This window comes from Odontesthes bonariensis, chromosome 13, assembly GCF_027942865.1.
Source record: "Odontesthes bonariensis isolate fOdoBon6 chromosome 13, fOdoBon6.hap1, whole genome shotgun sequence".
Classification (NCBI taxonomy): domain Eukaryota; kingdom Metazoa; phylum Chordata; class Actinopteri; order Atheriniformes; family Atherinopsidae; genus Odontesthes; species Odontesthes bonariensis.
Window position 1 is genome coordinate 18,198,379 of NC_134518.1, and position 60,948 is coordinate 18,259,326.

Genomic DNA, 60,948 nt, shown 5'->3' on the forward strand with positions numbered 1-60,948 from the left:
TGGTCTTAGTATATTCTTTTCTGTCTACAACCGTTCTTAGGCTCCATAGTTGGTATTCTTTTTTACTACACATTTTTCACAACTGCAATATGATCTATTCTAACTTGGAAGTCATGGTTTGAAATTGAGATTTTCCACTAAAACAGTTGGAACATGTAAAATGGAAATAGCTGATTTTCCCTAATGTCTTCCCAATAAGCGTGCACTGTTTGTCTCCAAAAAAGGTGCAATATTGTCACATTATAATAACAATAATCCCAGGGAGCCTTCATTTAAAAGCCTGGGACCTGCCAGCAGAATGGGTCAAAACATCCCTACACAAAGAAGTGGCAGCCTGGATGCATCTTCTGACAAACTAACGGTAGCTGGTACTGGGGAAGTGACGTGTGTGTGTGTGTGTGTGTGTGTGTGTGTGTGTGTGTGTGTGTGTGTGTGTGTGTGTGTGTGTGTGTGTGTGTGAGTGTGTGTGTGTAGATATTTGAACAAATTGAATTCTCCGTGAAGGGTTTTAGTGCCTTGTTAATGTAATAAAATACTATTTTTCTAACAAATGGTAACCTATAGGTAGGGAGATGAAAAAGTGACCATTCGAATAAGGTGGCAACATTTGTTGAACCCAGCACTCCTTTGAGTTCCTGCTGCAGATAGGCATTAGCATATTTCTGCTGCTCGCTAGGACACTGGTTGAGAAAAAGAAGACCTGTATAATTACTGAAGATATAATGATGACTGCTACCCTGAACACATTCCCATCTATTGAAATATATATGAACACAATGAAATATGAACATCATGGAGCTGAACAACTCTTGACAGCACTGAAGAATGGATTAACACTGAGGGGCATTACAATTTAACCCTGGAGTGCTATACACACCCATGCTACATGATAACAGTTTTGTTTTATCGGGATAATCCAAAAAACTCATCTCTAATATCACAACTTTACAGCTGCCTACAAGACAACAACAAGCATCCAGTGATTTGAAGGGAAAAACTAAATATACAGCCTTTTGATTCATGGTGATCAGGTCCTAAAAATCCCATTGCAGCTGACATTCTTACCTCTGAAAGAAAACCAATTTTTGTTTTTAAAGAGACGTGCGTTGTGTTCCTCATTAAATCTCCCAGCCTTTGACTTCTTTATCCCTTATCTTTAAAGCGTTGCTCTCTCAGAGCAAAGCACTTCTGGCCTCTACATTGCACGGTTTCAGATATCAAATGTCTGCCTCAGAAGTTCTCTAAGAGCTTAAAGCACACGCAGAAAATAAACAGAAGCTTATTTTCGACCACATTATCAACTGTCGTGCTGCAGAGCAACTGAACCGGGCCCATTTGGGGGAAACGAGCTTTGGAGCAGACCCCATTGCTGCTTGTAACCCCAGTGACTTGCAAAGGCTAGGGCTCATTTATGTCCATACCTGCTAATAAGTGCAAAGAAAATCTAAAAATGACTTGATTCCTCGATCTAAAACCTCATTTGTCTTTATCACAATTGGAAATCCCTTTCCCCTCTGACTGTTACTTAAAGCACATCCCAGTTGTGTAATGTTTTGTAAATAACTTAATTCAGCAAAGAATATATTGTTTCATCAGTAAAGACCAACAATACTTTTAGGAAATGACACTTACATCTTCACATTAGTTTTTATTGCACCTCCTTTTATTCCTGTCATTGGGGGCTCAGTACTCCTCCTTCTCATTTTCATATAAATGAAGGTGTCCCTTTACATTTAAACGATCCAGGACTTTAATCTGTGATCCACTTGCTATTTGACATCAGATAAATTGTTTACTGACACAAGTGCTTATCTATCATCTGTGTTTTATTTTCCAGTGATGAAGAGCATCATTTGGAAAGTGACCATTGCCAGAAACAAAACGACATCAGCTTCCGTATGGGATGTTGTTAATGACTCTTGCCCACTGAAACGCACCATCAAAGCCAGATGAGTCTATAAACAGACTCCAACACACAAGCTGCTGAGGGACAATTGGCTCTGCCAGTGCTCATTGGAAGTCTGGTCAAGTGAGAATATGCACACAAACGCGCATACACACACTCTATTAGTGCCTGACAGTGTCATTCCTCATTGGAAACCGCACTAGGTGGGTCCCTCATGCATTACCCACTGCTTATAGCCAGGTCACAGTGCAACAGCAACGCGGCAATTAAAATGGATTCATTCTGCTCATTGTGCACATACTGAACCCAAACAGGTGGAGAAGGGAGGGGATGGGGGATTAGGAGAGCATAAGAGGAAAGGAGGAGAGCGGAGAGAGTTTCTATAGCGTGAGATGTGTGTGTGACAACAGACGCAGTTATTCAGGAAGACACAGACCCACAATGTGCACATGTACCACTGAAGCTGGTCTGAGTCAGAGTCTGTTGTGGAGTTTCTCATATATTCACCATGACTGTGTCGATTGCAGCGCTAACCGCACACTGCAGGTGACTCCCACTGGGATCATCATGGCAGCCTCTGACCCCAATCCCTTCATCCACCACCACTACCAGCATTTTCTCCATGGATGTATTGTGATCACCAAAAGGAGGACCCTTTGATTCCACTCCCAGTTTCTACATTATTATAATACATTACATAAATATATATATATATATATATATATATATATACACATTATCTAATGTCACTGCTGGCTCCTCTCACTATTAACAGTCAGTCTCACTGCCCGTGCATATGTATGAAACAACAGTCACTTTCAAATTAGTTTTCCTAGCATTGATTACATTTCTGAAAACTCTAAATGACAGATTTAAAAGTATCTTTCCAAGACAATAATGCCCTCGTGCATGACCTTTATGAAACTTTATACCTTTGCCTCGTTTCATATGCGTAGGTTTCAGAACATGCTTGCAGGTCCAATGCTTGCAGCTGCTCACATTTAAATCACTGTAACACACAGTGGAAAGTTTTGATATTGAAATTTATTTAGGTATACATGTTCGAACCACAAACCAATTCAGAAGAAGACAAAATGTCTTCTAACAGAATTGGTCATTCAATATGATTTGAAAGGTTAAACATGCATGGACAGCCTTGGAAACAAGAAATAAACTTTGCTGAGTTTTTTATTAAAGCTGGTAGATCCTCTTGGTATGGTTTACTCTTGTAAAGGTTCTTACCAACATGCTGAAGCTGCCTTTGCTCCCAGCTCTATTTTTTAATATAACGTTCCTTAACCTTATAGCCTACTTCTTTTTTTTATTCTTTATTTTCCAGTTATTCCAGTTTCAAGAAATACTTAGATCATGAGATCAAGTTTTGAAAACACATCCCATAGGTATTAAAGTATATTTTTCTAAATGTATTTTTGTTTAGTCAAATTACCACAAACCAATAATGAGAGCAAAGGGAATCAGGATCATTTTTTTTCCCCGTGCCCCCGCTGGGTTAATTTGGTTAGTTTGAAATAACATTTTTCGAAAAGGATGATTTTGCATATCCTCTGGACTTTCACACAAGTGACACAGAGGTTAAAACGCTCCTCACACAGTAGCTGTGCTAGTTGGAAATAAGGAAGCTAATGAATGAAACAAGATCCCAGTGGTCCAAAAGACACAAAATAATAAGGATTCACACAGCTTTAAAAAAAGCACTCAAAGGACACAAACAATGCAGTTTCTCCTGCCTTTTCCCAGCATGTGGCAGATGAATAAAAGAGGGGATTACAATGAGGGACATGACATTGTTCTGGTAGAAAAACTGTTTTTGACCTAAATGTAGCCCTTCCCCTATCCCCTTGAATTAGAAACCAGCTTGAGCGAACAGATGCCACTATTAGTGCTAATCTGGCACATAAAGATATCAATATGCTACTGTTACGAGTGCTTTTCCAAGAATTAGGTTCACTAAGCAATTCCTAAGTTGATTGTTGTTCTCAAACTTAAATGTTTTATTTGTAGTTCTGATAGGTTTGTGCCAACATGCTCATGTTAACTGTTAAAGCCTGGGCTCGTTAATTATTAAATATTAGTCATGGGCAGATGATGATGGTCCTTGATCTTAATCATTCATTATATTAAAGAGATAAATTGAACGCTCAAGCAGTGGCAACAGCTGACGGAAACGTATTAAAAATAAATGTATAAAATTTGTATAAGAATTATTTAAAGGGGTATAAAAGTAACTTCCATCAACGGAAGATCATTTAATTTCTGGTTGGAAAACATTCTTCTGCGACATCTGGGATGCTCTGTTTTTGGCTTAATCTTATAAATTCCCTGTCATGGCAGAGCTGCCAAAAAACTGTCAACAACAGGAAGAGAGAGACCCAAAAACAGCATCATGCTTGGACCGAAAAGCTCCCATATCTCTCTCCATCCGACTGTTTGCATGTCAGCATGGAAATGGCAGACACGCGCAGCTGCAACCTGTCTACAGCCTCTTCACTTGCAATGAAGTGGAGGCAGCTTTACAACCCAAATATGGCTGACAAGTGTTATCTTAAGGTAAATAACTCAAACTGAATAATGCACCTCTCCTTCTCTCATAAATGATTCCGTTTCTTTCTTTTTTAATCCTCCCCTTGTCTTTTTATTAAACTAACCCACGCTCTCCTTTGGCTTCTGAAAACCAAAGCAGTGTTTTCTTTGAATTTAGATGAAGTGAGTGAGATGAGCAGACACATCCACTTGACTTTTTAAAGATCAAAAGCATGTGGTCTAACCTCTGATCCATTTGAGTGAAAAGCACCCTCCTCGTGGAGATGCTGATTGATATCGAATGATATAACAGCAATTCACACACTGCAGGAAAAAAAACGTACTTTAGATGGGAACAAGAGAGTTTAGGTAGAAGAGCAGGTTTTAGGTTTTAGTCTTTTTTGTCGTTCAAATGGAGTACAATTCTAATTGTACACTCATGGTAAAAATAAAAAAAAAAAGGCACACTCATTATGCACACCAAACGTTGTATAAAACTGTTCAAATAAAACTTATTAATTTATGGAAAACCAGAGGACAAATCAGGTAACCGTAAAGACCCGGAGGTGCTTTTAGGCCTGTTAATTTGTGATCACACAAGCAGCAGCTGTAAAATGGATTCAGTTTGATGGGATGGTTGTATTACATCCCAGTTAAGCAAAAATGGGTATTGGGTGAGGATCGTTTTTGTCAAACCCCGTATTTCACTGTGTCTTTTATAGCAAAGAAACAATGATGCCAAAGGATGAAATACCATAAAAAAGGGCAAAGCAACAGTAAAATAAAAAGAATGCATTTACAGAACAGCCACTTCGTCAAGAGAATAAATCATTGACACTGTGGGGATAAAATGGCAAATACTGGGAAGGGAATCACACGTACTGGCAAATTTTCAAGCAAGAATATCCAACAAACAAGATATAAAACACACTGTCAGCAGATCTTAGGACTAAAGCAATCCTGTTTGAGAGAAGCAGCGTCATTATAGGTTTACTATATTGTTTTGGTCTGTAACTTCAGTTGTGGGTTGCCAAGAACAAAACTGGAACACCTAAGGCCAAAGAAGACAGCAGGGAGTGAACAATTAACTTAATCAGTCTGGACCGGGGCCATGTACAGCTCTTCTAAAAACCATTTTGAACTGCTGCCCAGATTTGAGCCACGGTTAAATATTACTCCTAAAATCAGACTTAATGAGGCCCATTTTTGTGGCGGACCAGTAAGCAGGGCAGGACTGAGCACAAGGTTCACAGGTGGAGATGTGAAAACAGGTGGGATGTTCATTCAAACGAGGCCGAGAACATGTGAGCTGTTGCGCTCTGATGTTAAACGTGTCATAGATGCTTTGTTGTTAAATTACACACTCTGTAGAAGACCTAATGTTAATAAAGCGGTCCGTGTTGATCTACTGTAGATTACAAGAAATATTTGGACAGACACAATGATTTTATATGGAGACAATGGGCTTAAAATTCAGCTTTGATTGGGGAAAGTTTATCGAAGCTCTTTAACGCGAAGGAGCTACTTTTTCAGAGACTCTAACGGGAATGGATTAATTAGCGATTACTCAACGTCTGCTTTTAATTCTTTTCGTTGAAAATGCAACGACTACCTGAGGTCTGGAACTCATGGGCATTTGCACCGCATGTGTTTTTATGGCTTTGTGAAACTTTTTTGTAGCTTTTTCTTTGGTTCAGAGGTGTTTCTGCCTTTAATTTTGTCTTCAGCAAGTGCAATGCTGGTTTATCAGATGGCTTTCTCACCAAATGAAGACCATCCAACTTATTAACCATCAAAAACTGTGTTGCATCATCCAGTCAACTTTGCTGCTGTTGGATAAATTTGTGGAGGTAATCTATACATTTCAGAAATTATCCCACTACTAATAATAGTGGCCCACTGCCAATGGAAACCATGCATATCCTCACATGGTCTCCACGCATTTTGCAGGTGATGCTGCATGCATGATGTCGTCAGTTTGCATTTCTAGAAACCAAAATGATGTTTGTAGTGTACACTCCTCAGCCAAAGGTGGCAGAATCTTTCGAATCCTTATCAAGTGCAAGCAGAATATCCCCCATCACCCCTCCTCCCCATATAGATGTCTCTATCTATTGCTTGATGAAAGATGACAGTGACAACAGATCTTCGAATTAGTTGTGCACGAGTCAGAAAATAAATACATCTATAACGATTTTTTTCAAAGATTGTGGTTCCAGAAGCGGTCCATCTTTTTGACACAACATCTTTTAGTATTTGCACCTTGTGGTGAACTCTGTTTTTACTCTCTGAAGTCTTTCTTATAGACCTGGATATGTCTACTTCCTAAAGAGAGCTCTTAACTTGGCTGGATGTTTTAACGGATTCTTTCTTAAACAAATAATTCTGTGATCATCCATTGCTGTTGTTTTGTCGACCTTTTACTGTCAAGTTCACCAGCCTGGTGATTTGACTACTTCTAATGTCCCTGCCTTCAGTTCGGCCTGTTTCACTAGCATTTAGATCTAATGACAGCACATCTCGTAGGTTCAGACCACTGAGTGCAAATATAAATGTCCCATTCAGGAGATAATGACATACATTTTACAAGCTTAATTGATGAAGAAAAAACAACTCAATGGCCTGTGTCTGTTCATGAAAAAGCTGTTGAATTAATTGTGCGATAACACACGAACCCCTTGGGAGCTGTAATTAAACTCTTGTTCCAATTCAGATGTGTGTGACACAGAGTTTGTGCTTTTAAGTCATATTCATAATGCATACTTGAATCTGCTTTGTCAAACAGCTAAACAACAAAATGTCAAATACTCTCAGACCTAACAGGATGAGGAATTGTTGCAGTTCCTCTTGTCCACAAGTGCTTTTAAGGATATTTAGCAAAAACAAAAAGAGAAATTCCAGATATCAACCAACTCAACACCCCTAATCTCATCTATCCTCTTCCGAGACTGCTCCACTTTACAGACAGTTTTTGGTTTGTCATTCTGTGATCATTTAGAAGCATGACAGTGCAAAACTGTTGAGTCTATGGAAGAGGAACCTTGCCATGTGTAGTTATGTAAGGCATGTTCTAAAGAAACAAGAATTTAGAAATTCTCATTTTTCATGTGATTCGACACAATAAAAAAAATAGTTAGGAATATTGTGTGAAATTTCTGCCAATAATTCCACCTAAATCCACCATGAAACGTCAAGAAATATTAGTGTTTTTATGCAATGTTGTGTTTACACCTATGCAATCACATGCAAATATAACCAGGCTGCTACACCGATCAAAAATGAAAATCGGATGCCAGTATTCTCTTGCTTTAGTGAGAAATGTTGGATAAGGTCGTGTTTTGTCATTTCCTCCTTTCCTCCTTTTTTTTGGGGGGGGAGAGATGTTACATTGATAAACATTATGTCCTGAATGAATCTTCTTCTGTTCTGTTGTATGAACAAGATAAAAAATCAACCACGCTGCTACGATTGTGCTTATCTAAACTAAAAAATACGTACTGCTGATAATTCTTGGTGGGTTTTCTATCAAAATCCAACATTCTTCACCGTAGCTTTTTGTTATTACTGTACTTTGTAGTGACAGAGACCTCTGATGAATGCAACCCAACAAAACTTCACCAATTGAGAAGAAATACTTGGATAAATATACAGAACAAGTGATTTATTGCTCCTCCTGAAAACAGACCACATTTGTGCTGTTGGGCAAAATAAATGGACAGACGCATGTGTGAGGAGCAGCTGTGATAAAGTGGCCATTTATTTCCTTTACAGATCCTGAGGATAAACAAACACATTGCCCTGCTTTCCTTTCAGTGATCTGATGGATCATTTGGCCTGGGTTGTGTTTGTGTGCGTGCATGTGTTTCCATGTGTTTGCATGCTTGATTGTGTGCATGTGCATGTGATTAGAGCGGTGCACAAAACTAAACAAGCTTAAGTGAAGTCACCCATAACTCCTGGTCACGACACCAGAAAAAGGTAGGAGAAAAGTCCAGTTTGCTCAGCCTCGCCCTTCGTGGGCGCAGAGGATATCTTTACTCATCCTTACTACATCACTTTACATTCAAGACAACTGAGGAGGCTATTTCAGTGGTCCCTTAAAAAGCTTTAAAAAAACTTGTCGCTTGTTGAGGCCTTTATCATCACATGCTGGCATGATCTCCCATGCAAATTATAGCTTTGCCAGGATTCCTGTTCTTGATATAGACAGTTCCCCCTTATTATATTGCAACCTCTTCTTTTGTTTCACAGAATAACACATTCTGAGGAAAACATTTTCTCCGAGTAGAAAGACATATCAAGGGAGGCGGAGCAGGCGGAGGCGAGAAGTACCCCGATGAAAAATCTAGCTGAGAAGGTCATGGCTATGACAGTATGTGTTTTAGAGTAATAAACCATACTTAAGTTTTCCAACAATCGTTTTCTTTTTTTTCTTTTTTTTCATTTCTAGTTAACATTATTTTCAAATCCCCAAATAACACAAATTATAGGCCTGGATTTATCCAGCTTTCAGATTTCTGCTCTGGAAATGAAGATAGATTTTATCAGAGAAGAGCATATTTTTTATTGTTACTTATAAAAGCAGGGAAAACATGGAAATAATAATTGTCTTAGTATAAGCAGCCTGCTGATGAAGTTTCATTGGGATATCTCTTCACCTCTTCCTTGGGTATACATATCATTATATATTCTTGTAATTGAACAGATTTGTTGTTCTGCTGCATTATTTTACAGCAAAACCACATATTACACCATGAAAAATACTTCTACACTGATGTTCAACCAAACAGATCAGAGGCAGAGTCTTAAAATACAATTTCTGTTTGCTTTGGTCAATAGAAAGCAGGCAAAAAAAAAAAACCTGCACACAGTGAGAGTCACTGTGACACTGCAGTGCTAAGTCTGGTTTGCTTGGCATGCCCATGTTCCCATTACCTTAAGTCTAAATCATGCTGGCTGAGGGACTGCTGTTGGTTCAGAAAAATCAATAAAGCAGAGTTATTTTGCTTCAGACATACGTGGCTTGTGTTTCTGATATGTTGGTCTTGCTTACTTGATGGAATCAAGTCCAGACATTTCTGGAGTTGCCTCCACAAACTTTGATCAAACAACAGGAGTTTGTGTCAACACAGGAAATGCTTAATTTAGATAGAGGCTGATTAATGTAGAGATGGTGCAAGAAGCAGGAAATGATGCCAAAAGTAGAGCCACTTTGCAATTTGTTCATAAACAACGGTCTCTTGCCATTTAGAAAAAAAAAAATTCTATGACAAATTCAATGTCAGTCCTTCCTATATAGTAAAACATATTATTTTGCTAGTTAGGCAGTTTGATGACATCTGTGTGTCAAATGAACCTTCTGCCCCCCCCCCCCCCCCACCCCCCGCGTCTTGTGTTTGTCTTCTTGCAAATTCACAGTAGAATGATAGAAAGCTCATCAGCCTGCAAGTTTCCCCGCTGTGAATTCTCAGAAAAGTTATCTGCTCCATTCTCACATGGGCTCAGACATTACTGACGTTTTACCTGTGAGCCGGCAGGGAGAAATTTGATCAGTATCTGATCCGATTGCTTTGGGCATTATGTTCTCACAAAGAGTTCCTGCTGATAATTCCAGGGCTGCATTGTGTGTGGGAAAAACACCTCATGTCTCCCACACCATGTCTGACTTACAAAGCACACGCGTAATGATTGCGGAAGTGTTCGATTGAAAAGTTACAAATCAATTGAATCAGTTTTCTGCGACATAAATGCTTAAATTTAGAGAGGAAAAGTAATCATTCTGAGCAGAGGTCCTAGAAAGGCTTTTTGTTGAAACCAACAATTCTACATAACATAGAGGAGGAGCTCTGTTCCTACGCTGTTTTTATACCTTTGTATATTTTGCTAGTAAACTTCAGCCTTTTGAGACAGTGTCTACAGTTTAATTTTCTGAGTGCCAGATGGAAAGTATGAATTGGGTGAGACAGATGGAAGATAACGGTCCACTCCATACAGCTCCTTCTACTATATGTCTCTATCAACCTCAAGCTGCCGCGACAGTCTGGAGGAGAAGTCTGAGAGACCCACAGTGACGGAGTGCTGAGATGCATTCTATCAGAGAGGGAAAAGTGCCCTTTAAGTCTTTTTTTTTTCTCATTCAATAATTTATTTGGCACGTATCTCTTGATGTCGCCTACTACCGCTCCAATGTCTGTGGGATTTTAAAAACATTTAACAAAAATGACCAATAACCCACCACCTGAACCTTGGAATTAGCTTCTGTTTTGAGCCCTCTGTAATACTGCAGTACTAAACAACCACCTCTATTTTTGTTGATCTCACTTCACATTACTGTGAAAACCTTAGTGTTTTTTTTTTTCATGATATTGAGAGACACACATAAAAAAAATGACCTCTAATTAACCACAAATCCCTGAAGTAAACTCAAACCTTTATTTTGTTTCTCTTTTTTAATGGTTCGCGAAGGATTCATAGTCATTGTTGCTCAGAAATCCTGACACTGAACAAGTTAATGTTATTAGTTGGGTTTTTACATTAACGAGATTTAATTTCACAAATTAAATGATCTACCTTAACTCGAATTCAAGAGAGAGAGAGAGGTTTTCTGAGGCTAAAATGGGATTCATGCTAAAACCACAGTTCATCAGACATTTCCAACACTGGTTAACTAAAGTTAAAATCAACATGAGTATTTGAGGCGTGGGGAACAGATTTAATATTATCTGGAAAAAGTGTGATCTGTCTCAGTGCCAGTGTTAATAATCTACAGCTGGCAACAATTAGTCATCTGACGACTAGCAGGTCGATGGGTTCATCAGATCCTGTACAATGAAAATGTAATGCATTTATTTTTTCTTAGGATTTGTAATTAGGTAAAACAAAACAAAAAGAACAAGAACCAACAAAAGGGAATTAACTGTCCAAAATTGCATTTGTATACTAACAACATCCACATGGGTATAACTTTGTAGGTTTCCAAATCAATAAAAAGTGTACAATGTACAAAATAAAACATGTGTAGATTTAATGTGTGTCACATGTACTCTGCATTTCAGATGATGTTCTCCTGTTTCTGTTGTAATGCATCGTGTTTTTTCGCAGAATTACGGCTGATCCTGGAAACCCTGACGAAACAAATACCAAAATTAATGGTATGTATCAGCACATTATGCAAGACTTATTTGAACCTGAGGAGCTTGAATTATTTCCCAACAGTGAAAACTGAGTACGACCCAGAGGTTAGTATCATTTCCTCCACAAATATACACATGCATTTCTATGATTTACCACTGCGACGAACCTATCAAAACGATTGAGAAATTGTGGTCATTAGCATGAGGCTGCATAGTTTAACATAATGACTAAAAATGGCTCTAAATAGGTAGGGATAATAGGGCTGTTTGGTTTCCTGTTAAAACAAGAATAAATGACATATTTCGTGAATCCAGTAACTGACGGGAAGGATCATTGCATTAACTGGCATTCGGTAACACCTAACATTCAGTAATCTTCACATCAAGCCTGTGCACAGCACAGGCAGCATTAAAAGACTTGATTTAAATCAACCACCCACCATGCCCTGCAGGAAGACAGCCAGTTTGAACCAAAATTCCTTCTATATTTCCCTCTATCGCTCTTCTGGGATAGAGAAAGTGGGATGGAGGTGTTCTTTACGTTCCAATGAATACCAAAAGCTAAACTGTGGAGGTTTAGAGATGAATACGAGCAAATGTTTAACTTGTCTAAAAGGTACAAAATAAGGAGGCTTGCTGAGCAGAAGCAGATGGACCTGTGAGCTTCCTCTGATTTGGACACCATTAGACTAGGGCAGAGGTACCTTACTGATATGTGGCAAAGTTTGGGGAGAGGCCTGCAGTCAAACACAAGTGCAGTATGCCACTTGTACTGCCACCATGTCAGCGCTGTCCTGAGGACAAAGGAGTAGGACTGAGACTGAGAAGGTGGACCAACGTGACCAAACCAGAGATGATGGACATCAGGCCCAGCGTTATATATCCCTAGCCTGATTAACATCGACTTTCAAATCTCTTCGAGATTCTGGTCTGACCAAGACAAAAACGAATACGATTCGAAATGGCCTGGTCAACCCGCCTCCCTCGGGTTGCTACTGGTTGAGGCCAGAAAAGGCTGAGCCTAAGCTTAAGCCAATCACACCCCTCTTTCCTCTGACGTATGTAACGCGACGGGAACTGGTTGAGTAACAGGAAGAAGAGCTTTAGCTACCAGCGGGGCTAACTGGTAGATTAAACTCTTACCAAAGCCAGTAGGGAGCAAGGCGAAAACGTCTTTCCTGTCAAGAAATGATTCAAGGGCTGTTCTTTGCTCGATTTTTAACGAGAATCTCCCGTCAAACACTTTCATTACAGCATCTACAGCAGTGTCAAAAGCTTGACGCTGCTCCATGTTGATATTGAATGAAGCGCTTCCGTGTACAATCCATGGGTTGAGTCGCAGTTCAACCACCTCACTACCTTGAACACGCCTCTACCCTGGGCCGTTGGCGCTGCTCAAAGTTGATTGCTTCCCGACAAAGTGGGTGGAGCTTCCTCTGCCAGGGGGAACTCGAATCAACCTGAACAAGCAATTTGCCTGAGGTAGTGCAGCAGAGCCGAAGGTGTTGCGTCACTGCGAGGGCGGAGCCTGGGTAATATATCCCAGCTTACGCCCATAAGAGGGAATGTAGCCTCTTTCACACAGATTTTTTTTCTGTACATAATCCTGTAAACTTGAAAGAAGGTAAAGTCAGCATTCTCCACCTGAGTGGATATGCAGAATTTAGCCAGTTTTTGCTGATGACTCCTTCTTTTTCATCAGCTACAAAGTGTATGTTTCAAAGGGAGACTCTCTTTTGCATCTAGGTTAAAGTGTTAAGTTTACAGATGTTTGTCAGTTTTTGGCATTTGGGTTTATCTATGTACTTTAAAAAAGGCACTTGTACAGATCAACTTGCCATTTGGATATCCAGAAAAAAAACATGAAGTAATTGTGGGGATGCTTTGCAATTTTTCAGTGCTTCTGAGTGTTTGGAGTTTTGAATTACAGCATTGCAGCCTCTGTTCTGTACTTTCTGAAACAGTTTAATAAATAGTTACAATAAAACGTTAAACTCAGTTTAACCTTCTGTCCCTTTGTGCCTCTCCTTTATTTGAGTTGCATTGGGTGAGTTTGTGCAGCTTTTCAGGTTATTATGTGAGAGCAGCACAGAAGAGAAATGTTGAAAAAAAATATTGGGTTGATTTAATTCAGTTTTGCCGAAAAAAATTAAATCTTTTTCAAAAAAAATTTTCTTTATTTTGTTATTCATGATAACTTTCCAAAATGATCAAAATACTTATTGAATGATTTAACTTATGAGAACTTTGCTGACTCCATGAATAATTTCTGAATACCAAATGAGATGAATATTGTTATCTTTCATAATCCTTCAAAGGAAACTCATCCAACTCTCTTCCTGTGTGCAAATTACGCTGCCATAAATTGAGCAGTTCTTGTAATAATGCGGTTATTCAAAACTTAAATGCAGGGTAGGTTTCAATGGTAATTAGGTCCCCAATGTCTGAGTTTAATTTAAATTCTGGACATCCTCGACATTTAATATCATTCGCAGTTGTGAGAGATATAAGAGGTGCCCTGCAGTACTTGAGTCCTCACAGTCCTCTCCTTTGCTACCTTCTTCAGGGCTTTAATGGATTTTGATTCATTCCTCCTCGGCCATGGAGGTTTGATTCTGTGTTAGTATGTGCTGACATGCAGATCCATCATAGTATGAGGTTAAGAAAATGAAAACAAAGGTTCTCACTCAAATGCAGCTTCACGATTCCATTAGGCCTGGCGACACCTTAAATATTGGCGGACTTAGCTCATTCAGCAAAATGTAGATGTTAATCATACTGTTGCGACAAACTTCTCCTTTGGCCTCATGGTTAAGTGCAGAAGCTTCTGCAAGTTTGTTGTCCCAACAGGCCCAAATCCATCAGCCATGAGAGGGCAGTTTGTTTTCACGAATAATAAAAATGATGTGGATCATTTTCTGTTCTGGTACTGCAGATGAAATTTCCAGTCAATTAACTGGTAATGTTATTTATTTTGTAAGGAAGTTGGCACTTTTACGATGAGTTATGGAGGTTGTGGCTAACGAGAGAAAAACTTTTTAAAAGCAAATTATCACAACATGTTTTTCAGAAAAAGTAGGGAATATAAAATCAAGCCAAAAAATATTCATTGATTCATTCAATCTTGAATATGCCTGTGTGTGCTGGAACTGCCAGTTCAACATACAAATGGAGTTTTGCTTTCTTCACTATATGCATTAGACATACAGTCCCCTTTCAGTTATATTCTATGACTGATACTATCAAGACTCTTCAACTTGAAGCTTTTTCTCATTATTGTTGTCGATAAAAACCTTTCCTGCAAACTGATAACCCAAAGTTATTTCAGGCTTTATAATGGTGAACAGGCCAGAACATTTTGCTTCAGAACTCTTCTGTGTCAGTGACGACGTTACTAGATTATCATTATGATTAAGAACGCTGCAGTCTCTTTAAGAAATATTCAACATCCAACACATCAAGAAAAATAGCTGCTGATAAGTTAATGCTGAATCAGTCCCTAGTGAAACGAAAGTGCCATCAAAGCAAAATCTGAGGGCTTGAAGGCGGAAAGCACTCATGGAAATAGTGATGAATATGTTGTTTACTTTAGATCCACAGAAGTTATCCTCAAATGGCAAAAATGAAAATACTGTTACTATAGGGCGACAGGATTTTCTTCCTGTGGTGTAAATGCACAAGTTAACACCACCCAGAGAATGATGCACCATCAGGGGCAAAGCATGTAAAAGGCAAATTAACACACTGGAAAAAATGGGAAGAGTAGTCACAGCAATGAAAAAGTACATATTCTACATCAGTGAAGAAAAAGAGGGTGTATATATAAATAAGTATGTGTGAATCAATGTGAAGAAAATTTGCAACTTTTGATCTCAAGATATAAAGACTGACATGTAATGCTGGCAGCGGAGAACCATGACGGATCCCAGTCCCGCCTTTGAAAGCCTGTACATGAAAAGGCTCAACAGGACCACGACCACACCGTGCTGGACTCCATCACTTACTCAAACTGCACCGAGACAAGTGATTCTAAGCAGTCTCAGTCTGTACTCCCATTTCTTTTCCTTCTAATCTCTGAAGCCTCCAAACTCAGCAGGATGATGCAGCTCAGCCCAGGCTGCCATTAGCGATGGGAGACCAGACGAGCCTTCTTTTGTTGAAACACAATGTACCAGGAGAGCAGGTTTTCAGGTGAGTATTCGAACCAGGTGAAAAAGTCATACAAAGTTGACGTCTCATGTAAGAAATGTTCTCCGTTTCCTTTTCTGGCAGTATTTCACACCAAGGTAGAATCTTAGCAGCAGAGCAAACAGCACAGTTATTTGCTTCGTACTGTTGCTCCTCGAAGTGTCAATTCTTTTTCGCTCACCATAAAAGCGAAAGCATGTGTGGCTTCTCTCTCTGATTACATCAGCAGACTTTAGTGTGTTAACATTCCTTAAACACATGATCAATTGTTAGACTGCAAACGGGAAAACAGCACATATTCACACATTCAGCAACACCTCCCGAGTGTGCTTACTTACCCACTTAATGAGCCCAAACACTACCATACACGCTGGCTGCAAAATATTCTTTAAAGATAACATCAAGTAGCTCATGTGAAAAAGCTTTGAATTCTTAGTAATGCCCATGTGCATTTAGTCACCCACTAACGCTTACATAACCAACAAATCTGAGGTATTTTTACATAATAATCAAACATTTATCCTCCCGGTAATATTATTGTGTCGTTAAACTTTGGGATTAAAGCTGCTGGTTTCCTTTTTCTTTTTCAGCAATCACTACAGGGCAAAGTAAATGGATGAACCTTCTTCAGGGCCAAATGTATAAGTACTACTAATTATTGTTTTATAGGCAACTCACTGTAACATAAGCATGACTGAACATTTGGTTAATGACCGATCACTGCTCTTTGCTAATGATTCTTCTACTATGAAAACACGACGACTCGTCTTTGAAAATCTAAAACCCTTATCGTAACATTTGTGAAGCTTTTTCTGAAGATGGGTCTGTGGTCGTTAAAAACTTTGAATATGAATGATGCATATGAATGAAAAATGTTCAAAACCCTCGATAAAAAACGGATGGTCATGTCAAAAACTCACATGACTACCAGACGTAATCATTATCTGTTTAAGGTCATCTCACTGTAAGTTGGGAGGATTTTTGCTTTTTTTGTGGTGAGATATGATGTCACTTCCTGTTTGACCACAGCTGTGTCAGTTTGATTGGTGGTGATGGACGAAAAAAATCCAGTTAAACGAACCTCAAATAATCCTCAAACAAATGACTTTTTTTAATAAACATAATAATAATCATAGTTTCAGTTGTATAGTACATTATATTATATATTACATTCGTATATTATTGTTCATACATTCATTTTATCTTTCATTTAAAATCAAGCATGGAGTAAAATCCAGCATGCTTGAAAAAGACATGAAACAGCACTTTGAACTCAGCTTGATTGGAGGAATCAAATAGTTTTTTTATTTCTGAAACTCAGATGTTCAAAAGTTACGTGCATATATGCATTTAAAACTTCAACTGATTGGTAGCATTTGATTGCTCGAGGCGATGGCATCAAACTTTTTGAAAAAAATCTGTTCTTTGTCACTCTGCCACATTTCAAAACTTCTTACAATGTGGTTTAAGGCAGGGATGTGCAACAATTACTGCATCTAGCATTCAAACTGGGAATAGCAGCTATCTCAAATGCTGTGTCCTCACTATCGAGCATCATATCACATCTCTATGGGCTGAATTACCTGTCAAAGAGAAAACAAGCCACTTTGGCATCACTCTGAAGACTTGTTCCTGAAAAACGTTTTCTATCTAGGGCCTCGCTGAATTGCTTCTTCTTGTTTTCCACCTTCATGTTTTGCTTTTAACATGTTTGATTCGTGTGCTTTTGTCTGTTTTTGTATGATTTTCAGTGACTGATTCTTTCTTTTTATTTCTCGACCTCTGACCAGTTCTCTCTTCTATGCGCCTTTTAATTTACAAAAATACGGAAACTATAGAAACTATCCCATATGGAAGGACCCACTGCACAGATGGATATTAATGGTCCTTCCTAAGGTAATACAAACATAGGAATTCATCTAGGAAAGCTGTTAGATGCATTTTGAAACATGTTTTATCAAAAAGAGATTTTTTTTCTCATAGATCTTTGTTACTTTATTACTGTTACACTGTGTAACATAAAGAGGCCGCCATCAATCACCTGCAATCATGCGAAGGTCCACCCACTGAGCAGCTTTTGGTTGAAAAGCAATCAAGAGAGATTTAAAGGGATGACTAAATAACTAAGATGTCTAAGTGAGTGTTAAAACTAGACACAATACAGACATCTCATATAGTATCTGTTTTTATTTTAGGAGTTCTCGATCCCTGCCCTTTATTATTGTGTACCGGATTTTAGGTGTAGCTGCAAAAGTCAAGTTGCTTTTTTTCTGAAGTAAGACTACATTCATATTCCCTCCTTGGCCCTACTTCTAATTTTGGTAATAGTTGCCCATTAGAATGAAATAATTAGGTAATATCAGATAATATCAGATAATATCTTTTTGGAGAGGAGCAAACTCCCTTTGATCCCATGAATGAGGGGAACTGGGATTTGACTTAAATCTCCTACTGAGTTCATGGCACTCAGCAGGATTTTAGGAAACTATTTAATTAAAAAAAAAACAAAAAAAAACATTTTCGATGAATGTTAAAGAAAATTATTTTCTCATCTCAGTGTGGATACAGTGGAGTATAAGATAGCTTTTGTTATCCGTTCCACTACAGAGGAGTGCTGTTGCACCTCTCTAACCCTTTTAATTTAAAAACCAGCACCCCTGGTCTGCTCTCATCCAGGCAGTCCAGGACTGGGTTGCTATAAGCCAACTGTTCTTTCCTGTGAACGGACTCTTCCTGCATGTTGCCTGACATTTGTGTTGCGATGGGCTCCTCTTCTTCCTCCTCTTCCTGACCCTCCTCGCACGTTAAGCTGCAGCATGCCGTTGCTTTGGTGATCAAGCTGTCAAGTGGTTTGAGAGAGTGCATCCACTTGGGCAAGAAGTCCCAAGTCTGGAGCTTGGTGGGCAGATGATGGGGGCTGTGAGCCTGCATCACATTTACCATAGCAATGAAGAGGGTAACACCCAAAAAAGGACCCCCAACACCAGCCATTACCCGCCAACCGGCCAGCGAGAGGCCAAGGACCAGTGATGGAAGGAGCAAGAAGCAGATGAGGAGGTACAAGACTGCGAACCAGCGATACTTGGCAGTGCGCTCACCCAGGACACGAGCCATCTTTATTGGTAGACGCATAAATGGAAGAGGATACCATAGCAGAATGCCAAAGATATTAAAGAAAAGATGACACAAAGCAATCTGTGTGGACAAAGAAGGCAAAGAGAAGCAGACATTAAGTGTTGAAACACATAAATAATCCTCTGAAACCAGCATGGTTTTTTTTCTAGTGAAAAAAATGTCTGAATGTTTCACTCTGTACTACAGTGGTCCATGGTGGTGGTGTCTCCTTTATAATTTTACCAAAGTCATCTGCATTTTTAAAACGGCAAATGTTGTTTCAAACAAAACATCTGCCTACCTGTATGGCAGCTGCTAGTTTGTTCCCAGGACTGGCCAGAGCTGCCAGGAGGGCTGTGGCAGTGGTGCCAATGTTGGAGCCAAGGGTAAGAGGATACGCCCGCTCCAGACTGATCACACCGATGCCTGACGGAGGTGTCAAAAACAAAGGAAGCAAGATAAGTGGGATGAATTGTAAGCCTGTGAGTGTGTGTGTAAGCTTTAATTGCATGATATTACTACATGGTATCACAGAGATTTGAAGAGAGGGCAGAGCGGAAATCCAACATAAAACAGAAATCTATTTGTGGATTAAGAACTCTCATTTAGACAGTTTCTTGCCTTTTCATTTCAAGCTTGGTTAATTAGCCTGTTTTGAAAGGAAAAATGATCCCATTCTCATATTTATCACTGTGTAGCAAGCTGATGACTAACTCATCACAGATTTTACACGCTTCATTTAGCTAGCAGTCTGCTACAGCGGCAGTTATGCAACATGTTCTTACAAATTCACAAGACGATCAGTTGATATACACGAGCTAATGTCCTCATTTGGCCCTGTCCATGAGGCAAATGAGCCTTTATTCAATATTTCAGGTATTTTCTTGTCGGTATGAGAACACAAGGTTAGGGAATATTATTGGGGAAAAAAAATGCAATGCAGCATATGTGTTCTATGTCCTGTTAACAATTTATTTCCATTGCAGTAAATGTCTGTTTAGAGGTTGTGCTGTTAGAATTTATATCTTGGTGCAGAAACCAGTGGCCTTGGAAGCAACAGGGTTGTTAGATTACAGTGATAATTCTTCTGGGCCTGATTGACATTAGAGACTCTTCTGTGTTGTCTTCACCTATTCTCCCTGTCCACCCACTCTCTTTTTGCCTTGTTGAAACAACTTTAGGACAAAATGATCACATACTTTAAATGACTCATGCATGCACTGATACATATTGGAGGTTGAATTAAAGCTGGAAAGATGGAGAGTCAGAGTCCAGGTCAGGACCTTGACTGAAATAAGGGTCAACCCACTAAACAGTAAGAGCTAGTTCTCAGCACAGTTAGAGCCATGTTTAAGTCCGTATTAAAAGGGACTTTCTCCTCACAGGTCCGCTTTAATTTACGGAAAAAATCCGAAAGCATTGTGAGCTTAAAATATAAATAATGAATATGAGGGCAGGAGGGTGACAAACCACTCTTAATATACTTTTATGTAGCTTTAATTCAATCTTTTTTCTTTGTTATAAATGACCGACTTCACTCATGGAGTCCTATTTTCTCTGTGTTTCCATTAAGCTTCCTCGAAACAATGCAGTAAGGTAACAAAAACAATCTTTGGAACCATTCTAGCTTTGCCACCACTGGTCAACATCACTGCTGAGTGTAATGCCAGTGCGAGTTTGTATTTTCGCAGATGGAAGAAGACAACCTTGAAACAATCGTGGTGATTTGATTGATCGTGGCCCGCAAACAACGGTCTTACACGGCACTGTGTGGGAGGTTCAAAAATGGCTTGTGTCATGGTTTTGTGACGAAAGATTTTCCTAATCAGCCAATAGGAGCGCAGGTTGGAAGGACGTGCTGGTCGGCATGACTTTGGTGCCATTGTGTAAAATCCCAATTAAAGCTGAGCAGTTTAAAATCATGGCAGCAGAAATCTTGTCGGCTTGACGTGTCCTCCATCTTGTTCCATGACCACGAAAAGAAAGACACAGCACAGAAGGAATTTACACAATCTGTAGACAAATGCCTTAAGACAGGCTTCACACCAGCAGTGTGGTGTGGGAGTTCATGATCTACATTTTGGCTCCCATTTTTAATAGATAGGAGTGTGCACACTGGCTGTATGATATGTCGCTTATACAGCACTGCAGTGTCATCTAAAGATTCAAACACGACTTCAAGTCAGCAAAAAAAACACCTTTTGCTGTATTTTCAGTATGGAGGCAATATGTAACAGACATTATAGATATATTAGCTTACCTAGTATGAGAAAGATTTTGTTTTGATTTTAGTAATTGCATGGGACTGGTACAACTTGTTCAGTTTCAAGTTTTCACCTTTATTTTCCCATTACATCGGTTTCCACAAATCTCTTTTCACAGTGTCTATCAGAGGCATCATTAAAGCAAACAGAATTTGCAGGAGGTAGCTGCAGCACCAGTGCCAGGAAAGATTGCAGTGAGAAAACACACGGGCAGACACAAAGCAGCAGTTCAGCAGGGTACGCTTAATGCTCACAACCAGCAGCCCGTGTATAGCTGGAATGATTGCAGTCAGATTATCTTTGAAGGCAGTATTATCCAATCTTAGAAAACTACTGGTGTCACAGAAGAGCAGCCAAGGTAATCAGTAATCAAACAAACAAAACTGAACGTGAAACCCGAATTGAAGTTCATCAAAGGGATTGTAGATCTCTCCTGGATAAAAACTGAAATCCTTTTTTCGTAAAGGTTTGGGGAAAATGCTTTGGGTAATCATGTGCCTCTCCTCTTACTGAGGAGACAGAATAAAAACTGGTGCACAAGGACGAAAAATCTGTCAGACAGAAGTGACGAATAAAAATGACATGACAGTTTAATTAGGTCAAGCCTTTTTCCTAGAAATGCTCTGGAAGCTTTCACAGCAGCAACCTTTAGCTTGGACTTGTTGTGGGATCTCTCTGACTTTCTTCAGGTCTTCAACAAGTGAAATGCAGCTTAATTTAACTCAAGATGGGCGACTGACTCGATAAGTCAAGGGTATTCTTCCTCCTCACTCTGAAAAGTCCCAACTCCTATAAACCTTTGAATTCATACTGTTGCTTTAGACAACTGTGAGGTCATCAATAATTTCCTGACTGCTAGTCATACTGGCAGTGATACATGCGAAAGCCAAGCAAAACCACCACCGTCTCTGACAAATGAAGAGGTCGTCTCGGTTACGAATCCCACTGCTGCAACTTTAGTTTTCCAAACATTGGCCATAGTGATGATGGCTGATTATTTGCTCCAAGAAGATAAAATAAATACATCGCCATTTAGCTGAATTCTGCTGAAGTACCTTCATATGTGTCTTTGTGGCTGTGATTTTCTGTGCTGTCCATTGTCATATTCTGGCTTTGGATTTAAACACGTAGGCCTATAGATAGATTTAAGAGGGTGCGAGAAATTGTGATCAAGAAGCTGAAGATGTGTTCACAAGAACTGGGTAGCGTCTCCCTACAGGCTACCAAACGATAGCTAGTCAGAAAAAATTGTTTCAGAGTTTGAGAGACTTCAAGAGCCTCAATCTGAAATTAACTATTTAAGGCCGAGGCTAAACTCAGAGGCTGCATAAGAAACAACATGAAATATGAGAAAAAGAACTTTAAGCTTTGATCTTTGAATCATGCAAAGACACTCGTGTACAAATGATAAAGATATAGATCCGAAATGAAGCATTTAATGTCTCCTAAAACATTCTAACATTTAAATACATTTCTTACAAAGAGTAGTGATATTATCATGGAGCAAAAGCACATTTACTCACCAACCAGGGGAGTCATGGCTGAAGTAAAGACAGAACTACTCTGGACCAGAAATGTCACTCCTGCTCCCACAAACATGGCAATGTATCCCGCCAGCCACCCAAAGGGATCTGGAAGGTCTGTAGGGATGCATAGTAGAGACATAAATTACAGCACAGTCTATTCTGTATAATAGATAAGAGTTTTTCTGGGTTTTTTTCTCCTTTTGGTTTGTTGCTTCCTTACAAACCGAAGCCTGGAGTGTTGATTGCTGAATGCAGGTACCCTAATAAAAACGAAAACACCCACCCGTGTTGATGACTTTATGGATGATCTTTGCCACTTTGCCTTGAAGAAGAGAGTTGAGTAGTTTTACCAGGAGGAGCAGACATGTGCAGAGGCCAACCAGGGAGGCAGCCAGGAGAATAAGGCCCACTGTGAGATCTGACAGCTCTGTAGATGCAAACAAATGTCTACCTGCAAAGAGAAAGAAAACAAAGATGCAAAGATGTTTTTTCTACATTCTTATTGAGCGATGAAAAGCTTAAGAGTGATACCCATGGATATTTGGAACGTGGAAGATATTACAGATTTTGTGCTCACATTTGACGCGCGAAGACATGTTATTACTGAGGCCACAGTTTTCAGTGCTCCCATTGCCAGAAAACTGTAAATAAAAAGAAAGAAAGGCAGACAATCAAAGGCTCCTTGTCCAGATGTCAAAGACATGTCTGAATGTACAAGTAACGATGTACAATTACCATAAACGAGTCAATGTGGCACCATTCTTTCACTAGGCTCCTGTTCCTCATGCCCTCATTTCCCATGGCGATTCCCGTGATCACACATTTGTCCAGCTGAGGATAGAAAGACAAATGTTGTCTGAAAATTGAAGGAGATTAAGATTAAATTATCACAGAGTTGCATTTGTTCACCTTTTAGGGTCTGGGTTAATCTTTCCATCGCACAAATCAGTCAGCCATGTCTCTGATATTATTGATCTACAGTCAATATTAGCAAAACAATTCCATGATGTAAAATGATTGGTTCATTTTGTGAGTTCATGCTTGGACCAGATTCTGTGTTGTCAAATAATCTCATCTCTCGACTGTTAGATGACATCAGCTGTCACTTGTTTTCTAATTAGGTTAACATCATTATCTGGAGCTAATTCATCCCAGTACTCTACAGCAGGTTCATGGTAGCATCCAGGCTTGACTTTCAATGCAAGAGGGAAAATTCTGTATGGTATAGTGTTAATCCTAGTTATGTGCTTTCAACTTTTACTGTTTCCATTCACATTTTCTTATTTGACTCTTATAAAACAGAAATGGAAACGTGCCTCACAGATGGATTGGATAGCATATAGCTCCAGTAACTGTAGCCCCTTGTGGATGTCCACTGTAGTATTTGTTGTTTTTATTTGGGTTTGTTTTTGTTGTTGTTTTATGTTTGTTTGCTTTCCTCGAGGTAAAAGCTCTAGTTTCCATTTAGGGCTACTTCATCAATTAAACGACGACCATGGTCTTTTTGTACCTTTCTGGACCAAAAGCTCAGGAATAGAAATGTAAGAACAGGGTTTAAACCATTACAATTCACTTGCTCCAATTCACATTTCAGTTTTTGTGGCTTTCATTTATTTTTCAAATTGCTCCAAATTTGCTTTGCAAATTAATGTAAATTTCTATTAGATATTTTATGCCTGTGGGAGGGTTATCTAAAACAGGATATTTTAAAAAAAAAATGCCATGGGGCTGATTACCTGTATAATGAGCTTGGTGACAGGCTCTGTGATGACCTTTAGTAGCTCAGGAGCTTCCTCCCCAGGATGGAGCCTGAAGCTGGTGACCAGCAGTTGGGACAGCCAGGTCATTAGCCCGCTCACTACCTCCAGGGGTAATAGAACCACAACTGACAACCAGTTGAAGCAGTCGTGGATTGTGGCTCCAGCAAAGGCACTGTGGTGGGTCATAATAATTAACTGTGTTCACCCAAGGTCAGCGTGATCATCTACCCAAAGTAATTGCTTGTTAATCTGATTTTCATGGCTCAGTATTCTGGACATGTGTGACGTAATGAGAAATTAGATTTGGACTTAGTATGTGGATATTACAAAAGAATAATGCTTGATAATTATTTTACCAGACAGACAGAATAACATGCCATCTGTTGAGTGCAGTGTCTTTTCATGACAGAGATTAACTGGTCCAGAATCAGCGTGGACCGATGCCATTATTGTCAATTTTTCAGAAATGACAGTGAAATGGTGTCTGACGGTAAGAGAAAACAAACAGCTGCCAATGCTTTTTTTTTTCACCCTCCACTGATTTCTAGCCTGCACTTTTAATAATTGTATCTTTCTCCTCACCACTTGCCCATTTAAGTTTCTTCTTCCTTGCTCTGCTGTCTCCCCCATCTCCCGCCTCACCACATTTACTCACCGTTGAAACTCATTTCTCTCTGCAGCTTGCATCATGGCCACTATGGTGTTTGTGACAGAAGTCCCAATATTAGACCCCATGATGACTGGAACAGCCGACTTCACTTCCAACACTGTGAGATGGAACCCAACAGAAGGTTGCCTTTTTACATCAGAGGCATTTTTACAGCTTTCATCCATAAAAATAAATGTTTCTCATGGCGTGAATAGCAGCGCCCGGTTCATGCAATTACTATACATGACCTTGAAAGCAACATGGGTTTTAATAGAGATGAAGGGTGATTGTGATTTCCATGTGAGTGGAGGCAGCTATACAGGAGTGAGCTTTTAATGACGACATAGAGGACACACATCATGAGGACAAACATTCATGCATTCCTGTTTATTAGATAATGAGCTCCCTCTTTGCTCTGTTCTAAAGAGGCCTTGGAAGGAAATAGACACCTTCTGCATACCGATGTCAGTCACTTTATGGATGAAATGTCCAAAACCAGCAGGTGAGAGCCTGAACTGATGTGAATTTTCCCATGAAGTGGGATAAACCATTCCACACACTGTTGGGAGATAACAGTGTGTGGAATGGTATGATTTAATTACCACTCCGACCGGTACACCCAACAAGACCGCATAATTTTAAGGGGACTTTTGCAAATGGAAGTGATATTTCAGGCTAGTCACAAAAACTTTGACAAGTGTAGCTATAGTTTATTTTGACTTTGCAAAGGAAAGTAAATGTGCCAAATCTCAAACTACAGATATTATATATAGCCACTATTTAGAGTGCATGTAAGGAGCCTATCTGACACAATACTATTGTATATTATAGCCAGAGGTGGCGCAATATACCAGGGCTGACAATGATCATAATTTTAAAAGCATGATATATCAATGTTATGATGATGATACATTTATGACGATAAAGATTATTGGTGAAAAGATTATTGGTGAAATCAAAGTATAATATTGTGAGAGGAATTCAAACAATGTTGGTTTTTAGTATTTTTGGGGCTTTGCCAGCAATAGGAAATGTATACAATAATGCTAGCTTTACACATTCATCTCTTAACATTTGTGCATCTAGAAAAAAAAAGCACTATGAGCCAGGACATATTGCTCTGCATTTTCAACAGTGAGATACTTTAGCTGCAACATAATTTGTTGTTACAGTCAAAGATGCATTGTGGGATTTTTGTAGTCTCTATCTTTATTGCTATATCTATATGCAAAGGAATAGGCTGGAGAGACACACAGGCATGCAATGCAGTAAACGCACAAATCACAAACTGAATGAAGCTGACCTGGATATCTGCTTTTCCATTTCCAGGTCTTATTTAAAACTTAACACAGCTCATATGCTGGTGCTCACACATTTACACACACATGCACCTACTCACGTCCAGAGGCCACCAGACTGACTATAATGGAGGTTGAGGTTGACGAGCTCTGAACCAGCACAGTTGTCAATATCCCCACCACCAGCCCTGCCACGGGGTTAGACAGCACTGCATTGTCCTGGAAAATGTCCCCGGCAACTTTACCTGGTCAAATATGCCGCCGACATACAGAAGCACAAAAAAAATCAGTCTCAGAGTTGACAAGGGTGCCAGAAGCAATGTTTAACAAGACTCAGCCTGCTTGTTTCCCCCAAATTCAAAAGGTCACGAGATGAGGCTTTGCTTTAAATTATACAGCGAGGCCCAGCAGGACAGTGTGAACTATAACTGTGTGACTCACTTATTTGTCAAACATCAACTAACTGAATCACAATCAAACTGCTGACGGGGCAGCAGGGGTTATACTTACCCCCTGCTAACTGGAAGGCAGAGCTCAGAGTGTCCAAGGAGCAAACAAAGAGGAAGAGAAGGATGAACAGAAGAGGGATCTTGGATATGTTGACAAGGATCTGCTTGATCTTGTGTGGGCTCACTGCTGTGGTCTGAGAGCTGTCTGCTCAAAACAACAAGCAGCGAGAGGGTAGCTTGGCTTGAATAGCAAACAGTTGTAGATGACACAAAAAACTGAATGTTGCAGGCTGTATCGTTCTTTTATTCTGTGATTTCTGACTTCTGGATGATAGAGATATCCACAGTTAGCTCTCACATGTGGAGAACAAATCCATCTGACACACATGACCCATATCTAACCAAGCCCCACTGAGTGACAGTAGGGCCACACGATCTCACTGTCTTTGAGAGCATGTTTTTTCCTGAACAAGCATCAGGCTCTGCTACTGCAACTGTGATTTGTCTTTTCAAAGAGATCAAACTGTCTGCCACCTAAAGAGATGCAATTGTAACTCTCGTCTTAGTGTCTGTCTTGTACCTTTCTCTCTGGGGAGTCTGTCTGCATCTTTTAGTGAAGGTGTGCCAGAGTGCTGATTGGTATGTACGCTGTAGCCCTCAAAGCTGCTCGTAAGGTCATGGGTGGAGCCAATGCCGGACTCCTTGTCCTCCTCCATCAGAAGTTTGGGCTGTGAAGAGAGCTGAGCAGTGTGCATCCTTACCCCTGATGATGAAGAACAAGAGCACGAAGAGCAGCTATAAACATTTAAAAGATACAAAAGATGATGGGAGTTGAAGGTACCACTGTAATTGAGCCCTGCACTCAATCGACTGGACACTGTAGTTAGAGAGTGAGAGGAGATATGGTGTTCTAAGAACTGTGGAGAGATGTGCAAGTAATCAAAATGAAGGGAACAGATGAGAGTGAATGTGTTTGTCAGCCACCTGCAGCAGTAAAAAGAGGCTGGAAGAGATCCACATGTCTGTATACGAGCACATCTCTCGCAGAGCTACTGAGAGCGACAGACAAGCAATTAAGAGAACAAAGGGAACCCACGTTGTTTGTAAGTGGCAGATATCTTTGATTTGAGGTCAAAATGATCACTGTGCAGCATCACTTTTCCTCCCAACAAATGAACAAGTTGTTAGAATCAGCAAGAGAGCACCAGTATCAGTGTAACCTGTCTTGTCCTCCCTTTTTCTTACAGCTGCACATCAGCTCCTATAGAGACTGTCTGAGAGCTGCCATTTCCTCCAAAGGTTTTTAAATTTTCTTATTTAAAGAAACTGTTTTTCCCCTTTTCACGCCAGCCACTTTGCCATATTTTTCGAGGCTTCAATGGGAGAGGAAATACTAACGTGTCCCTTAAAAGCAAAGAGGATGGAAGTAATTACAGCAGTCAAAATTACAGTAATTGCAGTCGCTGCATCATTAGCATTATCCGCTGCGTCCTTACAGGTTCTGATCTGCAGAGAGGCCCCGTTAGCATATGCACATCTGTCTGTATGTGGGAGTGTTTGACACAACTTCCATAAATCACATCTGAATGAACTCTGGTCCTATTTGTGTGAACCATGTTGTGTATGAGCACAGACCGTTACCTAGCTGCCTCACGCTCATATGCCACTCTCGCTGTTCTTCTATTTGCAGGTTTTACTCTTAAGTCGCCGTATACTCACACAAAGACATTCCTGTATTTGTGATGTGCAACCTCTTACCTTATCTCTAGCAGCCTTGGTGTGACCCCTGTGAATTAAAGGCATCAAACTGAGGAGAACATCATCTTTAAATAAGCTATCGGCTCTGGAGGTGTGAAGAGGAATGCATACTCCCTTGGTGATTAACTTGCTCCATCATCAGGGATGGCACTGTTAATCAATAACACAAAGCATTAAGTTGATGCATCAGAGGGGAAAGCCTGCTGTGTATTAGGTAATGAATGATGTTTGCTCAGTTGCTTGTTTTCCACCTGATTTCTGGGCCAGATAAAACAGTGACCTGTGTGATGTGATTAATCGTCCTTGTAGAAGAGAGCAGGAGAAATCTGACACCTAGTGGTAAATGTCAAAGAAGGCTGCAGATTATTTTGGCACTTTCTCTATAGTCCACTCACATTCTCACGCAGCAGTTTTCATCATGCTTTGAAACGTGGCAACAACTTAAAACGGGGTGTTCTATCATCATCTCTTTCACACCATAAGTTAGTTGAAGTATTTCAGACATGTACGATGGGATCTGCTTGACTCGTGCAGAATGTACAGGTGTTTCGACGCTTTGCCAGCACTTAAGATTATGTGTGATATGATTGGAAAGGAGCTATCTGGGAGATTTCCTGCGAGCCTACACGTATACACATTTACCAGCACACTCCACTGCCCACTGGTGATGTACTCCTCATCACAAGAGAGAGCAGCGTTGGCCTGTGAAACAGGCTGGCTGTTAATGATTAGTCCAGCTACATTTCTGTCATATCAGCAGTGCTCTCATCCAGATCTGCGAAACCTGCTGACCTCAGAGGAGCAGAACTTAATAAACCCCTCCACTAAGTTGTTACTTTCCAAACTATTGTGAGAGCTGGGAGCCGGGGAGAGATAACGGCTCTGTTGTTGTGCAGGTAGCTGGGTGGAAGCTGAGGCTGCCTCCTTTAGTGCTGACTACAGGGGAGAAACCCTTTGGATTTGATGCAGCTTTAGGCAGAGAAAAGTAGAAACGCAGGCACAGATGTGCATATGGACACACGCATGCAACCATTTATACACACATATGGTGATAGCTCATTTGTGTTGCAGCTCCAGAGCTCTTTGGTAAAAAGCCCTCCATTTAACAGTCAATCCCTCCACATGTGCAAGTCATAGTGAGGCTTCCACCACCTGTCAGCCTGGGGATAAGCAAAACAGAGATGACAGGGTCATCATCTTGCCTCTCACCACACCTGTCAATGAGTGAGCCGCAGGCCCGTACAATCAGTCCTGTTCTTCCGTACTACTGCTCTGTTGCCCTGTGATAATCGAACTATAAGGAATGCTATATTATGCTCCAACTAAGGGTTTCTTCTGTTTTTCTCAATAAAAGGTGGTCAGGATAATATTTAAGCTGATTATATGGAGACATATGAAGGACAGTATATCTGCCTGATTTTGCAGACATAAGAAAATACTCTTTATAAGGAATTAAACATGATACATCTCTTCATACAAAAGTCACCTGCGCCCTTTTTTTTCAAAATCTTTGGTTTCGGAGCATTGGTTAAACAAGCAGATTGATAGATTTATTGCAACAAAAAACAACAACTCTTAAATCTTATTTGGGAATTAGTGTTGATAACAATAGCAAAACGATTACTTGTATCAATCAGGAATGGTAACTGTCACATTTGTGTTTGACAGCTAAGTGGTTGAAGTTCTGAGTGAACCAGTTGAGCTTCCCTGAAAACGCCATCTTTTTTGCCAAAATGCACCTTATCGAAGCCGCAAGGAAACAACAGATATGTCCTACACAACTGCATTTGCTAGTTTTGTGTCAATGCAGTTAAAAAATACACTATTTCAGTGATTAAGGATGATTTGCAAAATTATCGGAATCCCATAGATTATATGGGATCCTACAACTTTGCTAATATATCTTTTATCTATTTCATACATCTAACAATACATAGAAAAAGATGGAGCTATATATATATATATATATATACATATATACATAGAGAGAGAGAGAGAGAGAGAGATAGAGAGAGAGATTATTACCACCAATACAATAATAATAACAGTTTTATGGTGAAAGTCTAAAATTAAATGTTTTTACAGTTAAAGAATATTGTCTGCAGCCCGTCACTTTGCCCGTCTTAGACTCACAACCCACCTACCACCTGTATAAAGGCTGGCTTCCTGTAGGTGAAAGCCTTTAATGGTTGCTTTGTCAAGAAACTCCTCTGAGACTCAAAGTCTATTTTATGAACAAGCCATCCTAATGTGTTCAAATCCTCCATTCATCCATTTTTGCAAAGTGAATAAAAGTAGAATAAAGATGAGATTTATTCAACATCACTTTATTGTGACTGCACATTCAGATGGTAAATATGCAACACTCACAGCACAATGACACAGCTTCATCACAAGTAGTCTTTTGTTTATATGGGATCGATTGTGTGTGCGAGTTTGCATGTTTTATAATCTAGCTTTCTATTATTCTAAATGTTCTACATGTTTCCATGTGGACATATGTACATTTTCTGTTAATGAAGATGTTGTGCCTCCATAGTAACTTTATTGCTCTGTTGGTTTTATTTGTCACTTCAGTTCTTCGGTGGATGACGAGGGCGTGTCCGAGCCATCGGTACACTCCTGCAGCAGAGAGAAGTAAAATCAAGGCTTGATTCAGCTCTGAGACATGCGAAGAGAGACATGTAGAATTATCCTGAAGAGGAGCTATATTTAACTTTTTAATTACAGAAATAAATGGTACATATAGAATGGAAAGCTCACCTTCACCTTGTCAAGCTCAGGCCTGCCTGGCAGTGACTTTTGTGAGGAAAAGGCCTGTCAGATGAGACGGTACAGTCAGATGAGGTCTGATTTAATAAGAAATACTATCAGACCTCTGCTCACCTTCTTCGACTGTTGCATCTCCTCTGTGGATTTCGACCTGTTCTTCATGTGCTTCTGAGGGGAGGTGTTGGTTGGACACTACAAAGATAAATTGCATTAGACTGGGCTTGGATTATTCAAATGTTATGAGCATCAGCCTTCCACACACCTCATTTGTCTTTTGCTCCATGGCTGACTTGCAGATTTTTTATCAGGAGAAATTCAGCGCTGCTTATGCCTCAGGATTGATCGCCTTGTTTTGGCTGTGCAACTGGAAAGTTGAGAGAAACACATTTCCCCGTCACATGGCTGCATACCACAAAAAGGTTTAAGATGAGACTTTGCCTTCTTAAGATTATAGTACAGTCACTTCTTTTGTTCCCACCTAAAAATGAAATAGTACTGTCCTGTGAGGTCTGACGCTAACCACTAATGAGAGATCAAGCTGGTGAGTGTGCAGCTATGGGCTCTTACCACTAGATGGCGTCTCTGACTTAGGAATCTGCTGCTGCAGTCTTGAGTGAATGAATTCAGTGTTTGGGTGACTTTCCTTCAGGGATCTATCCCGGATATGGTGTTAATTGTAATGCTGGACAATAAATACTCTGATCACCCACCACAGCTCTAATGTATGCTCGGTAGTATAATTTAACAAAAGGTCTGTGGTCTGCAGTTTAATGCCGCAGCTGAACAATAATCAGAGCTCAACTCCACTGTGCATAGAACCATTGTAGGAATTATTGGTTTCATTTTGATTTATGGACACAGAAGAAGATTCACCCGATTGAGTTTGCCGTTTATCAGCTTGAATTTAAAGAAGCCTTATAAAGCTTTTATGGGTTGTGCAATTCTTTCAGTTTGTTATGAGGCTCAGAGCATGTAAAAGCTCTGCAGAGCCTCAAATACCCCAAAAACATACCAATGAACATTATTTTCTCCCACAGAAGAATCTTATTCTGAGGTGTCTGAAATGTTTTATATCCTGTTCAAGCTTATCCTCCTTTACTTGTTGACATCACCTTTAAAAAAAATTACCACGAAGAGAGCTTCTGGCCAGTTTAGCACCCCTGAATCAAGGGAATCTTCAGTTTGACTGTCCAGCACCACCTTAATATGACGAATGGTGGTCTTGAAGCAATTCATTTCTGGTAAGAATTCTTGTGCAACTTTTCTCAGTGCTGCTGAACATCACCATTCTACATGACATTAAAGCCTGACAGGGGAAAGGCGGATGCGGTCAGGACAAGTCAGATGCTGACACTAAAAGTAAAATAGTGCTGTTCAATATCATGCTTTTAATCCTTCAGATTAACTTTCATGTCACCCTCACTCAAGAAAGTAATTTTTCTTAAAAAAAAAAAAATGTCGGGGCGGTCGGTGGCGTAGTGGGTTAAGCAGCCGCCTCATGTACAGAGGCTACAGTCCTCGCTGCAGCGGGCCCCGGTTCGAGTCCCACACCGGACAGCCCTTTGCTGCATGTCTTCCCCATCTCTGTGCCCCCTGCTTCTTGTCTCTCTCACACTGTCTATCCATTAAAGGCATAAAAAGCCCCCCAAAAAAATAAAAAATGTCATGCCAACAGGAGGGGATAGTTTAAAGAGGAATAACACACAGAAAATGCACTCATGCACACTGATGCTTTTACAAATAACGATTCAGAGAGTCTAAAAGCTGTAGTGAATACGAGGCTTCAGTCATAGCCGGAGGCACAGCTGGCATCAGGAGCCCTGGTGGCCAGGGACAAAACACCTCTGGGTCTGGGTCAATGTCAAACACCTTTTAGATCTTTTTGCACTCCAATAGTCTCTGTCCTCCTTGTCAATGCCTGCATCTGTCAGACTCATGTATGAATTTTTTATGGCAGGCATGGATTTATAATGGAGGATGTGGTTCAAGGATGTTTTGTTTTTTTATACAGCAGTGGTGTATAGTAGATGCTCTTAGCTTAAATATAGCACGTCTTAACAAAAGTGAAAAGATATCTAACTAAAAGACAACCTACTTTGTATTGCTGAGAAGCATCACATATGAGTGCAAACTGTCTCCTTCCATCTGCTGAAGAGGTCGACAGGATGCCACTTTTAAAAGGGATTTCATAATTAGTCACAGTAAAAAAAATAGCTACCACAATGCAACCCAAAGCCCCTGACCTGACCTCATGCCTTTGATATTTTTGGATAAAATTGAAAAGACTTGAATAATTAATCATAATAAGTTGACACCTAACCTAACAAGACACATAATTTGTCCATCATATGGTTCGATCAGATATGACTGACACAGATTGTCATCTAAATCTTTGTCAAATGCTACTTAAATCCTGTTTGGTGTACATTCATAAAATGTCAACTTTGTCAAGCACAGAACAGGACGAAGCGACATTAATGTTTCAGGTGAAATAACCAAATCTGAGTTTGTTTCAGAGCGTCAAAAGCAAATGATTAGAGAAATTGTGCACTTCCTCTGAATTATTTCGACCCAGTAAATATTGCTTTTCTTTTCTCCAGTCAAGATGAATCTCTTTAATTCTGGCCTGACAACAACAGAATATAATTAAAGTAATTTAACATGTGAGACAATGAATTTGGCTGCACTGATATTGTCTACCACCCCGCTGCTCTTCAGGGAGCAGTAAGCCCAGGGCTCATAAAGAATGAATGGTAGCTGATCGACGGGAGCTCCCTCGCCCACTGTGAAGACTGACGTCAGCGGTCAAAGCAGCATCACATTTGATGCTGCGGGGAACTCCATTACAAAGTCCTACTTGGAGTAGAATATATGTGATATTCAACTGGGCCTGCATGTGGGCTGAAATACGCCAACACAACCGACCCAGTGGAGTGTTGTATCCTCTTTCATATGAGGGTCAGTTGGCACACCCTGAAGTAACAAACAAGCTCATGAACTCTGTGCACTTACTCTAAAATGTGCATTGCAGCCCTTTGAGAGACAGAGGGGGGTAATCTCAGCTTTGGGCACGGCAGGCATTCAGCGAATCCTGAGTGCTCTCTCGGACCTGCTCACTGAGGGAAATGACCTAAATGAGAATGATTTGCTGGCCTGCACCACTCTCTCTTTGTGTCAAAGAGGAAACCATCTATTGCATATGAAGCTGAGGGGCAGAGGTCAGGCTGGCTGTCGGGAAATTCATCTCCTTTGTGGTAAAGCTAAAACAACGATGTGCCTGAAAAACACCTCTTCACCATAGAGTCCACATGAGCAAGCCTATAGCCAAGGAGATGCATTTAAAAATCATTATTCCTCTCTGGTATGCATACAAAGATACATCTAGAAATACAAATACATGATGACAGAAGTCTTTGGTGTTGAAAGCAACTTAGTGACTCCTTGTGGAGCAGAATATCCCCTCCCCCTCTCTTTTTCCCAACATCACTTTGACAGAGACAGTATGAGAAAGATAAAACTACGAGGGAAAAAAAGTTGTAGCTGTCACAATCCTTAATAAAATACTGATCTTAACATCCCCATTACGTAAGAACCTAATCTGCTCCAGAGATTTGAGTCTACATTACTGGAAAGCAGATTGGCCCATCTTTTAGAGAAGGGTCAACACTAATTAACTCCTCGACTAAGGAGTAGAACATGATGCAAACTCCTTGCGCTTAACATGTGTGGGAATGATTTTCTACGGTCATAACTCTCTACAGTCCGAACCCCCCCATTTCCTCTTGCATCTCATCATTAAAAGACGGCTCATCTGCTCAGTGACTACCTGCTGGAGACGCAACCTGTGGCCTTCACTGCTCAGTCGTTCATTCATTTCGAAAAGACACAGACTAACAATACTGGCCATGAGTAGACCATACTAATCCACTCAAAGTGATGACATCCCTGCCTCAGTCTGACACTGCTGCCAGTGGTGAATATGCTGATTGTAGAAGCTCACTTGCTCATCGTTTTATAGGAGCAATTACACCACATACATGAACGCGAAGATGGCTAGAACTCCAAAGTCAGCACACGGGTGGTTATTCTGGAGACAGATGGACAAAGAATACACGAGGGGGGCTCAGGGTGCTGTAATTTGTGGTGATGAGCTGTTCATCACGTTCAGGTGCAAACCCCCACCACCACACCCCCACCCCATCCCCCGGCTGGATGAATTTGGTCAGCAGTGGCCCAGCACAGCTGCTCCCTACCCGACTCACAGCTGAGCCATGTGTGTCTGAGTCTGTGTTAACATGAATCTACAAGACACTATTACAGACTCTCATTCGCCATGTTGTGCAGAATCCTATACTCATGTGCATGCTCTGGTTTGATAGATTGGTTTTACAGCGCTCATGTATTCCTCTGCCGGACTCTCAATAACACACCAAGGACCATTCAGAGCTATGATCAGCAGGACGGAAAACTAACACTTTAATTTATCAAAACTGGTTTATAAACCGCAGCACCGGCTGCACAAATCTCTGAGGCTACGCTCAAAGTGAAAGCAGAGAATAACACATCAGATAAGGGCTGCATTCCATGATGTACATGTGCATAAGAACAAGACAGCACAAGATATTTCACCAAGCATATAATGCACTGTGTGACAGACACGAGGGAAGGATGAATGAGGGGAGTGACAGACAAACACATCTAACAGACTGAATAAACACGACATTACCCCCTAGAAATGATAGAAATGAAATGCCTGGGGTAAACTCACCTCCTTTTCTCTCCTGTTCTTTCTCTCAGTACAGCAGACGTGCAGTGGAGTAGATGGCACTCCTCATCTCACTGCTGTGATGGTGCCTGCGAGAGAACACCCCTCTTTGCCCATTCATAGCTCTGCCGACGCACCACTCACGCATGGACACACTCACACACGCACTCACTCACACACGCACGCGCACACACACACGAGCACCTGGTGTGCCAGTTTTAGCTCTGTATACAAGTGCACGTAGCCTGACAGCTATGGGTGTGACAAACAGGTATCATATACTGCATGTTAATGTAGCTCTGTTCATAATCTCATGCTTAATTACCTCTAAGGCGATGACACACTCAATGATATGAGCAAAGTGGGTGAATAAGATGTTTTTCAAACCACATCCTCTGGAAAATGCTCATGACATCATCCATGGGAATGAGATTATCTATGACTCATCAAATAGGTTTTGTAACCCGTACAATAACCAAAATACATCGTCCAAAACACCTTCCAGCAACAAGTCCTCAGAAAAATAAAGCCATTCATTGGTTCCAAACATGTCCTACTAGCCAATCACAACACTGCCATGATCATCGTCACTCTGCGATAATGACATCATTACATGACAGGCTTTTGGAGGGAGTTTACTTTATCTGTATAAACTAAAAGAAACAGAAATGAAGTTAAACAGCTGATACATAAACAGATATTTTCTTCAACCAGCCAGTCCAGATTAAACTATACATACAGGCATGTGAAAAGGATACTCTCTTTCAGCGCTAATGTTCTACATGTCAGAACATAATTCAAAAATATTACCTGGACCTTACTAGGTCTTGAACTAGGTGCAAGCCTTAGAGAAACCCATAAGACCATCAATATCTATTTATCACACAAAATAAGTCAAAGGGCAGAAACAGTGCGTCAAAAACAAATTTTAGCAACACATTGTGAATTAATTTTGTCCCACTCTTCTTTAGTTCATTGAGGTTTGCATTTGTTTATGCACAGCTTTTGTTAAAGTCCTACCATGGCATTTCAGTCAGGTTGAAATCTGGCTTTTGACTGGGGTCATTGCAACATCTTTGAGTTCACAGCTTAGCGTGATCAGTTGAGCTGAAAATCAGAGTTCTCAGTGTCACAAGGGTGGCTCTCTTTCAATCTGACTAGATCACCATGGTAACTTTGGCCTTGAAAACTTGTTTTTCATCGACTGAAAACCCTAATTTTCTTTCAATGACTTACATGCTTCCCGTGATACTATCAGACAGTGTCAGAATTAACAAAGAAAGATCATAATCACTGTACCTGCTGCCATTTTTGAGTGGAGTGTTTGGTTTTGTCGAGCTTACTAACACAAAGAAAGAAAAGTTATGTTGAACTTGCTGCGTAGTACAACCCTCTGGTTATGTGGCTGCAAAACAAGCACAAATCATCACCTCGTGCACCTGCATGAAGTATTTTTGACAATATGCCATGTTTAGCTCTCACCAAACATCTCCACTTTGGTCTCATCTGTTAAAGGACATTGTTACAGAAGTTTGACCAGATGCAACTTTGCAAACCTGCTCTTTTTAGAGACTTGAAGGCTTTGAAGAGTTTGAGATAAGATTACTTTATCATCATGTAGTCACACAAAATTACTCCTCCGCATTTGACCCATCCAGGTTGGCTGCTGCACCGGCTGAACACACGCACAGACACATGCACAGGGTCACATACTCATGGAGATGCGGTGGGCAGCCAATCACACCGCCCGGGGAGCATGAGGGTACAGTGTCTTGCTCAAGGGCACCAATCTTATTTGAGCCACCAATCTTTTTTTGAGCGGCGAGAGTAGGAATCGAACTGCCAGTTATTGACCGACTCACTCTAACCACGGGCACCCCAGTTAGGGGTTTGTTTTTTTTGCCCTGATTTTTCTGAGACCTTGACCTTGGGATGACCTTGTGGAGACCTCCACTCCTGGGAAGGTTGACAACAGTCCTGATGTGAAAGTTTTCCAATTGTGAATAATCTCTCACTGTAGAATGATAGAAGCCCATTTGGTTTGGAATTGGTTTTATAACCCTTTCCAGATTGATGGGCAGCAACGATTGCTTCTCTAAGACGTCGGTCTTTCTTTCTGGCATCGTGTTAAAACACACCTGAACGCCCCACACCAGCAAACTGCTTGCAAAAAAAAAAAAAAAAACGTCACATATTACATCAAATCATCATTTTAACAAAAACTAAGGAACACAGAAGCAGTGTGAGAAGAACTAAGTATCAAAGTACCCATGTGTACCCTTAATCAAAAAAGGGAAAAAAAGACAAGGGAGAGAGTAAATTTGACATATTTCCTCACCAACAGATTTTGGTCAGGAGGATCACATTTCAATCATCAAACAGATACACCCTGTGAAATATTTTTCAGTATTACAATGACCCTAAGATACAGGCCAGGTGACAGGAAAGCAGGACTTGACCAGAGCTTCTCAGAGTGCCATCACAGCAAGCCACAGTAAGCGCACCAGGAACATGTGCTTGAAAAAAAAAAAAAAAAAAACACAAGTAATCGTACAAATGGAAAACAGGAATTTCATAAAACAGAAACTAATCTTCATAAAATAACTACTAACTTCTCAAAACAAAACATAAGTCATGCAAAACACTCAAGATTGTTCTGGACAGCCGCCGTTTCCTGTGTAGACATGTTTCATCTTAGAATTCACATAAAACACGATTGCAAGTTCAAAGTGTGAAAAATAGATGCAATGCAAGTAAAACTTGACAACATTGAACAAGTTTGAGGGTGAATGTTTGAACTAAAACTATATACAATTCAGTGTGCATGAAACAACTTATAGCAAACATTATCCCATAAGGACTTGTAGTGGTTTAAAAATACACTATAAAATGCTTGCCATGAGCTTTCTTTTTGCCTTTGAAAGGCCAATAATCAGTAGCAGAGACAGTAGGCATGCTGCTATTTCAGAGCTTATTCATTGACAGGTATAAAAAGTGCTTTAAAACTAATACGCTTTTTGCAATTTGACAGTTCACAACTCACATTGTTGCGAGATATTCATTGTTTTCCCCAATCATTTCTTTGCTCATCTTACATATGAATGTTCCTCAAACTGCCGTTTCTCTGACGTCTTTAGTTTCGGACTCAGCAGAGTCAGGATTTTCCTCAGCTGCTCCGGCTGGACCAGGAGTCAATGTGTCGCCTTCCGAGTCTACTTTGGAGTCTTCTTCTTCTGTGTCCTGTCGCTGATCTGAGGACAGCTGCAGGAACGAGGGGACCTCCAGCTGCTCTTTGGTCAGAAGGCCTCGCTGGTCATCAACCCTGCAGCACTGAGCTTTCGTCAGCATCTCCAGAAACCCTGATGCATTCCACACGTCACATTATTTAGAAATAGTTTCCCCCAAATACACAAATTAAAAACACGATAGTGCTCTTTTTTTAATCTAACCAAGTTAGACCCTATTAGCAACTATTATCTCTCAGATAAAAAGTTTTTTGAAGATTTTTCTCTCTCAACAAGAGGCTTCCTCAGTTTCAAACAGTTTTGTAAAATGCGTGTATGACCTGTCAAGAAGTGAACATCCTGCAGCTGCGCAGGGTGTTGGAGGAAAAGTTCTGAAAAATCAAAACAACAAACTCCTTTCTATTCCTAATCACCATGACATGGAGAAAGCTGAGAAACTGCACAGAAACATGAAAATATAATAAAAGTATAAAGTCCAAAAGAGTTCAGTAAGAAATAGTTACTTTGGTTAATGTGGCAATGTGGATAAAATCCTCTTCTTCAAAACTTAGAGAGTAGCAGTGAAATGTGTCATAATATACTGTAGTATATTTATTGAATATTTCGTGGAAATGTATTGAGAAGTGCTATCCTTGTATCTGAAGATTGTGACATAACTGAACGCTTCAGACCATTCTCTTAATGCATCTTCTGTTGAGATCAGTTGGTCAGCAAATGAGAAAAAGTGACAGAATTGTAGCACATTGTCCACTTTCTGCGTTGGACCTCGTTTTAAAGACACCTTCCTGATCTCTGCCTGTGAAACTGTCTGACGGTATGCGTTAAAATATCACTCAACTATACAAGACACTGCTGAGGTTCCCTACCATCCATGTCGGGGTTCTTACTGGGTCTGGGTTGCGTCTTGGCTTTGTCTGTCTGCAGAGGTGTTCGAGTCTCCAGACCTGCACTCGCTGCTCCTGCCTGGGACCAAAACAAGAATCCAGCATTATACATACAAAGTGTAAACTTCCATGCAATATTACATCCAGATAAAATTGAACACTACATTTTTAAAATCCAACATAGATTAAACTTTTCATCAGAAAGACCTACACCGATAAGCCAAACACTGAAACCACTAAAAGGGGAATTATCTTGTGGCAGTGACATGTGTTAAGGATGCAAAACTAACTAGCAGGAGTCAAAATTCAATGTGATGGAAGCAAAGAAAAAAAAAAAAAAAGAAACAAAATTGAGAAACTGGAAATTGTGATGGGAACTTTTACATTGATGGGTAACACCTGGGTGACCAATATCATATTAGGCAGGCGGTTCTCCACATTTTTGGCTGGTATAATTTAAAGTAAGGAAAACAAAACAAAGGAGCATCATGGAGAAAGTTCAGCCAAATCTCTGGCCTTAGTCATGGACTGTGGCTCTGAGCCACAAGTTTAAATTAAATGATTAAATTAACACTAAAGCAAGCCGAGGAATCCCTTACCTTAAGGTCATCCCTTACTCTTTTCAATTCTAGAAATCTGGGGTGTCCAAACTTTTGCATTCCACTGTAGCGCAAAGACTAAGATAAATTTGTTATAGATATAGAATCATATTATACGTTCTGTTCATATTTATCATCTTGTGGACATTCTGAGGATCTAAGAAGCTTCTTCCCCCTGTGACCCTTTTTTTTCTTGACGTTTTCAGATTTCCGGAATCAACCTCCCAATAATGTTGATGTTTCTTAAAAAAAAAAAAAAAAAGTCTTCTCACCTGTGTAGCAGCACTGCCTCTGGAAATATTGGTGTGGTCTTTACCTGTATTTACAAAGATAAATCAGTTTCCAAGAGCAAGTCTGTGAGAGGCTGATGAACCTACAGCAGTTCCCCATTTCATTTAACACTGACATCAGGCAGATGAAATTATTTACAAGAATTAAACAGATCCTCCCAGAATACAACCACTTAATGCAAAATGACTTTGCTCCTTCTAAATGCAGTGCGAGGAGCTGAGGCATAGAGAATTGATTCAAAGGGAAGTTGGTTCTGGTTTCTCAGCAGTTTGGAGATGAGGTGAGTGAACCAAAAGTGACACAGCATTAAACAAACCAAATGGATTCAGACAAATCAAACACACAGAAAAGAATAAAGAGACCGAGAGAAAAGGCCCACACAAAAGACATTAGAGTCGAGAGAAACCAGGGCAGTTAAGTGGACTGTGAAAAGACTGTCCTGCTAGCTACACGGAGTGAGAGCCATGAAATACAGAACACTTTCTAGAAGCCATAAAGAAACAATTAAATGAATTAGGAGGCCCATTTAGCAGGAGAGAGCACATAAAGCATGGTCAGCGCTTCACCCACATCACCCTGAAGAGCAGAATAGTGCTTTTATCAGATTTACTTCAACTTCGATTTGAGTTACTCATCAGCTACATAGGTCTGTTCTCATCCTGCGATTGTGCTCGTCAGGGAGCTGTGCAGTTCATCAGCGGAAATGTTAAAAAAAAAAAAAAAAAAAAAAAAAAAAAAAAAACAATTCCGTCTCAATCGCATTAAAGCAAATCAATGCCTTTTCAGAAAGGTCAAGTATATAAACCTTTGGCTTTGTCAAGTCGTAGCGTCTTATTGGCCATTCTGTACACAGAGCTGCTCATATTCACAGGCTCATCACTTCCAACCTGAACAAACAGAAACAAGAAGAAGGATTACAGTTTGACATATGCAGACAATGATTTGAAATGGTTCGCAGTAAGACTTTAATGAGTATACCATTAAAATTTGAGATTTTATATAAATATCACACATGTTAACAGTATTCTTGCAGTGGACTCTGTAATTAGAGTTTTGATTAGAAGTTTGCAAACGGTCACTGCCTGTAAGTGATCATGACTAACAGCAGCTGGTAGCTGCACTCTGCCAACACTGAAAGAAAAATGACAGCATGCACTTGACGGACCATTACAAAGGGTAAGCCAAATTAACTCAGATCTGAGAAAGAGGATTATAGATTTGCACAAAGCAGGAATGTCTCTTGGAATTATTTTACCAAAAAGCTGCAGATTTCAATGTCACCGATTGTAAAAACTATAAGCAAGTAGAAATCACTGGCAGGTAAAACTATTTTGCCAAGGTCTGGAAGACGATCCAAAAGTTAATTTAAAACAAAAAAAAAAAAAAAAAAACTGAAACTTTTGAGGTTTGAGTTGTTTTAGATGGCAAAAGATTTGATCTTCAAGAGACCACTTACACAGTAGCTGTTACTCACCCGTCAGAAAGCCATCGGATTTACCATACTTAGAGCACTTTGACTGTTAGCTAATGCAGGTAAGACACGGACTGGTCACATCAATTACTCAGCATTACTTAGGATACGTATTCTGAGGGCTCTCTTTTAAGCATAACACACACACTCACCATGGTGACCAAGGCCTCTTGGGGCTTGAGGTGGTGCTTGTGCAGCACCGCAGAGAGAGCGTCTTGCAGCGTCTTACTTGACTTCACCACGATCCCCATCGTTTTACCAGTGATGGCGATCTCCAGCCTATGATACAGATGTATCTCAATAACAGCCTTAGTACACGAAACCAAATTAAATTAACAGCACTGTCATGCAAAGCCTATACTCACAAAGACAGACAGCTAGCAACAATGATCTCTTCGAAGGAAGAGCTAAACTGCTTTTATTTGCCAACTTTTCTAAATAACACACTCAAGTGGGCAAGAGAGCCACACAATATGTTTCATAACACCAGGACTTCCCTGTAATGGTTAGATGTGACATGTTGTAGTGGGGGTGTGAGTGTGAAAACCTGCTAGGATGGAGAAGACAGAAAAAAAAAAAAAAAGAAGGAAGTGACTCACGCAAACGTCACCCTGAGCTCAAGAGAGACCTGCTGATCTCTGAGCACAGAGCAGTCCTGTTCCAGAGATAGAGGCTGCTGTAGAGAGAGGGATGATGTTTTAGACTCTAGTGTTTCACGATGTGGTTCTCTTTCACTCACTCAGTCTCTCTCTCACACACATACACAACTTCCCTTTAAGAAAAAAAAAATATGCATAAATATATTTCTATATATTTCAAAATCATATCAAATCAAATTTATTTGTATAGCAAATTTCATGTACAAACAATTCAAAGTGCTTTACATAAAATAAAAGCATTGCAGCACGGAGTAGAAGAAGCATTAAAAATACATAAAAGAATATAAAGAGGAACAAATAAAATAATTTAAATTCATTTAAAAACAAGCAACAGTCCAGATAAACTAAAAGATACCGTGCAGATTTCATGCATAGACACGTGAGAAAAGAAATGTTTTTAACCTGGATTTAAAAATGTCTACATTTGGTGGAAGTTTAATCTCCACTGGCCCTCTAGATATAGAGAGAGACAAGAGGGATTTTTATAGACACAGAGATCCATCTTCCAGAAATACATTTCCGAAATGATGAGACAGTGAGATGAGGCAGAGGATGCTAGAACAGGAAAGGGGTAATCATCTCTTAAACACCACTAGAGCGGGGCACAGAAGATGGTTTTGAGCGGTTTGATTTAAAGCTGCAGCCAGTGCTGCAGACAGAGCAGAAGTGCTCACCTTGTCCTTGCCATGGAGGTAAATGATGACATCTTTCAGTGGGAAGCCTCTCTTCTCACACAGGCTAGCCAGCATGTCTTTGATTGGTTGACCGTTGCGTGTAGGGGCCAGGGAGGCGCTGCCATCCGGTAGGTAGACGCAGCAATAGCCCCCCTCCATCCCTATACGACTCCCACTTCCAACACCCTGTTCTAGGGAGCGAGGACTCGACCGGCCGTTCTACATTGCAGATGGAACATGAAGAGAATGACTTGAGGGTGAAAAGTATGACAGATTTGTCAGCTTGTGGAGTACATTCAATCGTTCTTGTGCGTGTCCAATGATGACAACCTTAAAATGTCTTTGATTTCTCATAAGCTCAATCACTCCAAATGTTTTCTCCCAAATGAACCAACCTCTATCTGCCTGTAGAGGGAGCCAAGCTCCACACTGCTGTTAGATTTGACTGACATATTCGTCTCCTTTCGAGGGCCTGAGCCTTGGACATTGGATCCATCTATAGTTGCAGATATAAGACAAACAATAAACAAAATAGCACATGTAGAACATAACATAGAAGCACAAGATCTGCCATATAAAAGGAAATACCTCCCCAGGATCCTCTTTTCTGTCGCTGTTTTTCTGAAGCACTCTTAGCACCTGGCAAGCTGTTTGAGTCAACATTCTTGTTCTGCTGGAGACAGATAGCATTTATGTTATAAAGTAGATGACAAACTGATGAACGTTTCCCCATCCATGCCCCCCAGTCCATCTACCTTGTTATTTATGGGGCTTTGGTCGAGCACATCTTCCCAGGACCCCATGCGGACCGGCTCTGTAGATAGCTGGGGCAGAAAATGACCTTCCACACTTGCCAAGGTGCAGCGCTGGTAGAGAGGAGAGCGCACAAAGCGCCTGTAGCTGTCCATCTTCATCAGTTTAAATATCTGTGACACAGCAAAGAGGAAGCGGCGCACAAAAAAATAAAAATATGTTATCACTGTTTTACTGATTAAAGAAAACTGTGGACTTCATGCAGACCTGCGTCTGAGCTTTGTTGAACATGTCGGGTGTGGGCTGCTCCAGGTTCTTCTCCTCCGTCTTGGCCGTGTCATCGATGTTGACGGAGTAGGGAGCGCTTTCAGACAGGTAGGTGTCATAGATGGAGCGAGCTGCTGCTTTCAGCTAAGAACAACAGTTCCATTAGACTGAATCATGATGACGTTTTGATATCACTTAAACTTTCCTTCCCAGTTATTGCTTATAATCCGTTACAATTACCACAAACCCAATGACACAGCTGATTGAATTGCAGCAATACACTTTCAACACCAATTCAAAATGTCACTTGGAGGGTGTAAAGCTATCAGAAATTTCTAAAAGACAATTTACTTCACAGAGATCTAAACATCCATGAAAAAAAAAAAAAACATCGCTCCCGTCATTTTCTGCCCACTCTTGGTTTTTTCCCCTACTCAGCAGAATTCATTAAATCAACAGCATTTGTTCACAGGACTTATGGTTGAATAACAACTTCCTCCATCTCTTAACAGAATATTGTTAATTAATCCTGCTCAAAGCTTGAGAACTAACACCATTGTGTTAGCTTTGTTGCTCGCTGTAAAGACTTGATGAAAAATTTTAATTGAATCAAAAAATGACAGCATACAGATATTGAAACGGAGTGAGGGAGTTTAACATAACAGCAATATGACTCAACAACAAAGCTGTTTGCCCGAGAGTAAAGGGGTAGAAAAGCGCCATCATACCTCATCCAAGGAGGTGGCTGGAATCTTCCTGAACTTTTCACATGCCTGCCAGAATAATATATTCTCTGCACTCACTTCTGACTTCAAGAAGGCCTGCAGACACACACAAACCGTGGATACGCGTCTCACTTAGAGGCCAATATAAACATCAGCAAATGAATTACTCCTGAGTTGGTTGAAAAGTACGACACTGCACAACAAACTGTGTAATGAATTTTGAATTTCCCCCACGGGGGATGAATAAAGTATTAGTAAAATACTATTCTAATGAGCGTGTCTCACCGTAAAGTAACTGACCCCGCAGGGGTCCTGCAACAGATTCTCAAATGAGACGGCCCAGCTCAGCACGCTGTTAGCGGGGCCTGCGTCTCCGCCTGGAGTCCCTGGAAGGCTGGAGCTGCTGCCTCCACAGCCCCGTGCAGACATGTTCAGCTCTACAACACAGTCACAAACACACCCATTCATCGGCTCCAAAAAGTAAGACCAAGAAAGAGACTGAATCACACATTTTCATGCACAGACATGTTCAAATTGTACAAGCATGAAATGTGCAGGATTGGCTGTAAGCATGTTGACTATTCATACTCACCTCCGTCTGACACTGCCTGGCTCTGAACAAAAAAAAAAAAAAAAAAAGAAGAAAAGCCAAGAGGCGTTATAACCCCATCAAAACTTAAACTTCAAACTTAAAGCATCTGATATTATAGAACACTTTTCACTAAATGCGAGATGGGCTAGTTGTGTTCCAGATCCATTTCTGCTGTAGCTGACGAATTAAAATAGAAAAAAAAAGAATTACAATAGGAAAGAAAACTGTTGTTTTTAAATTAAACCTCCAATCCAAGAACAAAACAGCTTTGATCATTTTCAGACAAAACTGTAGAGACTTTCTTGGCATTTCAGTACTACTGCCAGAGCTACACAGTGTCCTCAACACAGTATAAATACATACATTTCGGAAGTGAAATGTGAACAGCAGCTGCATATTTTCTTGCTCTTCTCCTCTATGTGTAGCAATGTAGTGCAATCAGCCAACGCTGTTTTCACAGGAAGTGGTTGCACCACTGATGACAACAGCTCTCATTCAGCTTTCAGAGTTCCGTTCTGTTTTAATTCAAGCCCTTTCACAAACCTGTGCGGATAGCCGAATCTGTATGTAATCCCGGTGGCGTAACAACATATCGATCCAAGACGATACACATAGTAAACTCCAGTTTATCAATCCAGTAATATGTGGCCAACATTTAAACAAGCACACTGGAGTTCCTGTTTTTGAATCCATAGGTACGTCTTTCGTGAATCTTATTTTTGGGTTACACATACATGGGGGTGAGAATAGGAATTGCTCAGAGGTGTGAATGGGAGTGTGCCTGTTTGTCTATGCAGGTTATCAATATAGGAGGCAACCTATCCACACGGTACGCTGAATATAGACTTCATAGATATGGCAGTATTAAGACCATTAGTAGTCTCCCACTATCAGAGCCATTTAATGTGAGATTAAGGAAAATACAGTACAACTGACTTTTCACAGATACAACAAAATGAGTCCAAATTTGCACAATTTCAGTCTTTTTACGTTTCAGGAAGAGACTGAATGTTTTTAGAGGTCGTCTGAGTTTAATGATGAGCAAGCAAGCCAACTTTAATCACTTCTTTTGGTTTTGTTTGCGACTGTGGTTTGTGGCTTTCCCCCTAAAATAAACCTAACTTTTATTTTCATTTTTAGTCTTGAATTCATCTTGGATATTGATGAATATTTGGATATCCAGTCGTGGATATGTGCCCATCATCTGAGCTTAGGCAGCCAAGCTCACAAGGACAACATTTCCCTGAGCATTTTAGCTAACATTTTTTTATTTCCTATTCCCTCCTTTATAAAAACATCTCCATATTAATTCACATCAAGGCTTCTCAGAAGGTCTAGCTTGCCTTGAGCTCAATTCTGCAAAAGTCCACTGAGTAAAAGATGATTGAGCCAACTTGTTCTTGACAGTTTGCAGTAATCTGACACAAAAACAAAGTGCAGACAAATACTGAGGAGCTGATACCAGCTCCAAGCCCAGCAAGAAGGCATTTAAGAGAGTGCCCATCTGCATTAGTGCAACAAAATCCATCCTTTACGTACAAACATACACACAAAATTCACCGATTGTGTGGGAGTTTTACTGCATGCATACAGTGTGCCACTGTCATCAGTTCGACAAATACCGTACAAAAACCCAAGTCAGGACAACAGGAAGTGAACTGGAGAAGTTAGGCAAATTTCATCCAGTTTCCATAAAAACAAATGATTCATCATTACCTTACTTGCAAACATTTACCATCTTAGGCAGAGACAGCAGGGCAAACATGCCGTGTAGGAGTCAGCAGCAAAAAGCATAGGCAATTCCAAGTCACAAAGAAATACAATGTGCAGAGAACAGAATTCTTTTTAAATGAATGGCTCCTGATCAGGCCACTGCAGAGCTTGATGACGAGTTGATCATTTGAATCAGGTGTGCTGGAGGAGGGAAACATCGAAAACATGCAGGACAGTGGGTCCCGAGGACCGGAATTGAGAAACACTGAATTAAAGCAACATCCAAGACCTCTCAGCTTCACCAAAACAAATATAGATACACTTCACACATTTTGCAGAGCTGAACCATTTCAGGAAATGCAATGGTCTCGCAGTGAATACTACAAGCCAACTCGGCCTACACATGACAGATTGGCCAACATGCATGGCTTGGTTTCTGCTTCTGGCTCAGGAGGGCCCAGCCTGTTTTCAGTAGCAACCAACTGTAGCCACGCAGCCCGATTGGTTCTGGCACTGCCAAGGAGTTGAGACAGACGAGACAGACGAGACAGACAACACAAGCCAACTGCTCTGCAGCCCTCTTGATACTCTGGACTAGATGCTGGCGTATAAAATTATCAGAACAGTTTAAAAACTGACTAAAAAAAACTAAAGAGAGGCCAAAACTTGAAAAAGCATTGGGATCATTTCCCTTTAGAGCTATTCAGCACACACAAGTTCCATATGTGTAAATATCATAAACAAACCAGTGGATTAAAAAGAACAACTACAGAACCACCTCCAGCTTTACAAGAGCGATGCCAACTCACCATGTGGCTCACAGGAATCCCTAAAGCTTTGCTGTTCTTCGCCATGGTGGACCAGACACCAGATTAAAAACTGAAGTCTTCTGCGATGTGCACACTGTCTGGGGACACAGCAGAGTGCTCCACCCAAGGTTGATGCACACTCACTCAAACTCATCACTTGGGTCTTCCTCTCACTTCCTGCCTGGAAGGGAAGTCTTGCCATAGCAACAAGCCACAAAAGAGGAAGTATGGCTACTATGATCAAACTGTTCTCAACCTACATCTTGAAATACCCTGTGATGTGGGAACACAGACCCACTCACTGTGCTTTTTATGTACAGCTTACTTAACGGAGCTCTCAATGTCATATTATAAATGCAGTGCAACAACTAAGAGTTTTATTATAACATGTGTCATAGTTTGTTTTATATAAACGGAAGTCTCTTTGTGGCGACTCCTTCATAATACACACATCCACTGGTTCCCTTTCTATTACTGTGGATCATTTCAAACTAAAAGTATTTTTGAAGGTTCTTTATTTCATGAGCATGATATCACAGCATTCAGTTTACAGAGTCTGCTGATGTGAATCTTACTCGGTCTGTTATCATCGTACCTTATTATTGTCCGCCGTGGCGCCGCTGGTGCACCATTTGTCATATTTCCTGCGTTGCTTTTGTGCTGTAACTTTTGCCAGACGGGAGAACCTCTGATAAAGCACGCCGAAAGTTACCATACTTGAATGAAGGAGAAGAAAATACACAGTGGAACAAGAAAGGGATCAACAGAAAGGCGCTGGAAGTTTTCAGGTCTGTTCCCCAAGTCCTGGCACGCGCACAAACAAATGAACAGGTGCCACTCCGCAGCTTAATTAACGATGAGCAATTTTGTCCTGGAGAGGTGTTTGTTTCATAGTGTCATTCAGCTGGCGTCTTTTCACTACTTTTCTTCTTATTATTATTATTATTATTATTTTCGGTGGACTACTGAGCAAAACACATGTTAGCCTATTAGCGCAGTCGTGTGCTCTGTTCATTGAGGCCTTGATTACTGCAGCAAATATAACTATTGGAATAAAAACAAGACAAGAAAAAACACACTCACACATAACATATGTGTTTTAATATGTACAAGTTAGACTCCTGGAAGGAAACAACTATACCAGTGTCTCCGCAAGTGGGACTGCATAAGAAAAAATTTCATCTCACACACAGAGCAACTAGTGTGGAGCTGCAGAAAGCCAACACTGCTCGGATAACATGACCAACTGTGCACCCAGTCTGAGAAACGTTTTAACTTTGTGAACAAGTTATCTACCTAAAGATAAAATCAAGGTTAGAAAAAAAAAGAAAAAAATGCATCTCAGCTTTGACCAAAAAAAAACAACATTTGCATGTACAGTGCATGCATGCGGTGGTGTGTGTGCACAGTGTGGATGCAGTGAAGAGATAAGGCATGAGAATCACTACCGCATAAAAGACTTAACACATATCTGTGTCATTTTGTTGCTTTGTCTCCTCTTCGGACCGAGTGTCTTGCCTCTATTTAGGAGGGTTTAGGGCCTTTTACTAGTCCTCTATGTCCCGAGGCTCCGTGGCTCCGATTATATAATCTGTCCATGCATGTTGGCAAAAATTAAGCAAAGCAAATCCCCAATTGATCATAACTTTGCTGCATGAGAAATGCTGCTACCCTTAGAATTGCATGCATGTGAAATCCTCTGTTTCAAATGAGAAATATTTGTAAAATTAGATATTTCTAAATTTTGTGTAATTCCCTGACATTTTATCATTCTAATGCTTATTTTAGCCTGTTGTGTAGCCCTTTAAAGTAATATACCAATGTTTAACATGCTGATACTGCATGGATTTGTTCTCTAAATTTAGAGATCCTGCTACCTGGCTGAAATGTTAGACTGCTCGTGGCATTCGATCAAACATCATGGGTTCAGTGACTAAAGCATTTCGTATGGAGATGAGCCCGACAGAATGGGAAGTTTGAAAATAGAAAGGAAATTGACACATTACTTGTCTGTGTCAGATGATGAATTGAAATATGAAATTATAAATGAAAATGTACAATTTGTAAATGATCTCCACCTGTCAATCTTAGGCTGAAAGAAACGCACTTCTGGGATGGTAACCTCCTGCGACCCTGAATTGGATCAAGCCGGTATAGAAAATGGATGGATGGTTATTGACCTTGTCACTGAGTTCAACACTGAAAGTGTCCCCAAATTAAATTTTCAGGAAATGGAGCTCTTTAATCACTATAATGAGCCCTGCATGTTGGCTGAAATTTCTCTAATAGGGCAGCTAAAATGAATGTCATTAAAGCGACATCAAGGCATGTTCAGGCCCAAGCAGACTACATTTCCCCCTATTTAAGACTGGCTGCTGTTGGGAAAACTGTTATGTCCTCATAATTATGGCACCTCAGCCTTTTGCCAACTCATTGTTTCCAGTTACTGTCTCAAAGGACATGAAGAAATTACAAAAAGTACGTGTCAACAACAACAAAGTGCCTGGAGGTATAACACGCTAATATTACCAATAAGTCTGTTCTCTTTTTCCTCTGCTTCGTTGTGGTGTTGCACTGTTGTTGGTGTACAGATGTAAAGATGGGGGTTAGTTTTGTTGTAACCCTTTTGTTAGAATAACAGGAAATACAAAGCGATGAGGAAACTACAGCCTATATCATGAGTCAGTCTGATTTTCATTAAATTGACTGAAGTGTGGAAAGGTGGCTCACGGTAATTGAATTCAGAAACTAGTGTTCACCATGTGTCTGTGTGGTTTTCCAGGGTTTTGCAATGTTTTACCTCACTTTCACCTTCTCTATATGCCAGCGCATGTCGGGAGAAGCTCTGCACTCACATATCTGAGGAGCATAAACAGAAGAAGATAGGTAATCAGTAGCGCCCTCTGGTGGCCATTGTGTGAACAAATAACTGCGTATCAAGGCCATGCATGACTTTTTTTTATACTTTTACTCTTAAAATTCAGTCAGATTTAATGCAGTTCCCACATTTCTGAGCAAAGCAATACTATTAGGAGGCCTGTGATATGTTTTTGTGCTGTGCCACTGGGTAGTTTGCATAGTAAAACCGCTGTTTACAGGCTAAAATTCAACACGCCTTCGTCTCACGGTATCTGACTTTGTGGGCCTGCCTCTACTTAACATTTGTCTATTTTAGTAACAAATATATAAAACCCATCTTTTTAACCTAAAAGTTACCCAATTTTTGCTGTAAGGGAATGATTGAGTGTCCCTTTAATCCTGGAAGGCCATGACCTGACTATGTAAACTGTCATGAGATGACATTTGGTGACAAATGAATATGCTTGCATCAAATGAAATTACGTTAAAGCAGCAGTAGTAGCCACGCTGTCACTGTTGGTTTTCATCTCCACCTTCGATACAAACAAACAGGGATAGTGTTTGTGCAGTGAAGTTCCTGGAATGAAATCATTTGCATTCTTATCAGTATTTACAGTCAGATCTGCCAAGCTTTTTCTTTCTAACGCAGAGCATCAGGTTAAGCAAAGCAGAGCAGCTCATCGGACAAAGTCTGCATTAGGAGCATCAGCCCAGGTGAGACAAAGACGTCTGAGCCTTATAACACCATCTTTATTTTTCAGATTACATTTGTTGATTCTTGTAGAGGCTTTTTGGTGTGCAATTGCTAAATTAATTACTAAATGTTCAAACCCAATCTTCTCCATCAGAGAATGACCAGAACTGAGGTATCCTTGAGTATTTTATTTGGCCTTCTCCTCTTAGGTAAGAAGCCACTGAGAAGCTTACAGTCTTTTATGCAAACAGTACATGTTTACTTCTTCTTTGGTAATGTATATTTTGGTTTGTCTCCACATAATGTAGTCTGTATTCTCTTGTTTTAGCAGACGTTTGCTCTTCCTGTGCCCCTGACGATTGTCTGAGATGTAATCTTACAGCAGGTGAAATAAACAGAAAATGACTCACCCTTTGAGTGCATTTGAAGATGTTATGCATTAGTTGGAGTGCAGCACTTGAACGTTATTTGCCAAGTGAGTTGCATTAGCAAAATGCTCTTAATGCCGTTTTTTTATCTGTCTGTTTTTTTCATAAAGATTGCTGTCAGCTCGACCATACCAACACTCATGGTTAGTCCACTCCTTATTTTTATTTGTTCACCTGAAGATGAGAGCTATGAGTTTTACATAAAGTATAGCAGATGCAGTCATTGACGGTCAGGTGTGACGTGAGAGTAAGGCTGACCCAAATGAGGCACAGGAGACTCAAAACATAGCAGGGTTTTTTTTTCTAGAAATGTCAGCATATATGTGCAGTGGAACACATGTACCCATCTGACACTGTTGAATATTTACTCTTGCCATCAGACATTAAGGGGATCAACAGCTCTAAACGGAATGAACAGGCGGGTAAAGACATCACGCTAGAGTGCGTCCATAACTTTACCGATGTAGACTTGACGTTTACATGGTCCAAGGATCAGGAAAAACTCAAAGACCAGAAAAAAGGCGAGCTCGTTCTGAAAACAGTGCTTTCAGGGGACGCCGGACAATACGTCTGCGCTGTGAACAGTTCGTGCGGCCTTTGGAAGTTTACGTCATATACTGTCACTGTAGAAGGTAAGTGGACATCTCCCTGCTATTCAGACCCTTGATTTTTAGTCTTTAACGAAAGGCTTGTCAATATTGAGTTCTGCTGTTCTGAAATGAAAATGAAAGCAATTTCAACTCTTGATGGAGTTTAAAATATAAATGATAAAATACCTTAACACTTAAATGATCCTTAACAGCATGTGTCTCCACTGTCTCTCTGTGTTTTTGTCCCTTCAACTGCCTGTGTGCTGTCATCCAGACAACACAGTTGTCATCTTGGTGATCTGTGGTGTTGCAGCATTGGTCTTGGTCGTTTCAATGGGAATTGTGATGAAGTGCAAGCTGAAAAGAGACAATGGTAAGAGCTTGGTTTGAGTTGTTTGTGCTTGTTTTCACCTCTTCTTGTTTAATGTTTTTTTTTTTTTTTTTTTGTGAGTTAGATGAGACAGCCCAGACAGTTGTGGCTTTAATTAATGTTGGACTGCTAGAGCGGCCACAAAGGCTGGAGAATGGGTGCGCATCTTGTCAGGCTCTCTGCAGAGATGATAGAATCCACCCACAATTTTTCAAAGACTCCTGACTTCTGCCAGACAAAGGGAGGGGGCAAGAGGTAGAGGCTAAGGGGGGAAGATATTTACTTCTATGGGGTGGCAAGTGGCAACAACCGACAAACTTTTAGATCAACTTTTTCAGAATACTTTTGAAAGGATTTCTATGAAGAAAGGTGTAGCTGCTAATACCTGATTAGCCAACATTAGCAAAAAAAAAAAAAAAAAAAAAAAAAAAAAGAGAGAATTTCCGCTTAGCATCACAGATGAATTTGAATGAAGTTTCTTCCATGTTCCTGGCAGGTTGAATGTCCAATTTGCATGTCTGTATTCTTAGATTTTTCAGTAAACAAATCAAGAGCTGCATAACAAGGTTGCTATTCATGCCAGCTGCACGTCTCACAAAAAGTTGTCACGTTTACCACATTATATCATAACAACAGTCGATAAAAGAATCTGGGAACTGAGGAGACCAATTGCTGGACTTGTGGAGTGGAGGATTCGTGTCTCATTCTTGTCTGATATAGGATTCGAGCTGCTTCTTCTTTGTCATATTTTGAGTTTCATGATGCACCAAATATTTTCAGTTGGGTCTGGTCTGGCCTCTTCAACTCTGAAACCATACTGTTGTGACAGACCCAGTATGCAGTTTAGCATTGTGTAGCCGAAATGTTCAAGGTCTTCCTTTAAAAAGCTGTCACCTGAATGGGAGCACAAGTTGCTCTAAATCCTGCATATACGGTCCGTTTCAAATGAACTTCAGCTCAGAGAATTGTTTCTGAATCAAGTTCACATGTGGCTTCATTTTTTGTATGATAGAGCTTTAACCTGCATTTGTTGATGGCTCTTTGACTTTGGTCCACGTCAGATTTGTTTCCCCACATGTTCACTCTTTGTGCTAAACTAAGCTCTGGGTGACGACTCCATCAACATAGTTTCCATACTATCAATATCATCAGTATCATACTAGAGTGTCATTCGCTAGATATCTTAGAATTGCAGATGTGATTTGATTTAACACAGATTATAAAGCAACTATAACCTTCCTCTTTCTCTTGGCAGCTAAGTACAAAGAGAGGAGGATGCAGAGGGTGCAGGCTGAGCAGACTGGTGGTCCACACCCGCTAAGATAGTGGAATCTGAATGAGAACCAGCAATATAACCAAATATGATAAATACTGACCTTGTTTCATAATTCATAATAGCTGTTGTAGTGTTTGATATAGAAATAAAATCTCTTCAATCTCTATGTTTGAGTCTAAGTGTGTGTCATTATGGCAGTGGACAGGCATGCATCTGAGCCATTTCAACGGTGTAACGCTGCATCAGTCCATTCAGCTGAAAAAAAGGGGCCTGGATATGCTTTAATCCAGACGCAGGATAGAGATTCTCGCACTAATCCTGCTGAATGCTCTGCTCACAGGAGCGCACACCACACAGCGCAGCTTAACACCGGCCGGCCTGTAATGGATATATGGAACAATAATTCCATCCCTCCAAGAGAATTTTGGATCTGAGAGTTCAGAAACGAAAGCAGAAATAGTTCCAAGGTTCAACGCCGTGATATAATCCTTCGACTTTTATGGGCTAAGCCTGTGCAATGCCGTTAGTCTTTACACTGCTCCCAGAGTCTTGCATTAACAGCATTTTTCTTCTCAGCCATATGGCAGAAACCTTCTCATTTAAGTGTGTGAGTGGGTCAGGAAGAAGTTTTTTTTTTTTTTTTATTTCCCCCAACAGCAGGTGGCTGAGGGATAATCCAGGTAAAGCCACTGCAAAGTGGAGATGGAGGGATGGACCAAGGAAGAGGGGGGAGGGAGGATGGAGTGGCCTTTGCATGGATGACAAGGGCTAATTCTGGCCTCCTAATCCTGGTCTCGTCCACCCTCCCCCTCTTCCTGCTTGCTAACCCTACAGTGGCACTAAGGAGCAATTGACGCCCAGGTAGACATGATCACATACACACATAGCCCTTAACCTACGGAAGTTTACTGAGACGGGAGACAGAGAAAAATTCAGCGTTTGCTGGTTCATTTCACGGACAGCTAACCTGTGTGGCCTGGATCGCTAACACACCTGCGTGAGCTTCACTGGAGAATGTAGCTGTAGCCCTCCAGCCAAGACACAGGACACACACCAAGATGGGAGAAGCTCAAAAGGTAGGTGACCTGATCTGGTACAACAGGACTTATAAAGCCAAATGTGAAACTACAAGTATTTGTCATCTACATTCTTACAGGCAGTTGTGACTCACACAATATGACCTATTGAGCATTTTACAGAATTTGTCCACATTCGAGATCTCAGCCAGGATGGATTATCTGAATTCCTTAGTTTGTTTCTGTTCAGTGTAATCATGTCTTATAGTCTTACATTTTTTTTCTTCCCTTTTTTTAATGTACAGTTATTCCACGCCTGTCTCTTTGAATCAAACGTTTAAAGCTCCCTCTTGTAGGCAGTCTTGGTGCACTGTCTGCTGGAGTGCAACCTTGTGGCCTAATCACATTAAACAGCGCACTATTATATGAATGAAGCTCTAATCGACGCCAGCGCTTTTCTAAATGGAGCATCAGATTAATTCTTACAGAGTGAGCGCTACACAGAGGCTCCAGAGTGTTGGATGGAGCAAAATGTGCACACATATGCGTGCTTGGCTGCGTTGTAACAGGAGCTTTGACCTCAAACCAGAAAGAGGTCAGTGGAATTTTAGTTTTCAGGTGGAAGCCATGTTTGTCCTTTCTTTTACCTCAAATACAATTCTGAGGATTATTTCACCTCTGAGGAAAGCAAAGAAGATTTTTGAACAAATAATGAGCTTTTCCAACAAAAGTCCAGACTAGACGATCCCAACATGTGACTTGGTTCGAGTCACCGTTTTTGTTATTTTCCTCATAATTACTGTTAATCGTTCATTCATTTTGTGCTCATAACAACTTAAATGACTGCTTCCTACTACAAATACTGGAAAGTGCCAGGCCAGCTGCAGTCAGTTTGATGATTTGGCAACATGTTTGCCTCGTTATTCCACTGACCCTGATGGCTCTGACTTCTGCTGCAGGGCTTACTCTCTGTCATAGAGAAACTGAAGGGATCCACAGAGCAGGAGGTCAGGATAGTACTTCTGGGGTTGGACAACGCCGGCAAGACCACCCTGCTGAAAAGCCTCGCCTCTGAAGATGTCAACACCATCACACCCACGCAGGTAAGGGGAAGCTGAAAAAATAAAGACGTGTCCACGGTGGCAACCATGCTGCGTGACACGATTCCAGATCATTTTTTTCTGTTACTCTCGCATGAGGAACAGAAGGACTCTACGACGTTGATGAGTGTATTTTAGCTAAATATGCCAGGAACAGCCCAAAATGAATTTGATAACAAACAGGTTAGTATGTTGTGTGCATTTGCAGTAGCGATCCTTTTTTCTATTATCCGGGAATTCTGTCATTTGAATGACACTTTCACTTAAATTTGGTTTAATGATACTGCGAACCCCTGTAAAGCCCAGTTTATTTTCTTTTCCATTTAATTTTCAGACTTTTTTTACTGATTTCATTTTTTTATGTTTAATTATATAATGATTCTTAAACCCTAAATTTCTTAGTTCATTATTCTTTTCTATCTTTATAGGCCAGTATCCTCGGCCTAAGGCAATACTCAATTTAACAACGATATAAATCAGACTATCTATACTATAATACTGTGAGGATGTCAGATCACACCATTAAATGATTCAAGGTCTCAACAGCTTTTCTTGGAAAAGCCTGGCATTATGGCAGGTACTTTTTTTTTTTTTTCTTTTTAATCATCTCGCTCTGATGTAATCATCCAGTCTCTAATATCATTATCTAATGCCCTTGTCTGACTTCCCTAAGAGAATAATTGATGTACTGCCAGTTCCTGGACAAGTGTGACAGCTCAACAGGCAAAGATGTTGTGGTTAGTGCGACGTGGCAATTGTTGCTAGAAGGCTAAATCAGACTTGACACATTAGTCCATACACTTCACTTGATCCCTCTGGTCTTATCCTCAGATTTGCTCCTCAGCTGCCCCTCAGGATAAAGTTGTTATACAACTTTGCTATCCGACACAGAGAGGATGTGTATTGAAAAACGGCTGTGGATTTACACACCGACTACGTCCTCATAATTACCTAAAGCACACGTTGCTCTCTCACAGATATGTAACTAAATTGATTTTGTAGCACATTGCCACTTAATACATGACTAAATTAGGCCTTAGGTGTGTTTTTTTTTTGGGGGGGGGGGGCTTTTTATGCCTTTTATTATATAGGACAGTGAAGAGAGACAGGAAGCAAGGAGCAGAGACAGGGGGAATAACACGCAGCAAAGGGCTGTCTGATGCAGGATTCGATACGGGGCCAGCTGCACGAGGACTATAGCCTCTGTACTTGGGGTGTCTGCTGTACCCATTACGCCACAGACCACCCCAGGCCTTAGGTGTGTTGAGAGAGTTTTAAAATGAAGTGATTTATTCTTATTTTTTTTAACTTTGTGGTTTACTTCAGGGCTTCAACATTAAGAGTGTTGCTTCTCATGGCATGAAACTGAATGTTTGGGACATAGGAGGACAGAGGAAGATCAGGACCTTCTGGAAAAAGTACCTGGAGAACACAGACCTCTTGGTAAGTCACTTCATTTGAGTCATTTTCATATTTGAATTTCTCCTGAATTTGAAGAGTTGATACTTATTGATCAGGATTGCACTTTCTTTAAAAATATGCTTTTGTAAAAACCTATGTTTATGGAATACTTCTGAAGGAATGTGTCAGTTTTGTTCTCTGTTCCTGATTAACATTTTGGCTGCTCTAAAACGATTTCTGACTCCTTCGTGAATTGATATGGCGATGGCAAAAAGTCGAGGCCAATAACTTTTCATCGTTGACTTTTCAGTTTTACCTTCCAGTGAATTTTGGTGTGATATCGTTGTAATGTGTTTTTCCTTTCAGATTTATGTTATTGACAGCGCCGACAAGAAGCGGTTTGAGGAAACGGGACTGGTGAGCTCAGAAAGACATTCTGACTGTAAAACTGCATTAACGCATAGTGGTCAAGTTTGAGATTCTGGGCTATTTTGCTTCTTAAACACGTTGTTTTTTCAGAAAAAGGCAACATCCAAAACACTCTTTTTATTTTACTATATATTTGTTTATTGGACATACAAACATGCAAATCAGCTTTTACAGAAAGGTTCCCTCATATATCACTCACAATCTGATTTATAGATCCCTTTATTTGTTTTATTCTGGGGGCATATAGTTTAGTTTTTTTCTGGCTGTTGGAAAAGAGTTTTTCTAATTTTATGAATTGGTAAAAGCTATCTAAAATCCTGTCTTTGTACAATCTCTTGACTCTAGTGGCTCTAACACAACATCATTATAAACCTGGCTTTATACAGTGTTCAGAATCGTTTCTGGAAATTTACACAAAATCAGAGGATGATGATGATGATTTGATTATACTTAATTTGCATATCGTAATATAACATCTCTGAACACATATTGAACACAATTGTTTTTGATGTTGTTCATCGTCTGGGGAAGTTCTTCTCATCATCAAAGATCCTAAATCACAGATTTTACACCATTTGTGTCCCCTCGTAGTAGAGTTATCCCATTTTGTTGATAACTAACAAAAGGTGTTTGTGCAGGAGCTGTCCGAGCTGATTGATGAGGAGAATTTAAAGGGTGTTCCAGTGCTCATCTTTGCTAATAAGCAGGATCTGGCCACAGCGTCACCGGCCAGCGAGATTGCTGAAGGACTCAACCTGCATACATACCGGGACCGCGAGTGGCAGATTCAGGCCTGCTCAGCTGTGTCCGGGGAGGGAGTTCAGGTCAGACCAAACACTGACTTATTTATATCCACTGCAGCTCAAACTTAATTCGCCACATTAAGGTGCCTGCCTGTCTCTTTTTCTGCTGTACAGCATTGTACTGAAAATCAGCTTGACCAGCTTTTTTTTATGGTTTTTCAGTTGCTTTGTTTGATGCTTTGCTTTCTATTCCCAGAATGTCTACACTCATATATATATATATATATATATATATATATATATATATATATAAACTATTGCTTCTATTTTACCAACAGGATGGCATGAACTGGATTTGCAACAAAATTGTGAACAAAAAGAAGTGAAACATCATCCCAAACAAGAGAACAGACAGAGAACCTAAGAGACATAAGGGTCCCTTCGGATCAACATAAGGGATTAAAAAATGTGTTTCACTTCATTTATTCATTCATTCAAAAGACCTCACCTCTCACATAGATTTGAATAATGTCGTTTTTACCATTTGTGTAATTTCTATGAAAATTTTGCAAATGTAGCCAATGTAAACTGATATTCTAGCCTCAGTTAGAACTAGTCACTCATTCATAATTGTTTTGTCCTGAAAATGTAAGATTGTGTTCCCTTTATCTCAAGCGTCGTTGTCTGGTGAATGTGTGTACTTTCTTAAGCAACTAAGACAAGTGAGTAGCCATGCAATTGTCTTGTCAAGTTACATAGACATCGGTTTTATGTGTTTCGCGTACGTGTATGTGTTTCAAGATTTTTGACAATAAAATGGTTAGTCATTACTGTTTTCTTGTTTTCGGTTCAAATGCCACCATATGTGCAAATCCAGTTCCAAAAAATATTAAGTATAATGAAAATAAAAACTGAATGCAATGATTTGCAAATCTCATAAACTGATATTTCCTTCACAATATTCAGCATTTCATGATCCACCAAATATTTTCAATTGGTGAAACTTCTGGACTGTTGGCAAGCCAGTTCAGCACCTGGGCTCTTCTGCTATGTAGCCACGCTGTTGTAATTGATGTAGTACGTGGTTTATTATTGTCTTGCTGAAATATGCAAGACTTTCTTCCCTGAAAAGCGGCATCGTTTAGATGGGAGTATCTGTTGTTCTAAAACCTGTATGTACCGCTCAGCGGCTCGGTTTCTTTCCAGATGTGCAAGCTGCCAGTTCAAAGTCTCTCAG

The 60,948-nt window shown here is 40.3% G+C and overlaps 3 protein-coding genes and 1 long non-coding RNA gene across 7 annotated transcripts; 1 reads left to right on the top strand and 3 right to left on the bottom strand.

Moving 5' to 3' along the window:
• Positions 1–18,369: 18,369 nt before the first annotated feature.
• On the bottom strand, positions 18,370–28,631 carry slc34a1b (solute carrier family 34 member 1b). Its single transcript, XM_075480492.1, has 13 exons — positions 28,587–28,631; positions 27,670–27,745; positions 27,409–27,591; positions 26,890–27,036; positions 26,481–26,624; positions 25,088–25,199; positions 24,409–24,604; positions 23,408–23,503; positions 23,250–23,313; positions 22,956–23,123; positions 22,670–22,786; positions 19,184–19,308; positions 18,370–18,963 (listed from the first exon to the last, which is right to left on the bottom strand). Exons 1-13 carry the CDS (start codon positions 28,629–28,631, stop codon positions 18,370–18,372), a joined length of 2,067 nt encoding a protein of 688 aa, XP_075336607.1.
• Positions 28,632–30,897: 2,266 nt separating this feature from the next.
• On the bottom strand, positions 30,898–36,512 carry LOC142397702 (uncharacterized). Its single transcript, XR_012772722.1, has 5 exons — positions 36,127–36,512; positions 31,621–31,722; positions 31,473–31,550; positions 31,350–31,403; positions 30,898–31,208 (listed from the first exon to the last, which is right to left on the bottom strand). It is a non-coding gene; the product is annotated as an uncharacterized LOC142397702 (long non-coding RNA).
• A 622-nt stretch (positions 36,513–37,134) lies between these two features.
• Positions 37,135–48,924, bottom strand: rgs14b (regulator of G protein signaling 14b). Of its 4 annotated transcripts, none has more exons than XM_075481267.1 (15): positions 48,806–48,924; positions 46,284–46,305; positions 45,977–46,128; positions 45,695–45,787; positions 44,967–45,110; positions 44,702–44,872; positions 44,535–44,616; positions 44,342–44,442; positions 43,947–44,165; positions 43,213–43,289; positions 42,766–42,892; positions 41,948–42,029; positions 41,124–41,167; positions 40,235–40,331; positions 37,135–39,482 (listed from the first exon to the last, which is right to left on the bottom strand). In XM_075481267.1, the coding sequence occupies exons 1-15, from the start codon at positions 48,848–48,850 to the stop codon at positions 39,232–39,234; spliced, it is 1,707 nt and encodes a 568-aa protein (XP_075337382.1). In that variant the 5' UTR covers positions 48,851–48,924; the 3' UTR covers positions 37,135–39,231. The 4 variants fall into 4 exon arrangements, with proteins under 4 accessions (XP_075337382.1, XP_075337383.1, XP_075337384.1 ...); XM_075481268.1 differs by having other exon boundaries at positions 43,213–43,286; positions 44,535–44,619; XM_075481269.1 differs by having other exon boundaries at positions 40,256–40,331; positions 44,535–44,619.
• A 6,795-nt stretch (positions 48,925–55,719) lies between these two features.
• arl3l1 (ADP ribosylation factor like GTPase 3, like 1) lies at positions 55,720–60,583 on the top strand. Its single transcript, XM_075480628.1, has 6 exons — positions 55,720–56,098; positions 56,998–57,141; positions 58,465–58,581; positions 58,906–58,956; positions 59,607–59,792; positions 60,050–60,583. The coding sequence occupies exons 1-6, from the start codon at positions 56,081–56,083 to the stop codon at positions 60,095–60,097; spliced, it is 564 nt and encodes a 187-aa protein (XP_075336743.1). The 5' UTR covers positions 55,720–56,080; the 3' UTR covers positions 60,098–60,583.
• Positions 60,584–60,948: the final 365 nt, after the last annotated feature.

Coding starts and splice junctions, on each gene's coding strand:
- arl3l1 (XM_075480628.1), top strand. Junction 57,142..58,464: donor ACACCATCACACCCACGCAG/GTAAGGGGAAGC, acceptor GGTTTACTTCAG/GGCTTCAACATTAAGAGTGT. Junction 59,793..60,049: donor TGTCCGGGGAGGGAGTTCAG/GTCAGACCAAAC, acceptor TTTTACCAACAG/GATGGCATGAACTGGATTTG.
- rgs14b (XM_075481265.1), bottom strand. CDS start 48,850: ATGGCGAAGAACAGCAAAGCTTTAGGGATTCCTGTGAGCCACATG. Junction 44,873..44,966: donor TCAACAAAGCTCAGACGCAG/GTCTGCATGAAG, acceptor GCTGTGTCACAG/ATATTTAAACTGATGAAGAT. Junction 44,166..44,341: donor CCCTCTACAGGCAGATAGAG/GTTGGTTCATTT, acceptor TCTGCAATGTAG/AACGGCCGGTCGAGTCCTCG.
- slc34a1b (XM_075480492.1), bottom strand. CDS start 28,631: ATGCCTTTAATTCACAGGGGTCACACCAAGGCTGCTAGAGATAAG. Junction 22,787..22,955: donor CCATAAAGTCATCAACACGG/GTGGGTGTTTTC, acceptor GCATCCCTACAG/ACCTTCCAGATCCCTTTGGG. Junction 18,964..19,183: donor AACTAGCAGCTGCCATACAG/GTAGGCAGATGT, acceptor TTGTCCACACAG/ATTGCTTTGTGTCATCTTTT.